This window comes from Dendronephthya gigantea, unplaced genomic scaffold (genome assembly GCF_004324835.1).
Source record: "Dendronephthya gigantea isolate DGI-Jeju-01 unplaced genomic scaffold, DenGig_1.0 000270F, whole genome shotgun sequence".
NCBI lineage: Eukaryota > Metazoa > Cnidaria > Anthozoa > Malacalcyonacea > Nephtheidae > Dendronephthya > Dendronephthya gigantea.
The window spans coordinates 87680-159768 of NW_021163280.1; the positions used below are offsets into that span (position 1 = coordinate 87680).

The window sequence follows — 72089 nt, forward strand, 5'->3', positions numbered from 1 at the left end:
TGTATGTAGTTGGCGGAACTTCGTATATATTGTTTGTCTTATCAGCGAACACAAACATATTCTTAGATGAATTAACTTTCTTGATATCTTCCGTGACTTTATTTAGGAAAGGATCATTAACTTTACGAAACGAAACTTTGTCAATCATTTGGGCTGAATCGTCCTCGAAGCTTTTCATTGCGTTAATTGAAGGTGCAGATTTCTTTGATGGTAATCCAAACGCGGTATTCTCGCTCGGCGAACTTTTGTTCTCCAAGAAATATGCCTTCCATCTCATGCGATGAACTACACTTTCGACTTTTTCAATAAGACGTCTGCGGTACTGATTCTGTGTTGGTAAGCTGATGTTCTTTAGTGAGTAGTTGAACCGGATTTTATGCATTTTAAGATTGATTTATCTACTCCAAGTAGAGTGCACAACTGAAATTCAGGTGCGAATATAACAAATATAGAGTGCCCACCGAATGTCCACTCCAAGGAAAGTGTGAAACGAAAAGCATTGTTTACAAGGCCGTGATAACAACAAATGACAGTCAAGACATGAAAGAGTACATCGGCATGACGGCAAACAGATTCAAAGAGAGGTATGGGAACCACAAGAAGTCATTTAACAACCAACAATACGAGAACGAGACGGAACTTTCCAAATATGCATGGAAATTAAAGAACGCTGGGAAGGATTATACAATAAAGTGGTCTATATTAAAGCGTGCTCCAGCTTATTCGGCAGGCGGAAAACACTGCAGGCTATGTACCGAGGAAAAGTTGTGCCTTTTAAAGGCAAAGAAAAGCCTTAATCGAAGATCAGAACTTTTCGCAAAATGCCGCCATGCAGAAAAATTCCATGCGGGAAAATTCACGAGTACGTACGAAACCAACCGACACGCGCGTGCGTTAAAAAACCGTTAGTGAGTAGCATCACCAAACTGAACTGAACTATGAACAGTTGCCTGATGATTGCAAGAAGCATGAAACTTTAAGTAGCAGCTAATACTGTTTTAAGATTAAATAAATAAATATATATATATATATTATAGACACCTAACCGAACAAATATATGACGTAGACACTCCTCAAACTTTTAAAACGGTATGTATTAAATGTCATCTGTGTCGTTCATTATTAAGTCTTAGTGTTAAACTGTGTTGTTAAGTCATTATTTGTATAGTTCAATTTTAATAATTGTTGTAGTTACTTGTATCGTCTGTATTCTACTCAATTTCTTGCCTATAAGTTATGTAGTACTGTAATAACTATGTTTGTAATTTATACGGCATACCATAATTGGAGTAAGTACTCTGTGGGGTTGCCTGTCGCTTGCGACCAAGTTTATAAATAAATATATATATATATATATATATATATATATATATAAATATATATATACATATAAAAAATAAATATATATATAATATATAAATATAATATTATAATATATATATATATATATATATATATATATATTATATAATATATAAATATTATAATATATATATATATATATATATATATATACATAGACAATATATAAAATAAAATTAGGTTATTTTTGTCTACATGTATAGTCAAGTTTGCAATATTGTAATGCAAGTCATTGTTTGAGTGCGCAATGGACTTTTGCATAATAGACCAACTTTTGAATTAGGCAGCAAAAAGGAAATTTCCGAAAAGTGCAAACTAAATTTAGTAAAATTACCAAGTTTGGCTGCAAAATATTGTAAAGTATGGAAAATATAGCCTTGCGAAGTTGGCAGTTTTGTATGCTTTTTTACTACGGCCGGAAGTATGTAACTAAATTAGTTAAACGCTTCCGGACGTAGTAAAAAAGTATACAAAATTGGCTACTTTGCGTTGCTATATTTTCCGTAATACTTGACATTTTGCGTCAAACTTGGCAATTATACTAATTTCGGTATGCGCTTTTTAGCTGTGGTGATTTATTTTCCTTCTTGTTAACTAGATCGTAAGTTGGTCTATTATGCAAGAGGTCCATTAGACCAGTTATATGATTACAGGAAGGTAAGGAGGACCATGACGCTTTGATTTACGTTGTAAATTGGGTAAAACAACGTCAGACAAAGTGGAATTAATCATTTGAATTGGCAGGTTAACCAATGGGAGGTTGTCACATACTGATAAATGCTTTAAAAAAATGCAATTCTTGGGGGATCATTTTACTATTGGCGTATTCTAACTCGCATACATGTATTCAGTAGCGTAGCCAGCCTGACAATTTGTCCCGCTATGCTAATTTTTCGGTGCTCATTGACTGTGAAAACCCTGTGATCGAAGTCAGGGTACTTGACCCGAATAAGAAAAGCAAATTTATAGTGCGAAGGGCAAATAACTTCTCTATTGTGTCGAGTCTCGATAAGTTTAGAGAGAACATTATGTTTTGTTTTGCCGACCTGAAGTCGGTGGCAGTGCCTAATTTTCAGGTGGGTTACGTAGCTGAGAGAAATAGGAAATTTTCGGTTAGAAGTGCAGATGAACTCGAAAGGGGTTATACGACAACGTCGTTAGTGGATACCAATTCTGGATTGACCCTTATGCACAGGATAACATTGCGAAGCGTAAGTCTATAAATTCACACGTGCAGCTTGTATTAAACGTCTGTTTGCAATCTTTCTTATTTAACTGATGTATATTATTAAATATAGCCAAAGCTTCATCTACATATCATACACCGCGAGGAAGCACCTCAACTGCATCGGCTGCAGCAGGAATCTATGGAAACCGAGCGGGCACAGATAATGACCGCATTACAAGAGAAGCATGGAGCAAACACGTATCCTGTTTACCAGTATAGGATTTGGGCTCAAATGGTGGTAAGTTATCGATAAAAAAATTCATTAAAGTTCTTTTGATATTTAGAAGTATACGGAATTTCATTAAAGGTGTATTTGGTTTAAATGATACGTATACGGAATATAAATTGAACGGAGCACATGTATGAGGTGGATTATACCCTGATATGCTGGGGACCTGCAACATTTTACATGCAGTTTAGAAGGAAGAGCTGCTAATTTCTCCGATATATAGAATAATTAAAATCATTTTCTAAAAATATTTTATTCTGCCGTTTTACTCGTCGATAGGAAAACGGCTAGTAAACAAACGGTTATAATAAACATCATGATCCGCAAAAATATTTCATTTTAGATGCAAGGCTCTGGAAATATGGACAACGTACCAGAGGCTTTGTTGTTTAAAAAGCCAGCACAGAGGCCAAAAAAATGCACTTTCACGACGAGGAAGCAGCCAGTGCATGCCGCAAAAAAATGCTGTTTCAGCAGATTCAACTCCCTCGAGTGACACAGTAAGTGCATGATCGGGTATATTTAACTAAAGTTCAAGCGAATACGCGTGTGATTAGGGGTATACGTGGTCCGTCACTTATAACATAACTATATCACGGTCCACGTAGAAGATCCGTAATATTGAAGCAGATTCGAGAATTGTTCGACCTGAAGACGCTTGGAGCCCTGACAGAAAGAAAGTACGAGGACAAGAAGAAGCTTTTGTTGGATTCTTTATAATCTATCAATTACAGTTTGCTGTTGAAATAAACAGCAGTGTATAATATAATATAATATTTACCGCCACCTAGGTTCACAAGGCCTAGCCACTCCTAATGAGTGAGCTGGTGGGGTAAAGGGACAAATTTACATTCTTAGGTTTGAATATGCAGGTCAAGGGTAAGTGTAGTAAATACGGAGAACATTTTCGCCTATAATAAATGGTGTTCCAAACTCTTTTTATAAATGAGCAAAAATGTGGAAAAAATTTATTTTGGCGGTAATTTGCTTACATTTTTTCAAGACTGCTTAAAAATATAGAAAAATATCTCAAAACATAATTCTCAAGACATTTTCACATATTTATTTCTCATTTAATTATTTTCTCATTCATTCATTCATTACATATATTTATGCTTGCTTGCTATATATGATACGACATCAATTAAATGAGAAATTTAGCTATATTATAATAAATGTAAGGAAAGAGTTTGGCGTTGTAATTGTGCAATATTTATGAAATCAGTTACAAAAACTTAACCCCTGCTATATCAATATTGAGAGTGTTGATATTCTTCCTGCCTCAACAGTCAGAAATCTTGCATGGAGTTTGGTTTGATTCTTGTTTGCCGTTGTCAAACCATATAACAAAGTCTTGTGCCGCAGCATTCTATATTGGTTACACAATATCAAACGAATAAGCAAGTTCTTATCTCGGGATAATTTGCTTGCTGTTATTCATGCTTTTGTAACGAGTCGTCTAGACTACTGTAATAGTATCCTGTATGGTTTGCCAAGTGTTGAGCTGAATAAACTGCAGAGAGTGCAAAATGCTGCGGCCAGATTGGTGACCTCGACCCTAAGATATGATCACATTACGCACATTTTGTACGATCTACATTGGCTGCCTGTCAAATTCAGGATTAATTTTAAACTCTTACTACTTACTTTTAAGGCCTTGCATGGAATGGCTCCACATTATATTAAAGACTTACTTAACATTAAAAAGGAGGGAAACTATTCTTTACGATCGAATGGCAGTTTACTGCTAGAATTCCCAAGTGGTAAATCCTTGCGATCATTTGGTGATCGCACTTTCAGCGTGGTCACCCCTATATAGACTTTGGAATGAGTTACCGAAAGATATTCGTGACATTACATCTATTGGTACTTTTAAAACTGGCATAGACTAGTTTTAATATAATTTTAATAAATATTTTTAGTCATATACTTATATCTATGTTGTAATATAACAGCACTATTAAAATTATTATTATTATCATTATTGTTTCGTGACCTTATTTTTCATGAACATCAGATGTCTTGAACTTAATATTAAGTTTAAATTTCACGAAAGTTTTTACAATTTTCCAGTTCCCGCTTCAGACTTTAAATATTTTCCTTTCCATGCAGATAATAAAATTTCCCGGTAATGTACATAGTTCTTGTTGTTCCAGCAGGGGGGGATTTAGAACGATAATGGGGTGGTGTTTATTCATATATTCAGTTCTGCCGGACAGATTTCTATTTAACAATTAGACAACGAGTCCGTGTTGTCTATGAGCGAATAGTCATTCAAATTGACTTTTCGCTCATGGACAACGAAGGCGAGTTGTGTAATTGTTTTAGTATACACCCTGTACCTAGATATATTAATTTCGAGAAAATAATCGATACACCGCAATTACACCGAAAAAAAATTTAATTAATTCAATTTTATACAGTCGCGCGCGAATTTTTCCCAAACGTTCACCATAACGAATAGACAATGGTTGAGTAGCCAATCAGAATGTAGGATTTTGCACTTACAAAAGAAATCCGTCGGGCAGTACTAAATATATGAATATTCACCCCCCCCCCCCCCAATTATCTTTCTAGCGCATGACGTCACTGACTTTCGTTATCTTTCTTTTTCATTAGGAAAAAAATACAGCTAATATACTACAATATTACTACAATTTCTACCATTATTTCCATGACCAGCGCAATTACCATCAGTACCATCGTAAAAACCAGCACCATCACCACCATAATACATGAGAATTATCACCACCAACACGAATGTAACTACCATAATGAACATCTTAAACAACACCATCATACAACTGGCATTGGTCACAGTTTTTTAGGACTTGTTTTTTGCAGATGTATTCAAGATATCATCTCTGTTTTGCTTAAAAAACTGTAACCCCAGTTAGGGAGGCAAGGGAGTGCTATCACTTGCCCAAGGTGAACTCCCAGACAAACGGAGGGAAGGAGGTGTCTTACTTCTCCATTCTAGACCAGCTCCAAGCAAAGTCTAGCCGCTGCCCGAAAACAATGTTCTTGATGATAGTTTTTCATGTTATTGTTCACTAAATCCATTATGAAACATCCTAACTGAAACATCAACTCCAAAACATCTGTCGTTCGTAACAAAGTCTCTATCAACTAAGTCTTCTCCTATTGGCTTTTGCCCTCGTGTGAACGGGTTCATTTCAGTTATTTTTTAAAACAAAGACATCTAATTGGCATAAAAAACTTGCGGGGAAACCCAACATGTAACAAAATATTTAGCTTTGTGTAGATTTTCCTAAAAGCAGTCTAAACCAAAATCTTTTTCCGCCAAACGACTTTATTCCGGTTAAAGAAAGGATTGACTACAACACCTCGCCTAATATCTTCCAGAAAAGAAACTGCACTTCGCTAAATATCTTTCAACATAGGATTTAGTGGAATAGACAATCGAAGAAACACCATATCACCTTTGACCTCAGGAAAAGCCAGCACGTCCTCTTTTGGGGAAAGTTTAATTGCTTGGCTTGAACTAAAAGCCTTCAAGTATGGTTGATAGGAAGTGTCGAGAATCGCGCCAGAGTCCATATCATGAAATGATATTAGGTTATCAGATAAAGTTAACACAATTCTACTCTTGTGAATACAAATTGACCTGGAAGGATAAATGAATTTGGATGCAAAAGTTACATTTTGAGAATCACCAGTGTCAAGATCAATTATTTTAGTTGTCCACCCACTGACTACTCCGACTTCGGAGTGATTGCGGAAACTTACTTCGACTTTGGAGTGATTACTAAAATTTACGGCTAATTCAATTAAAAAAATTAAACCATCAAGGTGATAAAACACTTCATACGAAGTTGGTTTTTCAGTATTTCTTTTCCAAATATAACATTTATTCTTATTACAACCAGAGATAAAGGCACCACCAGGCGAGATTTCCACTTCCATCTCAGGCTGAATTCCTGGCAAGTTGATCATTACAGGACGATTAACATCTCTGACATCCAGAACTTTCACGGGTTTGTTCCATTTGCCAGCGAAGTTGACAAAGCCTTCAGAAAAACCAAGCAAAGAATTTCGGTAATCTGAAAAGTTCTCTAAATGAAACAGCACCACGTCCTCACTGATCTCTAGATTGTCATCTACCGGGTATCGCGTTAATTTGGGAATCCCGTTGAATTGACTAATCACAAACAAGAAATCTTCCGACCACCAGCATAAAAACTTTGACCCGCATTGCCTGGTCTTGAAACGTTGTTCAATTTGCCTGGTATAGACATTCCATACGTTGATATATCCATCTGAGTTGCAGGATGCAAGTCGAGAACCGTCAGGAGAAAACGAACTCGAAAAAACTTCCGTTTCCTTTGACGGGCAGGAATGCTCCTGTTTAGGAGCTAATGTTTTAAAGACAATTAGTGTACCATATTCTAAATAGAGCCACAGATTATCTTCTAAAGTTGGTATTTTGATTGCACGGAAAAAGTTAGGAGCAGCAACAAGATGGTTCCAAGCGACAATCGCAGTCAAAGGAATACTTTCTGTGATTCTCGAATAACAAAATTCTTCCGAAGAAAAAATACACTCCACACCTTTGCAGATCCACGGACACGAAATCGTATTATAATACCAACTTCTCCTTATTTCTAAGTGTTTAGAATTTGGTTCCTCAAATCCCCGCTGAAAACATCGTTCACATTTCCTACCCTTTAACACAACTGGTTTCTTCCTTTCCCCGTGAGATAATTTTCGCTTATCACTTCTTTCCAATGTGATGGCGTTCCAAACACACAACGAGTAACCATGATAAAGTGAAGATTCTGAATTTGCAATAATAAATAACCCTGTGACGCTAAAAGAACACCAATAAGGAGGAAATCCAGCACAAAGCGACGACAGCATTTTTTGTTTAGCAACGTCCCATAGTTTAATGGTGTTTGAACCGTCGCTAGTCACCAGTCTTTTGCCATTAGGGGAAAATGCACAGGTCTCGAACGTCTCTTCATTTCCAGGGAAAAATGGAACTTCCTTTTTTCCAGCAATGTTAAACGCCGTTTCCAGTTTACCAAATAATACTAGCGAATCGTCTGGAGAAAATGTGCAGCATGAAATTTCTTCCAATTTTGTTGAATAACTCACAATTTCAACTAAAGTTGGTAGAGATAACGCATAGATAACATTTTTCACTCCAACTGCCAAACTTTTCTCATCGTTAGATAAAGCAACAGCTGTAATATTAATTGCAGCAACTGTAAATTTACTTTGTTCCCAGACTGCTCGCGGCAAAACCAAAACTTCGTAAGAATTTGACTCGACAAAAGGTGAAAGGTTTGATAGTAGCGTCTCCGCGATTTTCTTCTCATCATCGCTGAAATAACCTTCTGGAGAACGGGTAAGAATCGCTTGTAAATACCATTGTGAAAATAATGTCGACGTAACTTGATGTGAGTGAGTCCTTAGCAAATAGCAAAATTCAATGACATGGTACGAAATGCGGGCGCGTAAATCTTCGTTTTTAATCCACGAACATTGCAGTAATGTGAGCCAGAAACGCCGCAAATCATGTAAATTCATTTTTACAGTTACCATATAACATACGATAATAACATCAACTGACCAAAACACACCTTCCTCCATTTCACACTTTTCTAGATGTTTTAAGCCGTGTTTCAGAGCGTATTCCACGTCATTAGAAAAGTTAACCTCAAGTCCTGAGCGAACACCTTTATCTTTCATTTCTTTAAAAACCTTTTCGCATAAATGGCAAAGCACTCTATGTCCATCATCGAGCTTGACAGTATACTGGTGATCCTTGTAGCCCTTTGCCAGAAGCCAATCAATAACGGACTTGTGAAAAACGGTTAACATGTCATCTGAAACGTACAACAAACACAATACGGTTTCATTAATTTTGTTGATGATGTCTTTCGTTTCGCGACAATCTGGAGCTAAACTAAAAGCCTGAGCGACGAAAGTGAGGGGAAGAGGTCCTTCGGAAGCAGCCAGCATTTCCAAAATTTTCAACACATCAAACTTTTCATGTTTTATGTCGCTAAGCTCGTCTTCCAGGCGTTTAAAATATCGTTCGTAAACAGAATTCAGTCCTTCTGGGAGAAACTCCATAACGTCGTTATTTGATATCTTTTCAAGATCATAGCGAGCCCTTAGCCCAGATTGAAAGTGATATGCATAGAGAAATGAGCCCTGGCATTTGGCAACAAAAACGGAAAGCAATTTTATTGGCCTAAAGGGGGAAAGATATGGATGATCCTTATAGAAATCATCGCTCATGTGCCTACGATCCACCTCCCTGCCAACTAAACTTGGAAGACATTCTTTAAAATAAAATTCAAGATCAGTGTTATTGTTGGCGTTAACATTCGCAATGTTCGTCCTTTGAACGTCTCTTAGTTTTAGATCAGCAACGGAAATCTCTGGCCTGCTCGTCACAAAGATTTTGATGTACTCGGGAAGATCAGGAAAATATTCAGCAATCAAATGAGTAATTTCATTCTTATTATCTGCAGCACTTTCATCCAACCCGTCGATCACGACTAAACGTGGCTCTTTTATTTCCAATTCAGCTAAGGGATTTTGTAAATATATTTGGAAGGCATCTCTGAGGTTTTGGACTTGATGCGGTCGGTGTAATTGATCAAGGAGCTCATTTTTAAAGCCAGGGATGCTCTTACACATCTGACTTGCGAGAGACTGCAGCATCACCATAGGATCTCTTAGGTTTGAATCACTGAAATCACAAAAGTGACAAGCAGCCAGCTTGCCATTCTTCTCAAAATCTTCACAGATTTTAGCGGCAAACACGCTTTTACCAAATCCTGGTCCAGCCGTTATTAACTTTATTCTTGAATTCGCATCATTCTTATGAAACCACTCGTCAACTTTCTTGAATAACCACTCTCTTGTTCCGCGTTGGAATAACTCAACTTTTCTCTGAATTTTACACCTAAAATTATGCTTTGCAAGTTTTCGCAAGACATCTTCATCACTTTCAGCGCGGTATTCTTCTGCAATTCGTGTCAAACGATCAATCAAGGATTCATGAATTTTCAACTGTTCAAGGATTTTGGAATACCGTTTATTGTCAGGCTCCAAAGATGAAGTTTTCAAATCGTCGACATCACTTTGTGGAATGCCCAATTCTACCAATGCTTGGCAAATTTTGTGCCATAAAGACTCGAATGTTGAATTGTCAACTTGAGTTGTTGTTACATGTGCATAAACATCGTTTCTGAACAACTTAATTCTTGTGATATTCGCCTGCGTTGACCTATCAGTATCCGGAGGCATTACACTCCATCCTGTTGATGGAAAACCACAAATGTTCCGGAATAGAACTGTAAGTAATGTGACATCAAAGGTTTTGGAATCTGGAGGGTTGCCAGACGAAGGAAACAGTAAATCCCACTGACAACTATTAATAAATCGAGGTTTTAACTTTTGAAGAGATGTTTTGTTTGCAGCCAGTACTCTGGGTAGACTAGCAGGTGGATGGATGATATCAAATGTATTTCTCAAAGCCTCAGTTCCTTGGTCAACTAAAAGTCTACTGAGTCTTGTAAAATTTGCTTTTTCTTGCATTTCGTCAGAAGCCATGGCATTGCACGAAGTTTTACTGCAACAAATGGGTGTTAGTACTAGATGGTTTCGTCAGAAAAACCATTTGGGTTAGGGCTTCCTATTTATCTAATGCTAACGTATTAACTATAAAGTTACACTAAGCGGCAATTATTAATAGTCACTAGGACATATCTATTAATTATTAACCACAAACTTCGTATACGTTATTATAAGGGCAATAAAATTTACGAATTTGCGTTTTCTGATGTTTTAAAATATTTTAAAAACATTACATCACAATGCAATGCCGTGACTAGCCCAGTGAGACCACATATGAAATTTTTCACCAAATTTGCTAAAATCGATTTTGACTGCCCCATCCTAGTCTAATAGATGTGCTTTTTTAGGGTTTTTAAAGGCTTCTTAAATTATTGTGGTATAAACTATAATTTCTTGGTTGAACGCCTCTGCCGAAGAAAAGTAACAATTTGATAGCAGAATAAGCTGAGACTTGTTTAGGAATCTGGTTGGTCAGAATGCAAAAACAGGATCACTGTTAAAACATGAAGTTCTATTCAAAGGACTAGTTCTCGTCAGATGAAACATATGAAAGATAAATTTGGCAAATTTAAGGTAAAAGACGCGCCATGACGTAATTCCACAGCCTTTATGTCAATATTATTACGGTCACGAAAAACAATTTGCTAAAGCGAAATTATTGAAAACCAACATATGTTATAGTAAGACGAATTGAAGATATCATGAACGAAATTTACGACTGATTTTATTCAAGGTTTTGCTGAACGTTATGATATCACGCCACAGCGCTGTGCCGGGCCTAGCATACTGTAATAAAAGTTAATGAAAGTTAATAGCGTTCATATCCAGGTGTGTCTTCGGTTTTGGCAAAAAACATAGGTTTGCGGGCGGCATGTCAGGCATGCGTCAAACCGGCGCCCCAATAATAATAATAAACTTTATTTAAAGAGGGTTACAATAGTACTTTTTTACCTAAGCGGTATTCTTCCAAATGGCCCTCATTATGACACATATAGATAGGTTATGCGGTCATTATATACAAGAATAGCATTAGAGGATTATATATAACACAGTTAATGGACGAAATTATATTAGTAGATCCAATATTGCACCGCGCGCGAACATCATTTGACCTGCTCAATCCAACAAATTAGAGTATTTTTCCATTTGGCGAAAAAAACAACCAATGGCATTTCAGAAGGTCACCATGCACAAGCTCAATCTTCTCACTTGGCAAGTCGCTCTGCTCAAAGACACAGTTTGCAAAATTTAAAGGTATTATTTACGTCAAATCGCAAAATTTCTTATCATGCCTCGAGCCGCACGTAGTCGAACAACACAACGCCAACTACATCAGCCACCGAGCGAGATAAGTTTAACGGCTCTTCGAGAACGTTGCGCCGAACAAGGTTTACCTGCGAACGGACGGCGAAACACGCTGATTCACCGACTACAGAGGCACGCTTCCTCGAGCTCTATTGAGTCAGAGATAGTCCCTGCAACTTTCCTGGATAATCCTCGACAGACAGCGACAGCGAACGCTTTGAACGATGCTCAGTTAGCGCAAATTCAGGCCATCCTCTACAAATCGGCTGAACAGATCGCGACAACCGCCGCTAAAGCTGCTGTGGCATCCATGCAGAACTCCGGTCCCGTCACCAACTGCGTAGATGAGGCCATCGTTGATGATGCTCCTGAGCAATCCGTAGCTGCGCATTTTGTAAACTCGGCTGTTCCTAACGCGACGTCACCTCAAGTGCCATACAGCCACGGATTCCACGATGTTCCCGCAGCATACGTGAGACAAATTCAATCGGCTTCAGCGTTTCCGTCAACTGGCACCGCAGGCGGATATCAACAAATGTTTGGTCCCCGAAATAATGCTGGCAATTTAAACGATGATATTCAACGCTATATAAACCTTTCCGTTGCAACAACAACTAAGCAGACCTACAGCGCAGGCGAAAGAAGTTTTAAGCTGCCACTTTGTAAATTGGTTTAGGCGACAAAAGATTGAACATTGTTTCCCTGCCAATGAATCCCTTTTGACAGAATGCGTTGCATATTTGGCCAGAACTATCAAGTATACATCGATCAAAACATATTTGGCGGCCGTCCGCCACTTCCATGTTCGCCACGGTCTTACTCTGAGTTTACAAAAAATGGTGCGGCTGCAACTAGTACTACGGGGAATAAAGCGATCGCAGTGGGATAAAGCTCGAGTTCGCTTACTGATCACCATTCATCACTTAGAACTCTTCCGCACGTTGATTGCTGTCCCAACAAATTCATACGTTGAGTTCATATCCATGAAGCTGTATATATTAGTACGGCGACCAAAAACCACAGGCCCTCTCTTTATTCATGCCAGGCAAACCGCGCTCACGAAACAAACGTTAACTGCTCAGACTCGAGAGCTGTTACAGAAAGTTGGTCTCAGCGCCAGGGAATATGCTGGTCATAGCTTTCGGATCGACGCTGCTACGACCGCAGCCTCAGCTAACTTGCTTGCTTGGCTGATAAAAACGTCAGGACGCTGGTCTTCCGATTGTTTTGAACGTTACATTCAAACACTTACCTCAACGCTCTCAAGCGTACAGCCACTCTGGCCAATATCTCAAAATATTGATTTCCTATTGGGGGGGAGGGCTCCTTCGTCTATGCATGGGGATACACATTCTGTGTATTGTGGGAGGAAGCGCTCCTGATTGTCACGTTCAAGCCCATAGACTCAGCATTAAGTTATTGTAATCGTAGATCAGTCGAATTGTATACTGTCCAACTAGCGTGTGCGGTTGGTCAGGTTGATGTCTTAGAGGCTAGCTACCTCTTTCATGGTATGTAACATGGTGCGCAGTTGCAGAGTCCTAATAGGGAGAATATAAACCCCAGGACAACGATTTAAAGGCCATTTAAGAAGGAGTCTTTGGGATGAAAGATTGACCACAAAGAATTACATCCTATAGGAGTGCTTCCCCCAAACCCCTTCTCCCACAAAAAACGCGTGTGTATGTGCATTGTTTTGCGCAGAAAACCCGCTGCTAGTAATCATTAGAACGGCTTCGATCATTAACGGTAAGAAATGTTCAGAAATCCATCAGACAAGCATAAAACAAACACCCTGATGGCATCCTGCTGGTTCTTTGTTCAACTCAATGTTGTAAAATATCCGCGGTTGCGTTAAATGCATTTTTGTCGGTCTAATGCGCTTAATTACTTCGTATTACTCATTTCATCTTGTGTCGAGATCTCTGATATATATTTTGAAACCTGGTAAAACCACAACTAACCTTGACTTCAAACATTAAGTTCAGCAGTAAGTACTTTAAATATAAACTATCGATATTTTACTAAAAAAAAAACAATTCAAAACAAATTAACGATTATCAATAATATCAATGCACCCACACAAACATATTAACACATGCATTTTTAAGAGGAACGTTGACACTCGAAAATCTCACATGAGTAAATGATACTTGCTGATGATCCCAACACTTTCTAGTGCTCGATAATCAAATAATTTCATGTGAAATACTTTTCATTGAATATTTATCAGTAGTTTTTTAGATATTTCAGTTTCAACTTAAATTACATGTTAATATTAGGTTAGCTTTTGCTGCTCCAATATAAATATCACCTGAAATGAACTTCTGAAGGCAACAATGAGATGGTGAAAATAAATTTATGCAAGGAATTAACACATTCGAAGCCACTGTCTTCTGCTTAATTGATTGTCGTAGTCGTAGAAAAATTAGCCAAAGCTAATGCCGAGCGATACTTGTCAATGTCGTCATGCAATTATTCCGCTCATTAACGTGAAGTTATACAGTACGCTTTCATAAAAATCATTTTTATATGATCTCGATTAAATGCTAAGTAATTGACTAACAAATTATCACATTGTTTTGAAGACCAACGCATTCGAACTATTTGATACGACGCCACAGCACTTCGCTGCGCTTATTTGGTTAAGTGGATGTACAAGACGTAAAAGCCAACTCCGCCTGGTAGTTTCATTCCAGTCATTCTATAGTTTCAAAAAGTATGTCAAACTTATCCACTTTAGTGACCTTATCTAGTTTCTTCCTTTAAATCTTTTCAGACAGCTTTGTTCTTGTGATATAAACAGACTATAAATTCTTGGTTGAAAGCCTCTGCATGAGGAAGGAAAGGAGTCAATTTGACAGTGGAATAAACAATTTGAAACTAGTGACATATAAACAGGACGATGGTTGAGATGGTTGAAATGGTCCTCAGATAAAACAAATATAAATGTGCCAATTACTACCATAAATGACACGCCATGACCTAATCTCAGAGCCTTAACAACAATCCACTTTTACTACAGTTATAAAAGACAAATTTGCTGAACCAACATGATATGCTATGGTAAGACGAATAAAGAATATTTAGGGGGAAGATTTTGGATTTTATTCAAGGTTTTACTAAACGTTTTAACATGACGCCACAGGGCTGTGCCGTGTCTAGCATACTTCGCTGTTGACGAAGTAAAATGATTTATAATCTTCAAGAAAGAGACAAGAACGTACCTTTATCAATTTTTTGGACCGATATTCCAACTACGTCGCCATAATTCAATGAGATTTAAGTCAGAATCAAACCAAACAGACGCTAAGAAATGTGCACACCTAGCAAACAAGAATACACCAAACACTCTGATGGTATCCTGCTGGTTATTTAATGAACTCAAGTCATGCATTCAAAATTGTCGTTGTGTGGGTGTCATACAGGGTGTATCAAAAACAATATAATTTGCATAAGTTGATATTGCAAGGCCAAGGAACATTTCAATATCCATGGGAATAATTATGCTTCTGATATTTGACGTATTTGACATTAGAATGGTTAACCACACAAAGTTCAATTACGGAATATACAATTACGATTGTGTTCGCGCACCCTTTGGATCAATTAGTGATAAATTACGCCAGTTGCAGTTTTCTAAACCACTCTACGTACAGAACTAGTCTAATTGTGTTATTGTCTAATTTTCTTTGTTAATATTCCTATCACTGATTTTGTCTTGTGTCTGCGAGATCTTCCTCATTAAAAGCTAGGATCCTCCTCGTATGGAAGTGACCAGAGATTTTCTACCTTGCAGATCTACAAAAATTGGCTGTTCTAAAGCTATTTGTGTAGCCCCAGAAACATAAATGTGCAGTTACTAATTAATGTGCAGTTACCAAAACAGGATTAGTCAAAAAAGCCTTTATGTCAGTTTTAATCAATATCAGAATATCAGTGGCGGACCAAGCCAAGAACCCATGCAGAGAAACTCCATTTACTTAGCCCCGTTTATAGAACAAACATTTTTGGTACGACAGAATTAATTTTTTCAAGGCAGGCCAAAAGAAATTGGCGCCGTAACTAAGTCTGTTTTCGCGTTATTTTTCTTTTAGGCCTGAATACCACAAAATTTTAGAAAGCACCAAATAGAATATTTTTGGTGCCCATAACCACACCGCAGTTGCTATATAAGTCAGCAGATTAACAAAGCACAGATGCATCAATTGAAACAAATGAACATGGTTTAGTTGACAAAATAAAGGCATTAAAGACAACTTGTTAGATCATCTGATAATCATGCTATAAAGGCCTTCTAAAAAGTTTATCCTTCGAACAAAAAACGAATCTTTTTATTCGTGTTATAGTGTCAATATTTTTTTTGCATTTTATAACTTGTTGAATGACTTCAGCAACCTAGGCTTCTATTAAAACATTTGTTTTCGTATCCGACCAGAGCTTTTCCTGCTGTTCTTTCCCGCCATTTTGCAGTAATTATTTAATCTGCGCATGATCAACAATAAAAAATTGCTGATAAAATCAAAGAACATTCGAGGCAGACCCTCGCTCAAATCAGATTCAAAATTGCTGATGCAACTCAATATTTTCGGCACGACACCCATGCTTTGACAGGTCGAGAACAGCTTTAAAAGCGGTCTCAGCACGGATAAAATTACTGGTCTGTGGACTTATATTAGGTTTGTTTATAGGACAAAATTTAAAAGTACCGTGCCATTTTCTTCCAGCATGCAAAAAATTAAGTATGCCTGGCCAAAAATGCTTGTCGTGTAAACGAGGCTTTAGTCACTGCATGGTCATGGCCACCAATAATATATGGCGGACTATCGGTGACATACGAGAACCAGTGAACTAGGCTTGAAGCCTGGTTTTCATATGTAACCGACAATTGGCGAAGGATATTGCCAGAGATCACTGGAGAATAAAGTGCTGTGTTATTTTCCAAAAATTTTCTTGGTCATTGGTTATCAACAATACATCGCCGACTGTCGGTGGTTAATAAGAAGGCCAGGGTTATAAGCCAGGTCGATGGTTATTGTTGGTGAATGAAGGAAAATAAAGGGCTTTCTTATTTTAATTTAAACAAATTTCGTCACCGGCCACCACCTATCATCGCTGACTGTCGGTGACATATGAAAACGAGGCTTACGAAGCGACAGATGAAACTACACGTTCTGTCTATTAGAAATTTACCTTGTGTTATAAGAAAATTGTAATCAATCCATGGAGATAAATTGAGCGGTTAATAATAATGATGTGGCGATATTCAATAAGAAATAAACGCATTATTTAGCAGAAAGAAATTATATTCTGACAAACGTCGCTCTGCCGGAAAGAACTCGTCAGCGAGTGTCCCCCAAAATGCAGGAAATCAAGTTAAAGAGATTCAGAAATACAAAAACAATTTCTGGGGAAGGTGTTCCAAACTTCCCACAACTCACGCATCTATAAATTATCAATTTCTATAGTTGGAACTATTTGCCGCTCCCCGCCCAAAACCTCACCTAACAATTTCCTAGAAAGACCTCGCGGACACGAATGTCACTTAATTGGTTTCTGTTGTTTCCTCTGTTTTCTTGAGGGTAATAATGATTCAGCTAATTTATTCAGCCAATCTGGCAACCCTGGTTCTTTGTGTAATTACCTCCAAGGCGATATTTCGCCAAGGTGATATCACACCAGAAAACTTTTACACTCATTGACTGCGCGTTACATAAGAACGTTAACAACCACAGATATAGAAAATTAGAAAATTCAAAAACTGAGTGAAATATGTAATAAAATGGTTAACGGTTTACAAATGATTACAAATCTATACAAATTACAATAAATGCTGGCAATAGCCTATGATTAAATATCAAGCAGATATGTACTTGTGTGTACCAGACACTTTCTAAGTCATAATATCCTATTTCAACACTTGATATTAGTTTGCTTACAGATCAATGATAGTTGCGTGTTCGTTTATTAAAGACACCACGTTTTATTAGTTATTATAATATAAGTATGATATAACGAGCAATTTGATTGGCTACCGCGCGTGCATTGTGAGGCCATAATGCACGCTTCTGGCTTTTGAAGTTTTTGTTGCTAAGCAACATCTTAAATAACATGTAAGGAGAATTTCATTATTGATCAAAGAAATAAATTTTGTTGTTGCCCTATAATTTCTTCTTATATTATAAAAGGATTAAGAAAGCTCGTTGCGTGCCTTTATGGTGTAATAATGCACTCGGGGAAATGTTGGAAGAATACTCGAGAAGCTTGTAAAACACTCGGCTACGCCTCGTGTTTTACAAGCTTTTCTCGTATTCTCCCAACATTCCCCCATCGTGCATTATTACACGATAAAGGCACGCGACTCGTTTTTTAATTCTTAAACAAAGCAAATCCCTCCCATTCGTATGCCTTATACATATATTTCATTCTCATAGAAAATATTCACATCAGCTGGGTCTCCACTCTGGGAATTTATTCCCGTTTCAGGCTACAAATATCTTCCTTCCCAACTAAAAAACAAACGTTTCCTGTAATGTACATAGCTCTTGTAGTTCTATTTGGGGCATAACTAGAACGATAATTGGGTGGTGTTTATTCATATATTCAGTTCTGCCCAGTGAACTCTATACAACTGGAACGATAACTCCTGACAAATATCCCTATTCGGCTTAAAGCCAAAACAGTTTTTCGGAGTTTTGAGACGAAATACTTGACGCCAGACGTTGGGCTGTGTGTCAAATTAAAGCCATTGAAAAGTTATATTTGGTGTAGAAATGTCAAGACTACAACTACAAAGGAAATATTAAAACAAAACAATTACCAACCGGGAAAAAACCGGGAAATTTTGAGATATTTCACTTTAAGCTAAAGTCTCGAAATTAACACCCAAAAAAAAATTTTTAACAGCTTTAATTTCATATACGGCTCAACATTTAGTGTCAAGTATTTCAGCTCAAAACTCAGAAAAAGTAAACAGCACTGGCTTCAACCCACCCCCCTGAGTTATCGTTCCAGTTTGTTTACAATTCAATGGTTCTGCCGACGGATTTCTATTTCAAGCTATTGCACTTACAAAAGAAATCCGTTGGGAAAAACTGAATATATGAATAATCAACTCCCCCTCCCCAATTATCGTTCCAGTGCATGACGCAACTGAGTTCCGTTATCTTTCTTTTTATCAGCATCAAACTTCAGGAACAAAATACAGCTAATATAATTACTACAAATTCTACCGTTATTTTCATCACCAGCACAATTACTATCAGCACCAACGTAGACACCAGCACCATCACCACTATCATAGATGAGAATTATCACCACCAACATGACTGTAACTACCATAATGAACATCTTAAACAACACCATCATACGACTGTCATTGGTCACAGTTTTTAGGACTTGTTTCTTGCAGATGTATTCAAGATATCATCTTTGTTTTGTTTAACAAACTGTAACCCCAGTTAGGGAGGCAAAGGAGTGCTATCACTTGCCCAAGGTGAACTCCCAGACAAACGGAGGGAAGGAGGTGTCTTACTTCTCCATTCTAGACCAGCTCCAAGCGAAGTCTAGCCGCTTCCCCAAACAATGTTCATGATGATAGTTTTTCATGTTATTGCTCACTAAATCCATTATGAAATATCCTAACCAAAATCTCAGTTTCAAAACATCTGTCGTTCATAACAAAGTCTTTTTTAAATAAGTCTTCTCCTCTCGTTTTTCGTCCTCGTGTGAACGAGTTCACTTCAGTTATTTTTAAGAAAAAAGATATTCGCATTTAATTGGTATAAAAAACTTGCGGGGAAACCCAACATGTAAGAAAATATTTTGTGTAGATTTCCCTAAAAGCAGTCAAAACCTTTTTCCGCAAGACGACTTTATTCCGGTTAAATAAAGGATTGACTACCGCATCTCACTTAATATCGTCCAACGAAGGAAGTTTCAGTCGTTTAATATCGTCCAACGTAGAAAGTTTCAATTGCTTAAATAAGGAATGGTCCAACTCAGCAACTGCTAGTTGCTTGATATCGTGCAACAAAGGATTTGGTGGAATAGACAGTCGAAGAAACACCATATCACCTTTCTTGTTAGAAAAAGCCAGCACGTCCTCTTTTGGGGAAAGTTTAATTGCTTGGCTTGGCGTAAAAGTCCTCAAGTATGGTTGATAGGAAGTGTTGAGAATCGCACCAGAGTCCATGTCATGAAATGCTATCAGGGTAAAATACACAGTTAATACAGTTCTACTCTTGTGAATGCAAAATGACCTCATATAATAATTAATGGGCCGGAATGGAGGAGTTATATTTTGAGAATCACCAGTGTTCAGATCAATTATCTTACTCTCATAAGAACTCCTGTGCATGACTATTGCGACTTTGGAATCATTACTGAAAATTACGACACAAGACAACATGTCAGGCCCTCCAGCGTCACCGTGATAAAAGACTTCATACGACGTTGGGTTTTCGGTATTTCTTTTCCAAATATAACATTTATTCTCATTAACGCCAGAGATAAAGGCACCACCAGGCGAGATTTCCACTTCCATCTCAGGCTCAATTCCAGGCAAATTGATCATTACAAGACCATCGACATCTCTGACATCGAGAACTTTCACAGGTTCATTGCTTTCGAGAGCCAAGCTGACAAAGCCTTCAGAAAAACCAATCAGCTCTGAATAACTGAAATCAGACAAGTCGTCTAGCGTCACGTCCTGACTGTGAGTAAACAAAATCTCTAATTTGTCATCTACCTGGTATCGCGTTAATTTGAGAATGTCGTTAAATTCACTAATCACAAACAAGAAATCTTCCGACCACCAGCATAAAAACCTTGACCTGCATTGACTGCTTTTGAAACGTTGTTCAACTTGGCTGGTATAGACATTCCATACGTTGATATATCCATCTGAGTTGCAGGATGCAAGTCGAGAGCCGTCAGGAGAAAACGAACTTGAATAAACTTTCGTTGGCTGTGACAGACAGGATTTCTCTTGTTTAGGAGGTAATGTTTTAAAGACAATTAGTTTTTTATCATCTGAATAGAGCCACAGATTATCTCCTAAACGTGTCATTTTGACTCGATTACAAAAAATCCGTCGATGCATGAGCAGCTATGGCAAGATAGTTCCAAGCAACAATGGCAGTCAAAGGAATACTTTCTGTGACACTCGAATAACAAAATTCTTCCGAAGAAAAAATACACTCCACACCTTTGCAGATCCACGGACACGAAATTCTAATATTATTCCTCAAACCTCTCATTATTTCTAACTGTTTAGAATTTGGTTCCTCAAATTCCCGACGAGAACATCGTTCGCATTTCCTACTCTTTAACACAACTGGCTTCACACTTTCCCCGTGAGGTAATCTTCGCTTATCACTTCTTTGCAATGTGATGGCGTTCCAAACACACAACGAATAACCCGTATCAGATGAAGATTCTGAATTTCCAATAATAAATAACCCTGTGACGCTAAAAGAACACCAATCAACAGGAAATCCAGCACAAAGCGATGACAGCAGCGTTTGTTTAGCAACGTCCCATAGTTTAATGATGTTTGAACCGTCGCTAGTCACCAGTCTTTTGCCGTTAGGGGAAAATGCACATGTTTCGAACGTCTCTTCATTTCCAGGGAAAAATGGGACTTCCTTCCTTTCAGCAATGTTAAACGCCGTTTCCAATTTACCAAATAATACGAGCGAATCGTCTAGAGAAAATGTACAGCAAGAAATGCTTTCCAATTTTGTTGAATAACTCATAATTTCAACTAAATTTGGTAGGGATATCACACGGATAAAACTATCTATTCCAACTGCTACACTTTTTTCATCGTTAGATAAAGCAACAGCTGTAATAAAACCAACGTCATTCTGTTTCCAGACTGCTCGCGGCAAAACCGAAACTTCGTAAGAATTCGACTCGACAAAAGGCGAAAGGTTTGATAGTAGCGTCTCCGCGATTTTCTTCTTATTATCGCTGAAATAACCTTTTGGAGAATGTGTAAAAACCGCTTGTAAATACCATTGTGGATATACTACCGAAAGAACGTGTTTTGAATTTATGTAATACCGCTTCATGTCAATCAGGGATTCCAAGGCATGATCAAAAGAGGCAAATTCAATGACATGGTACGAAATACGGGCGCGTAAATCTTCGTTTTTGATCCAAGAACTTTGGAGTGATTTGAGCCAGAAACGTTGCAATACATCTGAATCGATTTCAGTTAACATATAAGATACGATAATAACATCAACTGACCAAAACACACCTTCCTCTATTCCGCACTTTTCTAGATGTTTTAAACCATGTTTTAGAGCATATTTCACGTCATGAGTAAACTTCACCTCAACTCCTGAGCGTACACTTTCCATGATTTCTTTAAAAACCTTTTCGCATAAAGGCCAAAGCGATCTATGTCCATCATCGACCTTGACAGTATACTGGTGATCATTGTAACCCTTTGCTAGAAGCCAATCAATAAAGGATTTGTGAAAAACGGTTAACATGTCATCTGAAACGTACAACAAGCACGATACGGTTTCATTAATTTTGTTGATGATGTCTTTCGTTTTGCGACAATCTGGAGCTAAACCAAAAGCCTGAGCGACGAAAGTGAGGGGAAGATCTTCTTCGGAAGCAACCAGCATTGCCAAAATATTCAAGACATCGAACTTTTCGTGTTTTATGGCGTTAAGCTCGTCTTCAAGGCGTTTAAAATATCGTTCGTAAACAGAATGCAGACCTTCTGGGAGAAACTCCATGACGTCATTATTTGTTATCTTCTGAAGATCATAGCGAGCCCTTAGCCCAGATTGAAAGTGATATGCATAGAGAAATGAGCCCTGGCATTTGGCAACAAAAATGGAAAGTAGACTAAAAGTTTTATTTTGCCAAAAGCGGTAATGAGATGATAGATATGGATGATCCTTATAGAAATCTTCGCTCATCTTCCTTTTATCCACTTCCCTGCCAACTAAACTTGGAAAACATTCTTTAAAATAAAATTCAAGATCTGAGTTATTGTTGTCATCACCATTGGAAATGTCTGTCTTTTGATCGTCTCTTAGTTTTAGATTAGCAACGGAAATTTCTGGCCTGCTCGTCACCAAGATTTTGATGTACTCGGGAAGATCAGGAAAATATTCAGCAATTAAATGCGTAATTTCATTCTTATTATCAGCAGCACTTTCATCCAAGCCATCGATCACGACTAAACGCGGCTCTTTTATTTCCAATTCATTTAGGGGATTTTGCAAATATATTAGAAATGCATCTCTCAGGTTTTGGACTTGATGACGCCGTCCTAACTGATCAAGGAGCACCTCTTTGAAACCAGGGACGCTCTTGCACATCTGACTTGCAAGAGACTCCAACATCGCCATAGGATCTCTTAGGTTTGAATTGCTGAAATCACAAAAGTGACAAGCAGCCAGCTTTCCATTCTTCTCAAAATCTTCACAGATTTTAGCGGCAAAAACGCTTTTACCAAATCCTGGTCTAGCTGTTATTAACTTTATTTTTGAATCGTTGTCACACATTTGAAACCACTCGTTAACTTTCTTTAACAACCACTCTCTTGTACCAGGAAGGAAGAAATTCACTTTTCTTTTAATTTGACCCTTAAAATTATGCTTAGCAAGTTTTCGCAATAAATCTTCATCACTTTCCATGCGGGATTTTTTTCAGGAATGGTGTCCCCGGGTATTGATAGCGCACGCTTGGCCAATGAATGGCGGATTTCAATTACTAGATCGCGCGTTTCATTTGCTACATCGCGCGTTTCATTAATTGCTTGAAGCAATTTAATACACTCATCTTCGTGCAGTTTCCAATCTTTAAGCTTTTGCACATACACTTCTGCAGGCCCAAGAGGACATTTTTTTAAATCGTCGACATCACTCTGTGAAACGCCCAATTCTACTATCGCCTGGGAGATTTTCTTCCATAAAGACTCAAATGTTGAATTGTCAACTTGAGTTGTTGTTACATGTGCAATAACTTCATTTCTGTAACACTTGATTCTTGTGACATTCGCTTGCATAGATCTATCAGTATCCGGAGGCATTACACTCCATCCTGTTGATGGAAAACCACAAATGTTCCGGAATAGAACTGTAAGTAATGTGACATCAAAGGTTTTGGAATCTGGTGGGTTGCCAGACGGAGGAAACAGTAAATCCCACTGGGAATTATTAATAACTCGAGGTTTTAACCTTTGAAGAGATGTTTTGTTTGTAGCCAGTACTCCAGGTAGACTAACAGGTGGATGGATGCGATCAAATTTATTTCTCAAAGCTTCAGTTCCTTTGTCAACTAAAAGTCTACTAAGTCTTGTAAAATTTGCTTTTTCTTGCAGTTCGTCAGAAGCCATGGCATTAGACACGGTTAATTACTGTAACAAAATGTTGCACTAATTATATAGGTTACACCGAGAAAAAGAATGGGATGGAGTAGATTTTCATAAAAGAAAGTCGCTAGGATTTTGTTTAACGAAAGGATTTCTTGTGAAAATGATTTTGTGAAGAGACATATGTTTTAGGAGTACCGTTTCTGACCTGCTACCACCCATATGACAAACTCACATGAACTTAATTTTAGAATTTCTATAAACATTCCGTCTGTCTTGTTTGTGTGCGGAAATGGGATTTTTCTTGATATTATAAATTTTGAAAGCATGTTCTCATTTATAGACATGGTATGATCTAAATGTATTTTGATGCCAAATAATTTATAAAATATCTCGTGTATTTAAGATCTATTGCTACTCGATTTTTTTCATTTCCGATTGTAAACTGTCGTTGAAGTTTTTTATCAATTCCATTTAGTTCGTGCGATAATTTTGAAAAGCTGTTTCAGCAAACTCTCAATGTAATTTATTTTTACAAATAACACTTTATAAAACATTTCTCTTCTCAGACTAGTGGCTGTGCCTCCTCAGCATGTAATCAGTTAAGCTGGATTATTATATTTTCGTAAGTCAATGCAGTACTATTAGGCGCTCAGGGATCGAGCCTGTTAAAATAGTCTCAGAACAACTAATCTGTCTTATTTGCTATTTAGTGTTTGATTATTGCCAGGTTTTAGCCCCTGAGCCTCGTAATCGTGTTATAATTTTTTCTATATTGGTTACCGGTTCATTTAACATGACGTCACAGCTCTGTACTGTGCCACAGAATAGAATACAATAGACACTCATACTGTTAATATTCGAAGAGTGTAATGACGTCACAGCTCTGTACTATGCCACTCAACAGAATACAATAGACACTCATACTTTTAATATTCGAAGAACGTAATGACGTCACAGCTCTGTACTATGCCACTCAATAGAATACAATAGACACTCATACTGTTAATATTCGAAGAACGTAATGACGTCACATCACTGTACTGTGTCACTCAATAGAATACAATAGACACTCATACTGTTAATATTCGAAGAACGTAATGACGTCAAAGCTCTGTACTGTGCCACTCAATAGAATACAATAGACACTCATACTGTTAATATTCGAAGAACGTAATGACGTCACAGCTCTGTACTATGCCACTCAATAGAATACAATAGACACTCATACTGTTAATATTCGAAGAACGTAATGACGTCAAAGCTCTGTACTGTGCCACTCAATAGAATACAATAGACACTCATACTGTTAATATTCGAAAAACGTAATGACGTCACAGCTCTGTACTATGCCACTCAATAGAATACAATAGACACTCATACTGTTAATATTCGAAGAACGTAATGACGTCACAGCTCTGTAGTATGCCACTCAATAGAATACAATAGACACTCATACTGTTAATATTCGAAGAACGTAATGACGTAACAGCTCTGTACTATGCCACTCAATAGAATACAACAGACACTCATACTGTTAATATTCGAAGAACGTAATGACGTTACAGTTCTGCACTGTGTCACTCAATAGAATACAATAGACAATCATACTTTTAATATTCGAAGAACGTAATGATGTCACACTTCTGTACTATGCCACTCAATAGAATACAATAGACACTCATACTGTTAATATTCGAAGAACGTAATGACGTCACAGCTCTGTACTGTGCCACTCAATAGAATACAATAGACACTCATACTGTTAATATTCGAAGAACGTAATGACGTCACAGCTCTGTACTGTGCCACTCAATAGAATACAATAGACACTCATACTGTTAATATTCGAAGAACGTAATGACGTCACAGCTCTGTAGTATGCCACTCAATAGAATACAATAGATACTCATACTGTTAATATTCGAAGAACGTAATGACGTCAAAGCTCTGTACTGTGCCACTCAATAGAATACAATAGACACTCATACTGTTAATATTCGAAGAACGTAATGACGTCACAGCTCTGTACTGTGCCACTCAATAGAATACAATAGACACTCATACGTTAATATTCGAAGAACGTAATGACGTCACAGCTCTGTACTGTGCCACTCAATAGAATACAATAGACACTCATACTGTTAATATTCGAAGAACGTAATGACGTCACAGCTCTGTACTGTGCCACTCAATAGAATACAATAGGCACTCATACTGTTAATATTCGAAAAACGTAATGACGTCACAGTTCTGTACTATGCCACTCAATAGAATACTAGAAATACATGCATGCAGCAACCCCTCGCTATTTCAAACCAAGTACACAATTTCCTGAGTTAACCTGACCTAAACTTATATTACGAAATGACACAAAACTCAAATCAGTCTTAAAGTTTCCATCATTCAATACAAAAATAATCATAAAGCTAGTGTAAACATTGCCGGTTCAATTTTGCTGCATTATACCATGCCAGCAATTAAGTAACGGTTTAAAATCGAAGTTTCAAACGATTAAAACAGTACAAAATCTTCACAGACAAAGAAAAAACTTCAAATGTTATTTTATTCTGTAATTGCAGTCAACGCCGGGGGCTAAAAGTTTCAGTATACTTTATAAATATATTGTGTATTTTTGATACCATAATTGAAATTACACTTTCAAAAACCCTTTTTGAAGTTAAAGCAAAGGTGTAATAGCCCTTCACAGGTTTATGCGTTTGCATAAAAAGCTGAATATTTAACAAATATACGGAATACAAAGCTCAAAAGTATACAAATACGGCTCATTCTTACCGCGAAAGCAATACGAAATAAACAAAGTAAACACGTACCCTTTGTCTTTGAAAACATTTATAAGCTTGCAGATTATGAATTATTCCTCTTACACTGCTTTTTTTTTACTGTATCCACGTTCATCTTTGCTATTTGTCATGCTTCATATATCTTGTTTCTTCTCGTTTTACTTTCTTTGCACAAAGTTTATGAAACGCTTTTACAAAAATGTTTACGAAATGACAGTTGAATTGCTGACGTTCTCGTTGAAATACAAACTTTCTGTCTTAGCCAATCAGAACGTTCGTTGATTACAAGTCTACGCACTCGTTCGCATTTCGCGAATGCGCACAAGTACCATGACCATTGAACGTCCATGGTCCAAATTTAGGCGACTTTGGATTCCGCTATGTTCTCCCGGGTGTAATTCCTAATCTCCGGGCGGAATTAGTACCCTCGCACGGTGCTTCGCACCGGCTCGTGGACAATAGACGCTCATACTGTTAATATTCGAAGAACGTAACCAACACTGACACAAACGTATACCTTCTCAAATCTTCAAAGCGATGATTCCACTACATGGTCAAAATTCTCAGGAAGGATAACGGACAGATGGACTGAAATGTAGATTTAAAACCTAGAAAGAGCAATTTCTGATTGTAACTTTAACCCACCCAATCAGCGGCTAATGGGTCATTGCACTGACTGGAGTGCTCATTTATATTTCAGATCGCATACAAACCCTCAATTTTGTTTGATAGAATTAATATTATTATTATACTGTTTACTAAAACAAATCACTTCGCAGCCCAAAAGCTAAAATACACACGATTTCCGCAAAGAAATAAAAAGTAGGTATAATTAAGAATGTATCTATAACTTATAGCAAACATTTTAATAACTAGTTTAAACTGAAGTTAAATAAAAACTAACTATACATTCGGTTCGTCATAGAATAAAAATATTAAAATTTAACAAATTTTTATCATTCTTACTTCTAAGATTTGATATAATATAAGTTTTCTTAAATCTGTTGCCGTTGCATCTTGGAATCATGAAACAGTTTTGATTTCTAAGCTTGTAAGTTTGTGGATGTTTCGCAGATAAATAATGTTTCTATAACTGTATACATCACAGAAACATCACAGAATTTTACTCCCGTATATATAACCAACATCATGTTTCAGCCTCGTATCGTTGCCATTTAAGGAGACAAAACTAAATGAATACTGACATTTTCTAATAAGAATAATAACTTCTTATTAACCGAGCGCGAGGTATTTACCAAGAAATATCGGACCGAGGTCTTTTTGAACAGACCGAGCTCGAATTAAGAGCGAAGTTTGTACAAAAATATTGAAGTTCGATAATTCTCGGTAAAGACCGAGCAAGCGAGGTTAAGAAAAAGTTTATTATATGGCATAAGGCATGTATTTTCACTTGAAACAAACAAGAAATACATGAATTCGTATTTGTAGCCTGGTACGCATTTGATAAATATTAAAAAAATTCTATTATTCAATTATTTTATTTAACTAAACTGTCTGGAGACGTCTTATTCATTTCAAAAGGAATTATATTTTCTCTTAAGCATTTATTTGTGCCTTTTTCATTGAGAATTTCTCTGTTTTTATCTCGTAATGCACCGCCGGTAACGCTGGCCTATAACCGGAAAGTGTCGGGCCATTAAGGGAAAGTAATGAACCACTGAAAATTCTTCTCAGCCAATCACTGAGCTCCATTTTACCGGAAGTGACGCTTGCCTTATAATAAACAGGATTTAATATCTCCAGTTAAATGCCGCAAAATGAGGGTGAAAGTAACAAAATAATACATGTTATTTTTCTCATTAGTGAACATCACAGAACTTCACTCCCCTATACCCTGGGCATTTTGATTCTATAATTTGAATAAGGAATAGGAACTACTTGTAATAAGTATTTGGTAAAGTTTTGAAGTAAAGTTTTGGTAAAGTTTTGACAACGGTCAATTGCAAGCCCATGAAAGCTGGATAGCGCTATGCAACGGATAGTGCATGATTTCTTAAATCGCACTAGAAATTAGAATACAAATATAATTAGAGGACAAAAGGCTTTTTTTCAGTTCAGCACATAATTTGACGATATCTTTACAGATAATAACTTTGTGGAGTATTACCACTGTACTGAATACTATTTATACTTAAGACAGCTTAGCTGCACTACTACACCAAATGTATTTGAACAATAGAAATGATATGAGTCTGAATTGCCTAAATGCCTACCATGCATTATGCACTCTTTCCTTATCTTTCTGGTAACAGTTCTTTCTAGTAGTGCCATTGCCTCTAACCAGAAAAAACATTCAATTTCGCTTTTGAAATATTTCACAAAAGATTGCTGGTGAATAATAGCTTTATCAACTTCAAAAATCTTCAATCTTGTAAACGCACTTTGGTTTGATTGAGAGATAAAAGTTGTCAAGACGCAAATGTATACTTTACTTATGACATGCAGCAGTCGTTCAGATTGTTTCACAAATAGGGACATCGTTAATATATTGAATTGTTCGTTCAGCTTTGAATGACTGATGTGCCTGTGTATTAACTTGATATTTTGATAAATGAATGAATCCTAGGAGGAAAAACTTTGTAATTCTCAATGAAATTTAAAACTGCCATGCACCTTAGAATGTCGTGCGAGTGTCATGTAGTTATGGAATTTGTATATTTAGGGGGTCATTTTCATTTCATTTTTTTATTCCTGATTAGCCGCGCGATGAAATGTTCGCCAGTAAAAAGCCTAAAATCGAACTTTAATCGTGAATCTCACAAACCTCTAGTCCGAATTTTTCGACAAGGTCGGTATATTTATGATCGGAAAACACGTATTTTTTAGCAAATGCAAAAAAACCGATATCGAAATTTTCATTTCATATGCACTTTAAAGAAGTGAGGAATGTTTTTCCAGTATCAGTATCACACAAGACCACAACGCGACGAGGCGCTGTGCAGTGCCAGGCATTTAATAATGCAAGTTTATCACTCGTGCTCTAGGAGAGCGCGAGTCTAGGTTTCGTTGTGTGTTGGTCGCGTTTTAGACCTCGATGACCCAGAATGCATTGCGCACTTGTATCAAAATCTCGCAATATGGGTAATTGCTACGAGGAGTGACAGAATGTAACTACCCGACAATACAAGCCAAATTACGCACAGAACACATTACTACGGTGCAACGTTTACATATTGATTGGTGGGATGTTTACTTTTAAATTCCTATATGAAAGCAAGATTTATCATCAATGTTTTGGCAGGCTTAGACGTACGAATGTTTATAAATGATACTTAAATACTTTAAATGTGCCAGCTGTCGACTGAAACACTTATATGACTATCATACAACTAGTTTTTTGAAGGCTTTCGTCGGAACTAGAACACTGCACTCTTAAGTCGATATAAGCATTGATACAGTAATGTGTCACGCAGTGCGGATTGTTAGGCTATACCTATAATCGCGGTTCGTATTTGTGAATTGTGATGATAATGTAAATGTATTATTTTTGGAGTATTTATATAATGAGTATTACTTGCGTGATTTGTCGTGTCAGTCCTGAAAAAGCTTAAAACGATTTTCCTAAAAGTTTTAAATTGTGAATATTTATTTGCCTTTCGCTCAATAGTCAAATTTCATTTGTAAATTTTTGCCATAATGGTATATATCAAAGTGACAATCTGAAAATCTTGAGAAGCAGTGCACAACAGCACTCCTTCCTGGTATACTGCATGTATCGAAAGCACAACACTAATATTTTGCAATATATAGATGCATTGCATTCCATCTTCATTGTTTATACAATTGCCATCACTTCAACATTATACAATTATTTTAATGAAATTCAAAGTCAGCCACTTAGCTTTTTTATATAATTATATTAAATTGCAACGGAACTTACCTATATTTATCAGTTTATCTCACTGGTAGTTAGATCATGTATATACAAGACGAACTTCGTTCCACACAATAAGAAATTCTGTATATATATATATATATATATATATATATATATATATATATATATATATATATATATATATATATATATATATATATATATATATATATATATATATATATATATATATATATATATATATATATATATGTATCATTATATAGGTCAATGGTTGTAAATACGTCTTCGTTGCTGATCAGGCTTCCCTCATTGCGGGCTATTCTTAGCCCACAATCAGGCGTTGTTTTGACTTTTTGTTTTCTACGTACTGGCCCATTTTTGTCATGTGTTTTGCTCCCATACAAAACATGTATTCTCCCCTATTTACTTTCATTCTAACTCTCCTGACAAAGGCCCTCAGGTGGAAACGTTGAGAAGTGTTTTGTCTATTTCAGGCAGTTGTTATACCACATTTGATGCCATTATATGAATTGCCCAACTCTTTTCAATTTGAAGATGAGAAATGTTCATGTGGTGAATAATGCATTGAAAAGTTGAATACATCCCAATCAACCTGACCTGATAAACCTTCCAGTCAACCAGTGAACATATGCAGATCATTTAAAGTAACTTTTTTAAAATTAATATTCAAAAATGGGTTTTCCGGGTAGAGATTGAAGTCGCAAGTGCAGCACCTTGTCACACAAATTATTTTGCAAATACAATAGTATGTTAGTTCTTATGCACATGCAAGAAACATAAGGAAGTTTTATGAATACTGTCTGAATAACACTGTTGTTATATATAGGAAATAAGAGTTTTATGAGACTTTTAATTTTATATCACCTCTGGATCAGCCAGTTTTCATATGGTTTGATTTTTTCAGTTATTATTATTAGATTATTTTGGTTATTATTTCATAGTTTAAATAAATCTAGCATGATCCTATTTGATTTACATGAGATGTGATTGAATTAGTGATTAGGTGTTAGTGTAAACAGAGAACATAAGAATATCAGGTCCATCGTGAGACAAATGTGCGAGAGAGAACGATAGTTTGACAATCAGTGGAGATCCACTCTTCAGGTACTGTGAGTTGTGATTAAGTTTGTTTCTATAATAGTTTAACTGTAATCTAATCAGAATCCAATCAATTTAGAATTTACAATATATTATGAAAAATCTCCATTGGATTGTGTTTGATTTTGCCAAATTGATATAACATTTATTGTTTGACTCATGTGATCAAGTGAGTTTTAACCTATAAATCTTAATGAGAATACAGTATGAATAATGTGTCATAAAAAATATTATAAAGTTTGATCTTTATTCTGTGATTTGAAGGTTGCTTCTAAGGGGAAATCCATTTGGGAAAACATTTTCCCCTTTGCACCAACTGGGGAGTTTCCCTGCCATAAACATGCATATTTGGCATGGATTAGATTTTTAGGACAAGAAAGGAAAAAAAATAATTAATGGCTTGACTATGGAGGAATTACACCCTCTTGGACGGGCAAAAAGATTCTAATAAAATTCTCATCTAATCAGTGATTTACTGGTTATGTGATAATTATCCAGTTCCACAATGGTTTCAAGCAAATGTTTTTCCTAACAATTTTCCTAACAATGGGTGATTCCATTTGAAGTTGAAATTACTGAACTAATTAATTTGTGATAACTCTAATAATTTCATCTCAGCAGGTGGAATAAAATGTTTAAAATGGACATGTAATGAATTAATTAGTGAATGTTTTAAAATTGATTTCCTGTGTTATTAAAACTAGGGGAGCACTGTGTAAATTGGAAATTAGATGTGTTTTAATATAATGACCATATTATAGCAGAATTCATGAAACAAAACTATAGCGCTGACTGGTGTATTATTTTGCATACGATATTAACTACAAAACGTTGAAAAATAAATTCTTCCTGTACCCAGCAAAATCAGATGTGAATATTTCTGTTGACTATTATTACACAAAACCAAATATGTATATATAAAGCAACAATGTTCAATATACTACGTGAAACACAAATATAAACCAAACCATCCCGTCAAAACATTGTAATGTATAGCAAAATAGACAAAGATGCATTCGTATATCGCAATATGAGAGAAAACATACCTTGATTTAATACCTTCGGCAATCTTGTCTTGTCTATGCAGTGTATATTTATACCACGACTGGTCCGAAGCCGTATGCCTTTGTCTTTGGGCTTGTCTGTCTTGATAAAGCTTGTTAAAACAACTTTAGTTTTGTTCAAACACTAAATCAACACTTCCCAGGATTACTTTGGGAGCTTCTAGTCCAAGAATACGATCATTTTGACAAATAAGGAACACAGACTTTGAAGAAATACAAAGACTCAAAGAGCAACAGGAACTGGGTGAGGTTTTGGGTGCGGCAACTGAGCTATATGGCGCTGCAAACTAAAGTTACAAAACTGGAACGATATATCTAAATCATATATTTTGAGATCACAGCTCAAATAATACCGCCTTTAAAACACTGAGGAGAGCATAGAGAAGTGAGAAACTCAGTTAAGATCGAGGTTCCGCTAATTGGTTCCGCCAATTTTGGTATATAATTGTAGATTATACAAGGGCTGCTTGCAGCCTGAAGTGTAATATTAACTAGAAATACATGCATGCAGCAACCCCTCGCCATTTCAAACGAAGCAAAATATTTCCTGAGCTAGCCAGACTTAACCTTCAATATTATGAAATGTCCTATAAATGTAAAGCCGATAGCTGATGTTTCAAATATTTCGGAAACAAACATAGTTGACAGTCGTAAAGGTGAAGTGAAATCACCCGTTTTCCTGCTGCTTTCCGTTGCATTAAGTTATAGACTTTCACAGTTTAAGTGAGAGTTAATACTTCATTATAGCTAAACCTTCAAGACATCAAAACAGCCCAAATAATATAAATAACCAAGCAGTGAACGTCGAATGTTGTTTTTCGATTATTAAATTCATGCAGTGATTGCAGTCAACTATATATAAACCTTTAAAGTGATATTTGTTATATTGAAACTCCGAATTACACTCTTAAGGACTCTTTTGGAAGTTAAAACGATGATGTAAAGCCTTAAATAGTCGGTCACGTCTTCGCAAAACCGAGCAAAACGATGACATACTGTACCAAGGTCATAAAATATATTCGTACAGCAAACACGAAATAAACCTCGAAATAAACAAAATAGACTCCTACCATTTCAAGGATTATAATCGAGTTGTTCCTTTTCACCGCTAATTCCTCCAGTTCTGATAATATTTTAAACTCTTCCCAGTGTTTTATCTGTTTTTTGATTCCACATTTCATATTTTGTTTTCGAAACATTTTTTTAAAAGATAGTTTGCATTTTGCAAAATGACAGTTAAATTGCTGACGTTTTCACTTAAACACAAACGTTTCGTCTTAGCCAATCAGGAAGTTGCTGATTACCAGTTTACACTCGTCCGCATTCCGCGCATGCGCACAAGTATCATGACCATTGAACGTCCATGACATTTGGGCAACTTTGGATTCCGCTATGTTCTCCCGGGTCCCGGGTGTAATTCCTAATCTCCGGGCGGAATTAGTACCCTCGCACGGTGCTCCGCACCGGCTCGGGGATTATACGAGAAATACGAGGCGAGATTTAACAATGCAATATCTCTTTATTCACTCCAAAATACAGTGTTTAAAAGTAAACTATTAACATAACATCAAGTAACTAAATGTCTAACATAACACCGCTGGCTGAACCTTGGGCTTTGTCTTTGGAATGAACGACGTACCTGAAAATAACAAAATAACAATGCAACATAGAAGGGTGGGATATAAGGGTGGGATTGCATTGTTAAATCTCGCCTCGTATTTCTCGTATAATTAATATTACACTTCAGGCTGCAAGCAGCCCTTGTATAATCTACAATTATACTTCAAAATACTCGGCTCAATGTAACAATGCATGTTCAAAGCCCTTTATGTGTTAGCTGACAAGACAGCCCTAGCTGGAGCGGTATTAAACTGTGGGCGATAATAGAATTTGATAAAAGTATTTTGTTGAGACCAGTCTGCAAATTGCAAAATCTCGGCTATCGAAAAGCCTTGTTTAGCTGCTTCGGTAGTGACAGCCCCGCGAAAGGAATGTCCCCGGAAAGTATTAGTATCAACACCGGCTAGATGTAGGAGTTCTTTCAACCACCTTGCTACAGTTGCAGAGGTAACTGCTTTGTGAGGATAAATGTAAGACAGCAATAACTTGTTGGGTTTTGATGAGTCAGTTGATCTCCATGCTGCTGTACGATTCTCATATTCAACGAGACATTTGCATACACATAATGACATAAAAGGTCATTATCGGGAAAACTGGCATGAAAGCAACATTTTAAAGTGCCTATATCAACCTCAGGGAAATAACCTACTTAGATAGATCAGACGATTCTAAGAACATTTGCAATATATTTGATAAGTCGAAAATTTGATCTTCATGTACTTTTCGGGCCTCAAAGTTGGCTTTTTTCGTGTTTGACCGTGAGGTGCTGTGAGTGGGAACTAGTTGCCCTTTTTCACCGGAGGTGACGTACATTGGAGAACACGCTAATTTTGTAAACAAGAAACACGCTTTAAAATATATAAATATTGCGGCAATAAACTACGAAATCTTGTAGTATATAAACTTTTTGGTTCGTTTTTCGCTAAAACGACGTCGTCAAGTATTTCCGACAACTTAGACAGCCAACTTGATTCGGATATTTAATTCATCCCGGATTATGTATTGCCAATATCGGAAGTTGAAGACGATGCGATACTGTTGCTTCAAGAGACAGTACGCCTACACGTGACGGTTTATATAAACCTTACCAAGACAAACCGATTGCTGACCGTGCCGAGTATAATGAAGACTAAAAGAGGGACGTGTACATGAAGAAAGAAGGCAGCTTCTTTTATTCGCAAAACGGCCGGACTATCCCAGTGTCAGATTGGTAAGTGAAATATATAAAGGCACTATAGTAAAGCACTACATATACTGCCATTTCACCCTACTGTTTCACAATTAATATAAATATATGTTTTTGTAGGTGCAAATGTAAAAATTTTAAGATCGATCTCTTGGTAAATGAAAAACAGGAGCGTTGAAGCGTTGAGTGGAGAACTTGTCTTACAAGAAGTTGGAGAAGTCCCACATTACATAACTATGCGCCCAGGTCGTTGCGTCTGTCTCATAACATAGATGGAAGGAAGTATAAATGTGCAAGGTGATTAAAACAGGCAAATATTCAACAATAACTAGTGGCTAATATATGCATGTCCTTTAGCCATTTCAATTCAAACATGATTATTTAGGATAAGTTCTCAATACTTTACATCTATATTTTATATGCTTATGATTCCATAAGACAAAGGTTTGAAGGTTTTAAAGATATTTCCTCCAAAACTTTGTCTGGAATGGAGTCCTAAGCACATGCTGACAAATGTATTCTTCTCTTTCCCAAGTAGCTATAAACCAATAGACCTTTTGAAACAGTAGGGTGAAATGTCAGTATATGTAGTGCTTTACTATAGTGCCTTTATATATTTCACTTACCAATCTGACACTGGGATAGTCCGGCCGTTTTGCGAATAAAAGAAGCTGCCTTCTTTCTTCATGTACACGTCCCTCTTTTAGTCTTCATTATACTCGGCACGGTCAGCAATCGGTTTGTCTTGGTAAGGTTTATATAAACCGTCATGTGTAGGCGTACTGTCTCTTGAAGCAACAGTATCGCATCGTCTTCAACTTCCGATATTGGCAATACATAATCCGGGATGAATTAAATATCCGAATCAAGTTGGCTGTCTAAGTTGTCGGAAATACTTGACGATATTTCTATATTTCAAAGCGTGTTTCTTGTTTACAAAATTAGCGTGTTCTCCAATGTACGTCACTTCCGGTGAAAAAGGGCAACTAGTTCCCACTCACAGCACCTCACGGTCAAACACGAAAAAAGCCAACTTTGAGGCCCGAAAAGTACATGAAGATCAAATTTTCGACTTATCAAATATATTGCAAATGTTTTTAAAATCATCTAATCTATCTAAGTAGGTTATTTCCCTGAGGTTGATATAGGCACTTTAAGCTTTCGCCCGATTTTGTATTTTTCGTTAGGTCAGGTAGTTTAAATTCAACGCCTTCGGGGTGCATGTACCTGAACCGTAAATCCCTGGCTGCAAGCCCCGAAGCTCTATCGGGAGCAGTTAGGGCTAGCAGACCTACTAGTTTGTAGGTTAATATTTTGACAGAGAGTTGGTCATTAGGTCCCAACGAGCTGATGTACTGTACTAGCTTAATGACTGGCCATGTTTGAGTGTAGCGTGGCTGGGGTGGACGAAGGTTATACACCCCTTTTAGTAACTGGGTAACCAAAGGATGGGAACCCACTTTGTGGCCATCTATTAGAGGTAAACATGCGGAGAGCGCAGACCGGTAAACATTAATAGACCGATACTCCCTCCCTTCGTGGAACTGTGTTGTGAAAAAATCTAAGATGTCATTGATAGATGGTGAAAGGGGATTGATAGTGACCCTTTCAGCACACCAGCTACTCCACTTGTTCCATGCAGAGGAATAGGAGCTGGTGGTGTTTTTTCTCCAAGCCGCCAAGAGAATTTTTCTAGTTTGATCCGAAATTCCTGCTGTTTGGTAGCTACTGTTGATAGTAGCCACCCAGCTAGCTGGAGTTGATCCAAAGGGTGGTTGTTGCCCCTCTGGGTTAACAGATCTTCGGTAGAAGAAGAGGGAAGTCTATGCACAGTTCCAGTAAGAGGGGGTACCAAGCTTGGGTTGGCCAAACTGGTGCCACTAGCACAAGGTGTTCTACTTTCTGGCTCTGGATTTGATGTAGACACCGACCGATCATCGCAAATGGGGGGAATGCATAGCCCCAAAATGTCGCCCAGTTGAGGGTGAACGCATCCGTATGCACGGCCGAAGGGTCTGGTCTCCAGCTCACATAATGGTCCAACTGGAATGTCAGGCGGGATGCGAAAAGGTCGATGTCCAGAGGTCCCCACCTCTGATACAGGCTGTTGAAAACAGTTTGGTTCAGTTTCCAATCGCTGGAGTCTAGGAAAATCCTCGACTCTCGGTCGGCCTGTACATTCTCTATCCCTGGAATATATTGGGCTGAAAGTAGCACATTGTGACTGAGACACCAGTCCCACAGGTTCTTGGCTAGTTGAGACAGAAGGCATGAGTGAGTGCCCCCCATCTTGTTTATATAGGTCACCGCTGTGACATTGTCCATTAGCAGGAGTACCTGGGATGATGCCATGGATTTGGTAAAGCATTTGACTGCTAAGGATCCTGCTAGGAGTTCTAGGCAATTTATGTGGAGACTGTTCTCCTGTAGCGACCACCTCCCCCCTGTTGACACTCCTTGGCAATGGGCCCCCCACCCCTGGAGGGAAGCATCGGTTTCTATTGTTAAATCTGTTGATTGTTGGAGCAGGGCCTTCCCGTTCCATGCAACAAGATTGTTCTTCCACCACTGGACCTTCTTAATCCCACAATAAATAACGCTGAGATATTATCCACAACTGATTTCTGTATTCATCGGCGTGATAGAGTTGCACAAGTTGGTGGTGGCATTATGTTTGCTGTTAGAAAACCATTGCTCTCGATACGTAGAACTGATTTAGAGACTGATGCTGAGGTATTAGTGTGTGAAATAAGACCGACCCTTAGAAAGAAATTCTTAGTTGTTGTGTTCTATAGACCTCCATCAACAAACCATGACTACATGCAGGCTTTCAAAAAGTGTTTGAAAAATGCAAAAAAAGCACGATTTACCCAGATTCTCATCCTGGGCGATTTCAATCTCCCCGAAATGGATTGGTCAATGTATTCGTGTAAACGAAGTGGCAATCTCTATGAAGGCTTCACCAAAGTTGTTCGCGACAACTTTTTGTGGCAATTAGTTGATAAACCTACCAGGAAGGAACATATATTAGACCTGGTTCTGACAAATATTCCCCATAAAGTATGCAACTTGGAGGTTTTCGACGACATTATAAACACAGACCACAAGCTAATTGAATTTTGTCTTGATTTTAACATTCCTAAACCAAACAAGCTCACGAAACATGTTTTCAATTTCAAAAATGTAAATTGGAACGACCTGAAAAATGCTCTAAAATGAGCCCCTTGGGACGATGCGTTTGTTGAAAATTGTATTGATAGTAGCTTGTGTAATTGGATGGATTTGTTTATGCAAATAGTGGAACAATATGTGCCTAAAATCAAAATACGAAATTCAAATAGTCCACCATGGATTGATAAGGATGTTGTTCGTCTTCTTCGTCAAAAGGATAAACAAAGACGTATTGCAAATAAATCGCTGGTCGCTGACGAGATAGAGAAATACAAATTACTACGCAAAGAAGCCAAATTGCTCATTGAAGTTAAGTATAACGATTATTTAAACAACATGCAATGCCAAATCAAGAAAGTCTAGTACACCGGAATTTCTTAATTTTTCCAACACATTTGTGTCCAATTCCGTGGAGAAAGCAAATTTATTCAACAGCTATTTTCAATCGGTCTTCAACGCTTCCGACAACACGAATGTTGTCAACGATAGTTATGAGAGGTCAGTAGATTCCTCAACTTCTCTGTCAAACTTGATTCTGTCTGAGAATGAAGTTTTGAATTGTCTTCTAAAAATTGATGTCTCAAAAGCATGTGGGCCTGATGGCATTCCAGGCCGACTTCTAAAGTCTGTTGCACCAGAGATAACTCCATCCTTGACCAGACTTTTTAACTTGTCCTTAAGCCTTGGCAAAGTACCCCAGAAGTGGAAAATTGCCTTTATCACCCCGATCTTGAAAGACGGTGACCCTCACGTAGTAACAAACTATAGACCTATCTCACTTTTGTCAATCTTGTCGAAAATATTAGAGAGAAGTATATACAAACATTGCATCGAGTTTGTAGAGCACAAACTGTCTAGCTCACAGCATGGATTTTTTAAAGGCAGAAATTGTGTCACTCAACTTGTTCAATTCTATCATAATATTCTTGAGGCTTTAGACAACGGCCACGAAGTTGATGCAGTCTATTTGGATTTTTCAAAAGCTTTCGACAGGATTTCACATCGCTTGTTACTCCGCAAACTTAGCCACTATGGTTTTGAAGGCATTTTCCACGATTGGTTAACTGATTATTTAACTTCAAGATCACAAAGGGTTGTCATTGACGGTATTTGTTCTGATGCACTCAACGTAACATCAGGTGTACCACAGGGGTCTATATTAGGTCCCCTGTTGTTCATATTATTCATCAACGATCTCCCTGACTGTATATCGAACCCGACAGAAATTGCCCTCTTTGCGGATGATTCGAAGGTATCTCAAACGGTAAAAAGTTCTGTAGACAACATAATGCTCCAAACCAATCTAAACAGATTGTATTATTGGAGTTCGGAATGGTATATGGATTTTAATGTTGTTAAATGTAAGACAATGAGAATAACAAGAAAAAAATCTCCGAAACTACTTGTCGATTATAATTTAAACAATAATCAGTCGGAGCGTGTCACCATGCAGTATTTGTGACTTGGGAGTAAAGGCAACGAGTGATCTAAAATGGTCAACTCAGATCTCCGAAATATCATCAAAGGCAAACAAGAGGCTTGGACTTGTTAAAAGAACATGCGCTGACTTAAAGGAGACGAATACCAGAAAACTACTCTATTGTGCCATTGTTCGACCTCTATTAGAGTACGGGAGTGAACTATGGTCCCCCTATGAATTGAAGTATATAACACAAATTGAGAATGTCCAGCGCCGAGCTACAAAATTTATTCTGAACTACCCCAAGGACACAAATTATAAAAACAGATTACTGTTGCTCGGTCTTCTTCCCCTTAAGTACCGCCGGGAAATCAAGGATCTAGTATTTATTTTTAAATGTAAAAATAACTTGTACAGCCTTAATAATATTGATGATTACGTTAAACCGAAACCAGTATCTCGTTATAACTTAAGAGAACCTGGCCATGACCACCTTAAAGAGTTCAGATACAAGACCAATTATTTTGGAAACTCGTTCTTTCCAAGAACAATACGGATATGGAACGATTTGCCCCCTGAAGTGAAATGCATAAGAAATCTTGGACATTTCAAAACTGCTGTAAGGAATACCTATTTATCTAAATTAAAAAAATTACCTGTAGAACTGTTATATTAAACTATTCTAAATACTTTTATATTTTTTATAAAATTATATATGTATAGTTAGTATCATATTACCATGTATATATAGTTATTACCGGTAGCTGATGTCAATTGGGGCCATGCTCTGTTCAGCCACCTGTTACCTTTACTTTCTGGTAATAAAGTGATTAAATTCAGGAGTGAATGAAAAAGACAAAGCCCAAGGTTCAGCTAGCGGTGTTATGTTAGACATTTAGTTACTTGATGTTATGTTAATAGTTTACTTTTAAACACTGTATTTTGGAGTGAATAAAGAGATATTGCATTGTTAAATTGAGCCGAGTATTTTGAAGTATAATAATAATGTAAAAGCATTCTTCCGTGGGTGTACCTGCGTATGAAAAACACTTGAAGCCCCGTTTGCAAGATACCGGATTACTATCCGACCAGATCGAATTTTGAAGTTAATTAATGAAAGACAACAGTGTCCTGAATAAATATACCAAATCTATCAAATTAATAATCATTCACTAACAATCGTTGTTTCAAAAAGCCTGATTCTCATATGTCACCGACGGTCGGCGATGACTATTGTCAGTGATCACTGGAGAGTAAAGTGCTTTGTTACTTCGTCAACGACCACAAACATATGAGTCTACTCAGTCAATGAGTTATGAGTCAAAAAATTTTGCTGCAGTTTTGTAACTGCCGATAAAGATTTCGCCTGAATTGCATAAAATTTACCTTCGAATTTCTCGGCTATATATATATACATTTTATATAAATATAAATATATATATATATATATATATATATATATATATATATATATATATATATATATATATATATATATATATATATATATATATATATATATACATTTAGATATATCTATTCCAGATACCGCAGAGCGTTTTTCGTATTGCTGGGGCTCGGAACCGCGCGCCTGGTACGAAAGTCCGGGAAAATTTTGAAATATAGGTCTCTGAAATCGCCGCAAATGCCTCTCAAATTAAGCATTGGAAAATAATACTAAGATAGTATGTAAAGTTTCCAGCATGTTTAGCGCTCATAACAAACATTAAACAATATAACCACGCTCTAGTTATGATGTCAAATATTTTGAAATGGATAACCATGCTGTTTTAATGGTCAAATGCTTGTCGAATGTAAAGTTTCCAGCATGTTTGACGCTCATATACAAACATTAAATAATATAACCATGCTTTATTAATGATGTCAAATATTTTGACATCGATTACCACGCTGTTTTAATGGTCAAATGCTTCTCCGATATAAAGTTTCAAGCATGTTTTGCGTTCATAATTAACATTAAACAATATAACCATCCTTTGGTTATGATGTCAAATATTTTCAAATGGATAACCACGCTGTTTTAATGGTCAAATGCTTGTCCTATGTGAAGTTCCAGCATGTTTGGCGCTCATATACAAACATTAAACAATATAACCATGCATGCTTTGGTTATGATGTCAAATATTTTGAAATGGATAACCACGCTGTTTTAATGGTCAAATGCTTGTCCCATGTAAAGTTTCCAGCATGTTTAGCGTTCCTAACAAACATTAAACAATATAACAATGCTTTGGTTATGATGTCAAATTTTTTGAAATGGATAACCACGCTGTTTTATTTGTCAAATGCTTGTCCCATGTAAAGTTTCCAGCATGTTTGGAGTTCATAACAAATATTAAATAATATAACCATCCTTTTGTTATGATGTCAAATTTTTTGAAATCGATAACCGCGCTGTTTTAATGGTCAAATGCTTGTCCCATGTAAAGTTTCCAGCATGTTTAGCGTTCATAACAAACATTAAACAATATAACCATGGTTTGGCTATCATGTCAAATTTTTTGAAATGGATATAACCACGCTGTTTCAATGGCCAAATGCTTGTCCCATGTAAAGTTTCCACCATGTCTGGCGTTCATAACAAACATTAAACAATAAAATCATGCTTTGGTTATGATGTCAAATATTTTGAAATGGATAACCACGCTGTTTTAACGGTCAAATACTTGTCCAATGTAAAGTTTCCAGCATGTTTGGCGCTCATATACAAACATGCATTAAACAATATAACCATGCTTTGGTTATGATGTCAAATATTTTGAAATGGATAACCACGATGTTTTAACGGTCAAATTCTAGTCCAATGTAAAGTTTCCAGCATGTTTGGCGCTCATATACAAACATTAAACAATACAACCATGCTTTGGTTATGATGTCGAATTTTTTTAGATGGATAACCACGCTGTTTCAATGGTCAAAATGCTTGTCCTATGTAAAGTTTCCAGCATGTTTGGCGTTCATAACAAACATTAAACAATATAACCATGCTTTGGTTATGATGTCAAATTTTTTGAAATGGATAACCACAATGTTTTAACGGTCAATGCTTGTCCTATGTAAAGTTTCCAGCATGTTTGGCGCTCATAAAAAACATTAAACAATATAACCATGCTTTGGTTATGATGTCAAATATTTTGAAATGGATAACCACGCCGTTTTAACGGTCAAATGCTAGTCCAATGTAAAGTTTCCAGCATGTTTGGCGCTCATAACAAACATTAAACAATATATATAACCATGCTTTGGTTATGATGTCAAATATTTTGAAATGGATAACCACGCTGTTTTAATGGTCAAATGCTTGTCCCATGTAAAGTTTCCAGCATGTTTGGCGCTCATATACAAACAATAAACAATATAACCATGGTTTGGTTATGATGTAAAATATTTTGAAATGGATAACCACGCTGTTTCAATGGTCAAATGCTTGTCCCTCTCTCCTCCGCAGAGGCTGTTAGATACCAGAATTATTAAAAATAATACATGTGCAGGCGTATTACCTGGAAATGTGTAGGCGCGCGGGCTTTAGGTAGGCGCGCGGGGTATCAAGGGAAGGGGGGAAAAAATGAAATGAGCCTCTGCCAGATTTGGTGCGGTTTCTTGGAGCGATATGCGGGTTCTTGGAGTGATGGTATTTTAACATTATTTTGATGGCTGAAAGGCAAGACGAACTTAGTGATGATAGTGATATAGATGGCGTAGAATCGTTGATACACGACCTAAGTTTGGAAGGTTAGTGTGACAAATTTTTATACTTTTATTCTATATTTATTCTATACTTTTATTCTATATGTACTAGCTTTATTTTATAATAATTAATATATCCTTTAATTCAACAAATGAACATCTATAGAAGATCCAGAATGTCCAATTCCGAAGGCTAGTACACCGCAGAAGTCAATAAGACCTGATAAACGACAACTGACACCAAATTCCAAGTTGTTAAATCAGCCTCTGAGAAAAAAGCTCTTTCATACCTACGACTCTGATCAGCATGAGGATTCTGTGACTCCAGATGGTAAGCTGATAAATAGTTTGACAATTTTTGGTGTTAAATTTAAGGGCCTATTTAAAGAGTATATTCAGTAGTATTTTCAAGAGTATATTCAAATCGAACACCTTTTTTATCTATACCCATCCCAAATGCATTAGTGCAACAAATCACATGCACTTTATCTTCTAGCCACAAGGTAGCATTTGCCATTCGATCTCTGCTGTCCATTCCTGCATGGTAAAATGTAGCAGAAATACCATGACTCTTCAGTTCAAAAGCCATTTCAACAGCATCAGCTTGTCTTGCACAATAAATTATACCACATGAATTGTTAAATTCCCCCAAGATCAATTCACACACTTGATTCTTTGCTTTAGTTTCTTTCTTTGGAATGACAGAAAATGATAAATTATTTCGTCTACAACTCATTTTCACAACAGTGTGCTTTGGCATACGTAGTACTTCAGCAATTGTCACTAATGTTTTATTTGTTGCTGTTGCAGTGAGAGCAACAATTGGTACACCATAATTCTTCAGGATACCCAACTGCTGATAAGCTGGGCGAAAGTTGCACCCCCATGTGTCCACACAATGTGCTTCATCAATTATAAATAGGTTAATTTTTTTCTTTTGAGATAAGTTGTGTAAACAGCTTTGAAACTGAGAACTTGTGGCAGCTTCTGGACTTATAAACACAAACTGATATTGACAATCTGGTTGCACAAGGTTGTGAATAATGTTTTGTCGTTCATTGTCACTTAGCATTGTATTATAGTAACAGGCATTAATACCAAGACGTCGTAGTCTGGCCACCTGGTCACACATTAGCATCATTAAAGGACATATAACCACAGCCATACCTAGAAGTAGTAGTAGTAAAAAAGAATATTTCAAGTAAAGATAGATTAAACCTTTTTACATTTACTAGCAAAGCTTGTTGAGTTTTTGTACTTTATTGTATGTTCTGGTTCTCTATTAAACACTCTCTCTGGAAGTAGTCTTTATAACCTAACTCATACAACTTATACAATATGTTAGAAATGTACAGGGTGAGGGTGTCCCAAAGAAAGGAAACCATTTGAAATTGAATACCATAGTTAACTCTTTCAAACAGCCTAACTTTATTGGTACACCCTGAACAGTATATAGTGTGTTCCACACTGTGAACAATTAATCCAGATAGGGTACAATGGGTTGTTGTTTGAAAAAATGCTAATTTCAAAGCATTTACTTTTTAGTTACATCCTGTTAAAAATTAAAAGAACAAGTTAATAAATTGTACATTAACATGCTGCAGCAATAGATATTTTACTTACAACTGACACAAAGTCTTCAACATGGTTAGTGAAATTCAGCATATTAAGAAAGTGTTAATGATAATACCTGGCAAAATCAGACTTGGTATTGCATAAATGACTGTTTTCCCACCTCCAGTTGGCATAACAACAATAACATCCTCTCCCGAGACAATGTGTTCAATCGATTCAAGTTGTTTGGGCCGAAAGTCTTCATATCCAAAAACAGATCTCAAAACTTCCAGTGGGGTTTTAAAAAGACTAAACTTTCCAACTGAATTTGCCATAACTGGTTGTGGTTGCTGGAGTGGTTGAGTTCTGTCACTGTTGAGTAAATTCATCTACATAAAATATATCGATTTACATTAATCGACAGGTGTAAAATTATTAACTGGTGTACTTATTAATCAACTGAAGCATCATTGTTTGTTGTTTTACATTGCTATAATGCCAGGTAGGTTATAACCTCTTTAACAAATTAATCTGCCCATTTCAATTGCTTGTCAAAGGGAGAGTCTTGCCACTTCATGATTATAACCTGTTAAGGTGCCAGGATCTTTTATCATCTGACCTGGTGTGACAGTAAATTTGCAAACTGCAGCATAATGATCGAAGTAGATAATATGCAAGTTTACAATGTCATTGGCAGGTGGTATGGTTAAACCTTTGGGCCCAAATGTGCCCATACTTTATTATTCATTTATTATTTACATACTCACCTTATTGCCAGGTATGAAACATTCAACATATATTTTATCATCATTGCCCCAGACTTTATACGACTGTCCTCGTTTGTCGCATTTGTATGGTTTCACAGTGATTATACAAGGCACACATCCCAGAGGCTTTAGGATCCCTTGATCTTTTAGTACCAAGCCATATAATTTTGTCGCTTCTCGTTCATTTCTTGCCACAATATCCATCGATGCTTCGCTTGACACTGTCTGATTGGTCTCATATGTTACAGTAAACATAGAATAACAATGGGATGCACTGTTATCCTAGACATAAATAAAATAAATTGAATATTTTCAGTGTCATGTAAAACTTATTAAATTAAATGATAATTTCATAAAGTTAACATCTTTATATTAAAACTTAAATAGTGTTCAATAATATATTGGAATTCATGAAGTAAATTTTATCTTTATAAGTAATAGCATACATAGAACTAACCTTCTGCTGCTGTAAACGAAGGGCAGATAATTGCTCTACAACCTTGGCAGTCTCTTGCCCATGCAGTTGTTCGAAAAGTTCCTTGCACTTCCTCTGCATTTCATCGTCAACAGCAATGCTACGGTGCATGCTTCGAAAATGCTGTATAATCCCACTCTCGGCAAGAAAGAAATTCACAGTACCAGCCTCAACGCCATGACCTTCGTAGCACAATAAACAGATAGTTTTGGAATGTTGGTGGGCGTTTTGAAATGGTCTATTTGATATGCAAATATCAGAAATTAATCCTTCCGGCTCCATTTTGACTATTAAATTAGGAGATGATTCTGAGTTTGCCCCACTCCCTCACGGAATTTTGGCGCCATATTGAAAACAAAATCTGGCAGAGGCTTCATTTTTTCCCCCCTTCCCTTGATACCCCGCGCGAAGCCTGCGCGCCTACACATTTCCAGGTAATACGCCTGCACATGTATTATTTTTAATAATTCTGGTATCTAACAGCCTCTGCGGAGGAGAGAGTGCTTGTCCTATGTAAAGTTTCCAGCATTTTTGGCGTTCATAACAAACATTAATCAATATAACCATGCTTTGGTTATGATTTCATATAATTGAAATGGATAAGCACGCTGTTTTAAAGATCAAATGCTTGTCCAATGTAAAGTTTTCAGCATGTTTGGCGCACATATACAAACATTAAGCAATATAATCATCCTTTGGTTATGATGTCAAATATTTTGAAATGGATAACCACGCTGATTTAATTTGTTAATAGTCACCTTTTACAAGTGTTTTTGTAGGATGCCACTTCTAGGACTCTCTGGACGTTTTTTCTCTTAGTTTCTATAATGCAGTGTTTATTTATGCCCTCGAAATATGGATTTGAAGACACGAATGAAATCACTCTATTTTGCCGCCATTTTTAGCCTTCGGAAACCTTCGGAACCGCTTTTTAATTCTTTTTAATCTCACTTACAGGCAGAGTTGACGCGTGCGCAGACGTTTTTCCGCGGTGTTAAGTCCCGGATGTTCACTCATTCACGATGTCCAAGGCCAAAATATGTCGTTTTAAACGAGTTTTTTCTATTTCTAAATGTTTTTTCCCTAAAATATCATTTCAGGATGTCTAAGGTAGTAAAACCAGTTTAAAAAACTGTATTTTTCCTTAAAAAACCGGCAAAGTTACCTAAAAAACGAATATAATCTTCTTTAATACACATTTTAGTTGTTGCTAACGTGGTTGCTAAGGAGGCATTGATCTAGCCAATCAGCGCTTGGCTTAGCATCCAGGACTTGAATTTGCCCCCCATTATCGCGCTCCCTTTTTCGACTGATGTTTTTGATACCAATGCCTCCTCTAGTGTTATTTATAATCTCTATGCCTCGAGTGTTATTTATAATCTCTATGACCGTGTGAACTACTAAGCTCTTGATTGGTCGAGACAAAAATTTGTATTTTCAAACGTCAATGAATAACTGTCATTTTGCAAAATTTTGATGAAATTTACAAATTTATATTTTTATATTATATGGAATATATGTATTTTATATAGAGGAAACTCGAATGAGGTCAGGACTTTTCACGATTTAACAAATAACAAGACGCCTACTCAGGCGATCACTCGGGCTACAGACTACAGTTATCGTAGTAACATGGCATGTTCGTGACACCCGCGCGAGAAACAATCCTAGGACGATTTCGATTGGTTCGAAGACTTCGTGCCGCCCACGCGTGATTTTTGTAAACTCCCGACGCAAAAGAAAAAACCGAGCCCATTTTACAACTTGGTCTACCTACCGTAGCCCGAGTAATAAGACCAAATTTTGGACCGAATTCACCGTGTATAATGAACTCGGAATATTTTACACTTGATAATATTTCATCCGGCACAGCTTTAAAAAGTAATTCTTTTGTGGCAAACACAACTTTAATATTCTCAAATGTATTTCACTATAAATCTGAGTGTGTTATGTGATAAACGACATTATAATTTCAGTTACAAACTCCATTTTCATAATGACAAAAAGAAAACAAAATCAAAACATTCCCGTACAAAAACCAGTCGAAGCGTTGTATGAGACGTCTGATGTTATATTTCATGGCATTTAATAATTAAAGAATTTACCATAACCTGACTATAGATGAGTAACTTAACTTCCAGAAAAAGGTAAGAATCTTGTCGTATTTTTGCCATTTTTTCACAAAAATATGAGGGAAAACTTTAATTCTTTAAGAGGAGATATTTTTCTATGTCGCGTAATATATGCTCAAAACCTCAGTTATATCTTCATGCAACAGCACTGAAATTTTCAGCATTAAAAATGTTTTGCAAACCTGAAAAGCATCCACAAAGTATGTTTACTGTGTAGAATAGGATTTATTTGAATAAATGCTTAGTAAAATGCTTTACAACAAGGTATCGTCAAAACCAAAAGACCAACAACTCAGACCACAAGCTCACGTCAACATGACGCGAGTAACCGTAACAAGCAAACGTGATACCACATTTAAATATCAGTCTAACAGTCATACTAGAACTGTATAATCTCAAAATATTGTGAAAATGAAAAGATTTCTCGGGATACGCCGAGAAGAAACTGACACTTGAATCGAAGATTCTTTTGTATTCATTTCAGTTATAATGGCGTTGACATTATAACATTAGCGAGCTTTAGCAGTGACTACGAGTACGACTACGAGTACGAGATTCGTCATTCTCGCGCGTTGTTTGCTTACGCCATCAGTCAAAACTCGTAGTCGCCGGGCATTTGAGTACGAGTTTTTTGATAAACTTCGTACTCGAAAGCCCAACGACTACGAGTTTTGGCTGACGGCGTTAGCAAACAACGCGCGAGAATGACGAATCTCGTACTCGTAGTCGTACTCGTAGTCACTGCTAAAGCTCCCTATTGTTGATAGCCGCCGCATTATATTTTGTAATAACTCCTTTGTTTGGTGTTTTGCATTCACCAAATACAGTTCAAAACTTAGTTCACAACATAATCTAAAGAAAAATGGTAAAATAAATGGATTTTGAGTGGTACGCCGAAAAGATTTTAGGTTTTCCCGCCAAAATACGCGACATAATAAAAAATCTCCTCTTAAAAATATACGGCCGTTGCGAGTTGCTATGACCACAGTGTTTCCACGTGGAGAAAAATATTTCCATACTTTTCTCGATTTCTATTTCTCACATACCATCAGATACCATGTACCCTCCAAAACCCCCAGACCACATAAAATTTCTAACAATCATTAACTAATTTCGTTTAACCGAGCCGAGCGGTTGCTGCATGCATGTATTTCTAGTCAGCAAATTATATTCAAATCGGCTTCATCCAATGACTAGTCTTTATTTTTGAGTTATCGTTCCAGTCTTATTAGAGTTCACTGGGGTAAATATGATTCAGCTAAATTATTCAGCCAATCTGGCATCCCTCGTACTTGGTGTAATTACCTCCAAGGTAATATTTCGCCAAGGCCCCAGACAACTTTTACACTCATTGACTGCGCGTTATATAAGAACTTTAACAACAACAGATATAGAAAATTAGAAACTTCAACAACTGAGTGAAATATGTAATAAGATGGTTAACGATTTACAAATGATTACAAATCTATAAAAATTACAATAAATGCTGGCAATAGCCTATGATTAAATATCAAGCAGATATGTACTTCTGTGTACCAGGCATTTTCTAAGTCATAATATCCTATTTCAACACTTGATATTAGTTTGCTTACAGATCAATATAGTTGCGTGTTCGTTTATTAAAGACACCACGTTTTATTAGTTAACAAACAAAGCTCTCCCATTCGTATTCCTTATACAGATATTTTATTCTCATCGAAAATATTCACATCAGCTGGGTCTCCACTCGGGGAATTTATTCGCGCGACGCGAACAGGAATCTAAAAACCTGTGATGTGATTGGTCCGCGAAGAAATTTCCCGTGAAAATGTAGGATCGCTTCCTAATTCTTTATCAGTTCGCGCGAATAAATTCTGCAAGTGAAGAACGGGATTTAATGGAACTTAGCGCTTGGGAATTATAAAGTTTCGCATTATCTTTTATAAAAAATACTACAAAATCTTTTCTAGGAATAATCAGGTCCTATAAATTTCTTAAAAATCTTCTTCTGGGTGAGTTAAGACCTGTTTCAAACGTCATTCTTCTTTCAAGTGACGAACGCAATAAAAACCGAAACACGACGTTTGAAACACGCCTGAGGTATTAATTGTTCTGTTGTTTCGTGACCTTCTTTTTCATGAACATCAGATGTCTTGAATTGAATATTATTCAAATTCAGTCAAATTTTTACAATTTTCCAGCCCCGCTTCAGACTATAAATATCTTCCTTCCCAGCTCAAAAACGAACGTTCCTCGTAATGTACATAGTTATTGTAGTTCCATTAGGAGCGTAACTAGAACGATAATTGAGGTAGTGTTTATTCACATATTCAGTTCTACCCGACGGATTTCTATTTTAAGCTATTCATTGCACTTACAAAAGAAATCCTTCGGGCAAAACTGAATATATGAATATTCACCCACCCCCCAATTATCGTTCTATTGCATGACGTTACTGAGTTCCGTTATCTTTCTTTTTTATCAGCATCAAACTTGAAAAGCAAAATACAGCTAATATAGTTACTACAATTTCTACCATTATTTTCCATAAACAGCGCAATTACCATCAGCACCATCGTAGAGACCAGCACCATCACCACCATCATACATGAGAATTATCACCACCAACATGACTGTAACTATCATAATGAACATCTTAAACAACACCATCATACAACTGGCATTGGTCAGAGTTTTTTAGGACTTGTTTCTTGCAGATGTATTCAAGATATCATCTTTGTTTTGTTTAACAAACTGTTACCCCAGTTAGGGAGGCAAGGGAGTGCTATCACTTGCCCAAGGTGAACTCCCAGACAAACGGAGGGAAGGAGGTGTCTTACTTCTCCATTCTAGACCAGCTCCAAGCAAAGTCTAGCCGCTTCCCCTAAACAATGCTCTTGAGGATAGTTGTTCATGTTATTGTTCACTAAATCCATTACGAAATATCCTAACTGAAAAATTAATTCCAAAATATCTGTCGTTCATGATCACAACAAAGTCTTTATCAACTAAGTCTTCTACTATTGGTTTTCGTCCTCGTGTGAACGGGTTCATTTCAGTTATTTTTAAGAACGAAGACATTCACTTTTAATTGGTATAAACAACTTCCGGAGGAACCCAACATGTAAGAAAATATACAGTTTTGTGTAGATTTTCTTCCAAGCAATCTAAGCCTTTTTCCACAAGGCGTCTTTATTCCGGTTAAAGAGAAGATTGCCTACTCGCTCAATATCGTCCCACGAAGCTACTGCCCGTTGCTTAATATCGTCCAACAAAGGATTTGGTGGAATAGACAGTCGAAGAAACACCATATCACCTTTGTTGTCAGGAAAAGCCAGCACGTCCTCTTTTGGGGAAAGTTTAATTATTTGGCTTGGCCTAAAAGTCTTCAAATAACGTTGATAGGAAGTGTTGAGAATCGCGCCAGAGTACATGTCATGAAATGTTATCAGGTGATCAGATAAAGTTAATACAATTCTACTCTTGTGAAAACAAAATGACGTGGTGAAACAATAAGAAGACTTGAATGCAGAAGTTATATTTTAAGAATTACCAGTTTCCAGATCAATTATCTGACTCTCCTAAGCACTCTCGTTCACGACTACTGCGACTTTGGAATCATTGCTGAAAATTACGACATAAGGAAATCTGTCAGACCTTCCAGAATCACGGTGATAAAAGACTTCATACGAAGTTGGGTTTTCGGTATTTCTTTTCCAAATATAACATTTTTTCCCATTCCAACCTGAGATAAATGTACCATTGGGGGAGACTTTCACTTTCATCTCAGGCTCAATTCCAGGCAAATTGATCATTACAGGACCATCAACATCACTGACATCAAGAACTTTCACGGGTTCATTCCTTTCAAGAGCGAAGCTGACAAAGCCTTCAGAAAAATGAAGCTCATAGTATGGGCGGTCAAACAAGGTAGCTAAATCAAACAGCGCAACGTCCTGACTGTGAATAAACACGATTTCTAAATTGTCATCTACCGGGTATCGCGTTAATTTAAGAATCCTGTTAAAATCACTAATCACAAACAAGAAATCTTCCGACCACCAGCATAAAAACCTTGACCCACATTGACTGCTTTTGAAACGTTGTTCAACTTGGCTGGTATAGACATTCCATACGTTGATATATCCTTCTGAGTTGCAGGATGCAAGTCGAGAGCCGTCAGGAGAAAACGAACTCGAATAAACTTTCGTTGGCTGTGACAAACAGGATTGCTCTTGTTTAGGAGCTAATGTCTTAAAGACAATTAGTTTTTCATGATCTGAATAGAGCCACAGATTATCTCCTAAAAGTGTCATTTTGAGTCGATTAACAAAACTCTCTCGAGGAGCTGTAGCAAGATAGTTCCAAGCAACAATCGCAGTCAAAGGAATACTTTCTGTGACACTCGAATAACAATATTCATTCGGAGAAATAATACACTCCAAGCATTTGCAGATCCACGGACACGAAATCGTATTATTTTTAATCATTATTTCTAAGTGTTTAGAATTTGGTTCCTCAAATCCCCGCTGAAAACATCGTTCACATTTCCTACTCTTTAAAACATCTGGTTTCTCCCTTTCCACGTGAGATAATTTTCGCTCATCCATTCTTTGCAAGGTGATGGCGTTCCAAACACAAAACGAATAACCCGGATGAGATGAAGATTCTGAATTTGCAATAATAAATAACCCCGTGACGCTAAAAGAACACCAACCAACACGAAATCCAGCACAAAGCGACGACAGTAATTTTTGTTTAGCAACGTCCCATAGTTTAATGGTGTTTGAACCGTCGCTAGTCACCAGTCTTTTGCCGTTAGGGGAAAATGCACAAGACAGGAACGTCTCTTCATTTCCAGGGAAAAATGGAACTTCCTTTCTTCCAGCAATGTTAAACGCCGTTTCCAGTTTACCAAATAATATGAGAGAATCGTCTGGAGAGAATGTGCAGCATGGAATTGTTTTCAATTTTGTTGAATAACTCATAATTTTAACTAAAGTTGGTAGGGACATCACATGGATAAAATTATCTATTCCAACTAGTACACTTTTCTCATCGTTAGATAAAGCAACAGCTGTAATAAAACCAACGTCTTTGTGTTCCCAGACTGCTCGCAGCAAAACCGAAACTTCGTAAGAATTCGACTCGACAAAAAGTGAGACGTTTGATAGTAGCCTCTCTGCGATTTTCTTCTCATCATCGCTAAAATAACCTTCTGAGGAACGGGTAAGAACCGCTTGTAAATACCATTGTGAATATACTGTCGAAAACATCACGAAAAGAGTCAACTTCAATGACATGGTACGAAATACGGGCACGTAAATCTTCGTTTTTAACCCAAGAACTTTGGAGTGATTTGAGCCAGAAACGCTGCAATACATCTGAATAGACTACAGTTAACATATAACATACGATAATAAGATCAACTGACCAAAAGAAACTTTCCTCCATTTCAGATGTTTTAAACCATGTTTCAGAGCGTATTTTACGTCGTTAGTAAACTTCACCTCAAGTTCTCAGTGAACAGCTTTATCTTTAATTTCTTTAAAAACCTTTTCGCATAAAAGCCAAAGCGATCTATGTCCATCATCGACCTTGACAGTATACTGGTGATCTTTGTAGCCCTTTGCTAGAAGCCAATCAATAACGGATTTGTGAAAAACGGTTAACATGTCTTCTGAAACGTACAACAGGCACGATACGGTTTCATTAATTTTGTTGATGATGTCTTTCGTTTCGCGACAATCTGGAGCTAAACCAAAAGCCTGAGCGACGAAAGTGAGGGGAATAGGTCCTTCGGAAAAATCCAGCATTTATAAAATTTTCAACACGTCAAACTTTTCATGTTTTATGGCGTTAAGGTCGTCTTCAAGGCGTTTGAAATATCCTTGGTAAACAGAATTTAGTCCTTGTGGGAAAAACTCCATGACGTCATTATTTGTTATCTTTTCAAGATCATAGCGAGCCCTTAGCCCAGATTGAAAGTGATATGCATAGAGAAATGAGCCTTGGCATTTGTCAACAAAAATGGAAAGTAAACTAATAGTTTTATTTTGCCAAAAACGGTCAAGATATGGATGATCCTCATAGAAATCATCGCTCATCTCACTTCCATCCACTTCCCTGCCGACTAAACTTGGAAAACATTCTTTAAAATAAAGTTCAAGATCTGAGTTATTGTTGTCATCAACATTGGAAATGTCTGTCTTTTGATCGACTCTTAATTTTAGATCAGCAACGGAAATCTCTGGCCTGCTCGTCACCAAGATTTTGATGTACTCGGGAAGATCAGGAAAATATTCAGCAATCAAATGCGTAATTTCATTCTTATTATCTGCAGCACTTTGATCCAAGCCATCGATCAAGACTAAACGTGGCTCTTTTATTTCCAATTCATCTAAGGGATTTTGCAAATATATTCGAAATGCATCTCTCAGATTTTGAACTTGATGAGGTCGCTTTAACTGATCAAGGAGTTCCTCTTTGAAACCTGGGACGCTCTTGCACATCTGACTTGCTAGAGACTGCAGCATCACGATAGGATCTCTTAGGATTGAATTACTGAAATCACAAAAGTGACAAGCAGCTAGCTTTCCATTCTTCTCAAAATCTTCACAGATTTTAGCGGCAAAAACGCTTTTACCAAATCCTGGTCCAGCTGTTATTAATTTTATCCTCGAATGGCTGCCACTTCCATAAAACCACTCGTTAACTTCCCTTAACAACCACTCCCTTGTTCTAGGAAGGAAAAATTTCACTTTTCTTTTAATTTTACCCTTAAAATTATGCTTAGCAAGTTTTCGCAATAAATCTTCATCACTTTCCATGCGGGATTTTTTTTCAGGATTGGTGTCCCCGGGTATTGATAGCTTACGCTTGCCCGAAGAGTGGCGAGTTTTATTTATCTCGTCGCGGTTTTCTTTAACGATTTGTGTCATTGTTGCAAGCATTTTAATACACTCATCTTCGTGCAGCTTCCAATCTTTAAGCTTTTGCACATACACTTCTTCTTCAGGCCCAAGAGGACATTTTTCTAAATCGTCGACATCACTCTGTGAAATGCCCAATTCTACTATCACCTGGGAAATTTTCTTCCATAAAGACTCAAATGTTGAATTATCAACTCGAGTTGTTGTTACATGTGCATAAATATCATTTGTGTAACACTTGATTCTTGTGATATTCGCTTGCTTTGACTTATCCCAATCCGGAGACATCAGATCCCATCCTGTCGATGGAAATCCACAAATGCTCTGGAATAGAACTGTAAGTAATGTGACATCAAAAGTTTTGGAATCTGGCGGGTTGCCAGACGGAGGAAACAGTAAATCCCACTGGGAATTATTAATAACTCGAGGTTTTAACCTTTGAAGAGATGTTTTGTTTGCAGCCAGTACTCCGGGTAGACTAACAGTTGGATGGATGGTATCAAATTTATTTCTCATAGCCTCAGTTCCTTTGTCAACTAAAAGTCTACTGAGTCTTGTAAAATTTGCTTTTTCTTGCAGATCGTCAGAAGCCATGAAATTGCACGAAGTTACTGTAAAAAATAGATATAATTTTCCATCGTGACCGTCCGGAAGCAATAGTAGCCTTAAAAAAGTTTTAGTGGAAAAAACAAAAGGATTTATTATACATAAATTTTCATGAATAGACCTATTCAAAAAAGACGCCTGTCTTGGGTCCCGCGAAAACGAGGCTAGTCAGATTTTCTCTGCTGAATTTGTTTTTATTCCTTCGTTTATTTCACTTTTTTGACAGGTTGCAAGGTACACAAGAACAAAGTTTTTCCCGCAAAATTTAGGTGATTATAGAAAAATGATTTTGAAATTTTGGCAATAGAAAACCTGACTAGCCTCGTTCTCGCGTTACTCGTAACAGGCTTCTTGCTCTTTTTGGCATAGGTCTATTATCAAGTTAATATCAACGATGATAGCTGTATTCTAAAACAATCCTCGTGTTTGATTAACTAACAGCGAGCTGCTGTAAAATTACCAAATCAAGTCTGTAATTGCAATAATTTTAACTTTCTTCAGGATTGTAATGTGAAATTCATACCATAGTCCAGTTTGAAGGGTTCAGAAAAAAAGCCGAGTTCTTTTATCAAAAAGACATTGTTCTATCTTTTTTTCAGATTTATACAAATTTGTGCACTTTAATTCTGTATAATTAAGCTATTAGCAAATAATGATTAGCCAATCTATGCAAGACAAAATATTTGTGCACTCTAAGTTACATTCAACATCGGTTGAAGTTTAAATAACAGACTGTTTAAAGTTTGCCGGCCACCCTAATCACGTTCATTGTCTATTAGCTATGGTTTTTGTTAGACAAGGAGAGGCGCACAGCAAAAAATCATTTTCTTATTTCAAGAAAAAAAAACTCATTTTAAGAAAATTTTCTTAAAATGAGTTCAAATTTTCTTGGGAGAATAATAAGAAAATTTTCTTACTTTTTTTCTTAAGAATTTTTTTCTTATGAAAATTTTCTCAAAATAAGAAAAGTTGCACACAAATAATTTCTCAGTTTAAGAAAATTTTCTTGAAATTAGTCCAAAATTTCTGATAGAATGTTCATCATGAGAAAAATTTTCTTAAGAAATTTTTCTTAATATAAGAAATATTTCCAAGAAAATATTTTCTTATAATAAGAAAAGTTAATTCTCAAGAAACCCTAGAAACTCTGACATGATATTTTGTTATAAGTAAGAATTTTGTTATAAGTAAATTTACTAAAATATTCATGAGTCATAATATAGAATACACAGCAGACATTAATTCATGAGAATTATAGGCCCTACATGATTATTTAGAAATACAGAGAAATGATTATATGTAATATTGCACCACGGCTTTGAAGGTTTTGTATTTGTCCAGTGTTTATTTGACATGTTTTTAAATATCAATTATTGCAGTACAGATCAATTATTGCAAAAGGATTTTTGTGGTGCTTAAAATCAGATGAGACATCATCAAATAAATTTGAGAGTAAATAATTTAAAAATTGGTGTGAAGTAAATCCTAAGTTCACACTTAACTTAAACTAAAATTTGCAATCATGTTAGGAATTGAGTACATCAAACAAAAAATACTGGTAAATGATAATTTAGCCACTCTGGGGAATTTTAAGCTATTCTTTAGCTATCGCTTGCAATACCGGCATCTTTAAGAAAACTACTTTAAGACCATTATCAAATACACCCATTCTTCAACCCATTCTACACTGCTTTTCTACCTCCCTATGATAGTTTAAATTCCAATCAATTCACCATGAAAATGCATGTAATTAATTCAAACAATATATATAGATAGAGGCCTTATCCAATGAAATCAAATGGTGTTAAATCCAAAAATTGTCCCTAACAAAATATGTATGGATAAATGTATCTGGAGGCAAAATAGAGAGCTTTGTGATAATTTTTATGATATAGGCAGACTCTGATGCACAATTTATACCCTTTGGAACAGTCGCAACCCTACTGTGGAGAAGCACTGTTACATTTAATAACCCCTCTGGATTTAGTATCAATCTGAAAATACAACTCAACTCTAATCCTACATTTCAAACAAAGACATTAGAAACACTGCCATATGCTTCTCCTTAGTTATATATATCACAACATTGGACTATTCTATGTTGCTCCTCTGAGGTATTCTAGGCCATAATTGCTGAGGAATTCTGAGGTATTGTTTAGCTATCCCTGCTATAGCCAACTATATATTTGACTATATAAACAGTCAGTCAAAACAGATAATAACATGGAAAATCATAGCGCAAATCATTAAACGATGAAGAAAGACCTAAATACCATTCTTGATCTATAATAGGGTGGAATAAAGGCTAACGAAGGCTAACAAATAAAGGCTTAAACGTTGTATATAATAACACACTCGATCAGCATGTTGGCATATGACATCATGAAACATCAACTCACCTTATGAAATACCACAAAATTGCGCCGATATAGTGTATATTTTCTCACATCCTAAACGTCCATATCTTTATCGGTAATATATAAAGTTAACAACAAGATACAAATGCCATATCCGCCCTAAAAAAAATATTTCTTTAATATGCGTTAATAGCGTTATAGGTTGTTTCGTTAAGTATTCAAATTTCCCTCGTGGTCTACGCTCGAAAGGCATAATGGGATAAATGGAATAATCAGGCTCTGCGTCAGGCTGGACCATACAATTATCAGTATTAAACCTTTCAATGCTTTGAATTATCTCACGCTGGATTTCTGTAAATGAAAACAGCATTTTGCAAAGTTCTGTATTTTAACAAGAACTGTATTTTAACAGTTCTTGACCGAATATGTCACGCCATGCTTGTAAAGTGCAAGTAAGAAAAGCTTCATTGTTGACTAGGGCACTTTACTCATACTGATAATTAGCTAAATTGATAAAATCATCTAATGATCAGAACGAAAAACAATAAAATATGAACCATATAACTTTTTGAAATCAACAAACTTCAACAATAAGGAACATTTGAAACACAAGTAATTTTGAAGTTTACTCTCAGCTGAAATTCTTCAAATTTAATGCGAAGAGCATTTTCTTAGTTTAAGATTATATATTTCAGTCTTATAAAAAGAAATTGATATCTCAATATTTTCTTAAGAAAACAATTTCTCATTTTAAGAAAAACATTTTCTTATGATAAGAAAGTGATACCTCTGATATTTTCTCGAGAAATAATTTTCTCATTTCAAGAAAATGTTTTCTCAAATTAAGAAGAAAAAAATCTTAAGAAAATATTTTCTCAAAATAAGAAAATTATTTCTTGAAACAAGTAAATATTTTCTTAAAACAAGAAAATTCAATTTCTTAAGAAATTCATTTTTTGCTGTGTGTTAAATCGATGTTTCGAATCCTGCCAAAACTATTTTTTATTATGAACTTCGTGAAAGGATAAAGCAGACTAAATAACCAGGGTCATCCAGCACAAGACCTTACGGTCTAGTGGCGAAGACGATGGTCTCTCAAGTGTTAAATCGATGGGACGAATCCTACCATAACCGTTTTTCATTATGAACTTCGTGAAAAGGATAAAGTAAATTAAATAACCATAACCGTGCAGCACAAGACCTTGTGGCCTAGTGGCGAAGACGATTTTCTCCCAAGTGTTAAATCGATTGTTCGAATCCTACCATAACCGTTTTTCATTATGAACTTCGTAAGAACGGTAAAATAGATCAAATAAACATAGCCGTTCACCCGAAGAACTTGTGGTCTTGTGGCAAAGACAATTTTCTCCCAAGTGTTAAATCGATGTTTCGAATCCCGCCAAAATTATTTTTTATTATGAACTTCGTGAAAGGATAAAGTAGACTAAATAACCAGGGTCATCCAGCACAAGACCTTGCGGTCTAGTGGCGAAGACGATGGTCTCCCAAGTGTTAAATCGATGGTTCGAATCCTACCATAACCGTTTTCATTATGAACTTCGTAAAAGGATAAAGTAAACTAAATAACCATGGCCATCCAGCACAAGATCTTGCGTCTAGTGGCGAGGACAATGGTCTCATAAGTGGTAAATCGATGGTTCGAATCCTACCATAACCGTTTTTCATTATGAACTTCGTAAGAACGGTAAAATAGATCAAATAAACATAGCCGTTCACCCGAAGAACTTGTGGTCTTGTGGCAAAGACAATTTTCTCCCAAGTGTTAAATCGATGTTTCGAATCCCACCAAAACTATTTTTTATTATGAACTTCGTGAAAGGATAAAGTAGACTAAATAACCAGAGTCATCCAGCACAAGACCTCGCGGTCTAGTGGCGAAGACGATGGTCTCCGAAGTGTTAAATCGATGGTTCGAATCCTACCATAACCGTTTTCATTATGAACTTCGTAAAAGGATAAAGTAAACTAAATAACCATGGCCATCCAGCACAAGATCTTGCGTCTAGTGGCGAGGACAATGGTCTCATAAGTGGTAAATCGATGGTTCGAATCCTACCATAACCGTTTTTCATTATGAACTTCGTGAGAACGGTAAAATAGATCAAATAAACATAGCCGTTCACCCGAAGAACTTGTGGTCTTGTGGCAAAGACAATTTTCTCCCAAGTGTTAAATCGATGTTTCGAATCCCCCCCCGCAAAACTATTTTTTATTATGAACTTCGTGAAAGGATAAAGTAGACTAAATAACCAGGGTCATCCAGCACAAGACCTTGTGGTCTAGTGGCGAAGACGATGGTCTCCCAAGTGTTAAATCGATGGTTCGAATCCTACCATAACCGTTTTTCATTATGAACTTCGTGAAAAGAATAAAGTAAGTTAAATAACCATGGCCGTTCAGCACAAGATCTTGCATTCTAGTGGGTAAGACAATTGTCTCCCAAGTGGTAAATCGATGGTTCGAATCGTGCCATGACCTTTTTCATTATGAACTTCGTGAAAAGAATAAAGTAGATTAAATAACCATGGCCATTCAGCACAAGGTCTTGTAGTCTAGTGGCTAAGACAATTGTCTCCCAAGTGCTAAATCGATGGTTCGAATCCTGACATGACCTTCATTATGAACTTCGTGAAAAGAATAAAGTAAACTAAATAACCATGGCCATTCAGCAGAAGACCTTGAAGTCTAATGGCTAATACAACTGTCTTTTAAGTGGTAAATCGATGTTTCGAATCCTGCAAAACCATTTTTATTATGAACTTCGTAAAAGGGTAAAGTAAACTAAATTACCATGGCCATCAAGTACAAGACCTTGTGGTCTAGTGGCGAAGACGATGGTCTCCCAAGTGTTAAATCAATGGCTCGAATCCTACCATAACCGTTTTCATTATGAACTTCGTGAAAAGGATAAATAAATTAAATAACCATAACCGTTCAGCACAAGAACTTGCAGTCTAGTGCCGAAGACAATCGTCTCCCAAATAGTAAATCGATGGTTAGAATCCTGCCATGACCTTTTCATTATGAACTTCGTGAAAAGAAAAGTAAGTTAAATAACCATGACCGTTCAGCACAAGACCTTGCAGTCTAATGGTTAAGACAACTGTCTCTTAAGTGGTAAATCGATGTTTCGAATCCTGCTAAAACTATTTTTATTATGAACTTCGTGAAAGGATAAAGTAGACTGAATAACTAGGGTCATCCAGCACAAGACCTTGTGGTCTAGTGGCGAAGACGATTTTCTCCCAAGTGTTAAATCGATGGTTCGAATCGTGCCATGACCTTTTTCATTATGAACTTCGTGAAAAGAATAAAGTAGATTAAATAACCATGGCCATTAAGCACAAGATCTTGTAGTCTAGTGGCTAAGACAACTGTCTCCCAAATGTTAAATCGATGATTCGAATCCTACCATAACCTTTTATCATTATGAACTTCGTGAAAAGAATAAAGTAAATTAAATAACCATCGCCGTTCAGCACAAGATCTTGCAGTCTAATGGCTAATACAACTGTCTCTTAAGTGGTAAATCGATGTTTCGAATCCTGCTAAAACTATTTTTTTTATGAACTTCGTGAAAGGATAAAGTAGACTGAATAACTAGGGTCATCCAGCACAAGACCATGTGGTCTAGTGGCGAAGACGATTTTCTCCCAAGTGTTAAATCAATTGTTCGAAACCTACCATAACCGTTGTTCATTATGAACTTCGTGAGAACGGTAAAATAGATCAAATAAACATAGCCGTTCACCCGAAGAACTTGTGGTCTTGTGGCAAAGGCAATTTTCTCCCAAGTGTTAAATCGATGTTTCGAATCCCGCCAAAATATTATGAACTTCGTGAAAGGATAAAGTAGACTAAATAACCAGGGTCATCCAGCACCAGACCTTGCGGTCTAGTGGCGAAGACGATGGTCTCCCAAGTGTTAAATCGATGGTTCGAATCGTACCATAACCGTTTTCATTATGAACTTCGTAAAAGGATAAAGTAAACTAAATAACCATGGCCATCCAGCACAAGATCATGCGTCTAGTGGCGAGGACAATGGTCTAATAAGTGGTAAATCGATGGTTCGAATCCTACCATAACCGTTTTTCAGTATATGAACTTCGTGGAAAGGGTAAAGTAAACTAAATAACCATAGCCATCCAGCACAAGACCTTGTGGTCTAGTGGCGAAGACGATGGTCTCCCAAGTGTTAAATCGATGGTTCAAATCCTACCATAACCGTTTTCATTATGAACTTCGTGAAAAGGATAAAGTAAATTAAATAACCATAACTGTTCAGCAGAAGACCTTGTGGTCTAGTGGCGAAAACAATGGTCTCCCAAGTGTTAAATCGATGGTTCGAATCCTACGATAACAGTTTTTCATTATGAACTTCTTGAAAACGATAAAGTAGATAAAATAAACATAGCCGTTCCCAAGAACTTGTGGTCTAGTGACTAAGAAAATTTTCTCCCAAGTGTTAAATCGATGTTTCGGATCCTGCCAAAACCATTTTTTATTATGAACTTCGTGAAAGGATAAAGTAAACTAAATAACCATGGTCATCCAGCACAAGACCTTGCGGTCTAGTGGTGAAGACGATGGTCTCCCAAGTGTTAAATCGATGGGACGAATCCTACCATAACCGTTTTTCATTATGAACTTCGTGAAAAGGATAAAGTAAATTAAATAACCATAACCGTGCAGCACAAGACCTTGTGGCCTAATGGCGAAGACAATGGTCTCCCAAGTGTTAAATCAATGTTTCGAATCCTGCCAAAAGCTTTCTTTTTTTTATTATGAACTTCGTAAAAGGAGAAAGTAAACTAAATAACCATGGCCATCCAGCACAAGACCTTGTAGTCGAGTGGCGAGGAGGATGGTCTCCCAAGTGGTAAATCTATGGTTCGAATCCTACCATAACTGTTTTTCATTATGAACTTCGTGAAAGGAATAAAGTAAATTAAATAACCATGGCTGTTCAGCACAAGATCTTGCATTCTAGTGGCTAAGTCAATTGTCTCCCAAGTGTTAAATCGATGATTCGAATCCTACCATAACCTTTTTTCATTATGAACTTCGTGAAAAGGATAAAGCAAATTAAATAACCATAACCGCTCAGCAAAAGATCTTGCAGCCTACTAACGAAGACAATCGTCTCCCAAGTAGTAAATCGATGGTTAGAATCCTGCCATGACTTTTTCATTATGAACTTCGTGAAAGAATAAAGTAAATTAAATAACCATCGCCGTTCAGCACAAGACCTTGCAGTCTAATGGCTAATACAACTGTCTTTTAAGTGGTAAATCGATGTTTCGAATCCTGCCAAAACCATTTTTATTATGAACTTCGTAAAAGGGTAAAGTAACTAAATTACCATAGCCGTCAAGTACAAGACCTTGTGGTCTAGTGGCGAAGACGATGGTCTCCCAAGTGTTAAATAAATGGCTCGAATCCTACCATAACCGTTTTCATTATGAACTTCGTGAAAAGGATAAATGAATTAAATAACCATAACCGTTCAGCACAAGACCTTGCAGTCTAATGGTTAAGACAACTGTCTCTTAAGTGGTAAATCGATGTTTCGAATCCTGCTAAAACTATTTTTATTATGAACTTCGTGAAAGGATAAAGTAGACTAAATAACCAGGGTCATCCAGCACAAGACCTTGCGGTCTAATGGCGAAGACGATGGTCTCCCAAGTGTTAAATCGATGGTTCGAATCGTACCATAACCGTTTTCATTATGAACTTCGTAAAAGGATAAAGTAAACTAAATAACCATGGCCATCCAGCACAAGATCTTGCGTCTAGTGGCGAGGACAATGGTCTCATAAGTGGCAAATCGATGGTTCGAATCCTACCATAACCGTTTTTCATTATGAACTTCGTGAGAACGGTAAAATAGATCAAATAAACATAGCCGTTCACCCGAAGAACTTGTGGTCTTGTGGCAAAGACAATTTTCTCCCAAGTGTTAAATCGATGTTTCGAATCCCGCCAAAACTATTTTTTATTATGAACTTCGTGAAAGGATAAAGTAGACTAAATAACCAGAGTCATCCAGCACAAGATCTGGTGGTCTAGTGGCGAAAACAATGGTCTCCCAAGTGTTAAATCGATGGTTCGAACCCTACCTTAACCTTTTCTCATTATGAACTTCGTGAAAACGATAAAGTAGATCAAATAACATAGCCGTTCCCCCGAAGAACTTGTGGTCTAGTGGCTAAGAAAATTTTCCCCCAAGTGTTAAATCGATGTTTCGGATCCTGCCAAAACCATTTTTTATTATGAACTTCGTGAAAGGATAAAGTAAACTAAAAAACCATGGTCATCCAGCAGAAGACCTTGCGGTCTAGAGGCGAAGACGATGGTCTCCCAAGTGTTAAATCGATGGTTCGAATCGTACCATAACCGTTTTCATTATGAACTTCGTAAAAGGATAAAGTAAACTAAATAACCAGGGCCATCCAGCACAAGATCTTGCAGTCTAGTGGCGAGGACAATGGTCTCAGAAGTGGTAAATCGATGGTTCGAATCCTACCATAACCATTTTTTATTATGAGCTTCGTGAAAGGATAAAGTAAACTAAATAGCCATGGTCATCCAGCGCAAGACCTTGTGGTCTAGAGGCGAAGACGATGGTCTCCCAAGTGTTAAATCGATGGTTCGAATCCTACCTTAACCGTTTTCATTATGAACTTCGTTAAAAGGATAAAATAAAATAAATTAAATGACCATTACCGTTCAGCACAAGATCTTGCTGTCTAGTGGCGAGGGAGATGGTCTCCCAAGTGGTAAATCGATGGTTCGAATCCTACCATAACCCTTTTTCATTATGAACTTCGTTAAAACAGTAAAGTAGATCAAATAAACATAGCCGTTCACCCAAAGAACTTGTGGTCAAGTGGCTAAGACAATTTTCTCCCAAGTGTTAAATCGATGTTTCGAATCCTGCCAAAACTATTTTATTATGAACTTCGTGAAAGGATAAAGTAGACTAAATAACCAGGGTCATTCAGCACAAGATCTTGTGGTCTTGTGGCAAAGGCAATTTTCTCCCAAGTGTTAAATCGATGTTTCGAATCCCGCCAAAACTATTTTTTATTATGAACTTCGTGAAAGGATAAAGTAGACTAAATAACCAGGGTCATCCAGCACAAGACCTTGCGGTCTAGTGGCGAAGACGATGGTCTCCCAAGTGTTAAATCGATGGTGCGAATCCTACCATAACCATTTTTCATTATGAACTTCGTGAAAAGGATAAAGTAAATTAAATAACCATAACCGTTCAGCACAAGACCTTGTGGTCTAGTGGCGAAAACAATGGTCTCCGAAGTGTTAAATCGATGGTTCGAATCCTACCATAACCGCTTTTCATTATGAACTTTGTGAAAAGGATAAAGTAAATTAAATGACCATGGGCGTTCAGCTCCAGATCTTGTAGTCTATGTGATATATATATTGAATATTTAATTAGGCTGTAAGGTATAAATATGCATGCGTAATTAGCAGCGTTGTTGGCTTGCTGGATGATGCTGTAACATAGAATAAAACAGAGAATAAAACATTTTATGAAGACTAGATCAATCTGTATCAATCCGTATCAGAGACAAGGCATATACACTACAATTGGGCTCACTGAGGAGAAAGTCAGGGCTGTGGTGAATGCTACGGAGCCGAAAACAGCCTCTGAAGTTCGGAGTTTTCTTGGTCTGGTAAATTTTGTAGTCTGTTCATTCCAGATTTAGCTATAACGGCTGATCTGCGGAAGTTAACCAGGACAACTACACCTTTTGTTTGTGGTAATGACAGAATAAGGTGTTTCAAGAGCTTAAGAATACGATGTCTACCGCTGATTCATTGGCTTTTTTTGATAAAGATGCAGAAACGTCGATAATCTCAGATGCTAGTCCTGTTGGTCTTGGTGCAGTGCTTGTGCAAAAGCAACAAAATGTAATGAAGGTTGTGGCATATGCTAGTAGATGTCTTTCTGACATGCAAAGGCGGTATTCTCAGACGCAGAAAGAAGCATTAAGTATAGTATGGGCTTGTGAGCGTTTTCATGTGTATTTGTTCGGGATTCACTTTGAGGTTTTGACAGACCATAAACCATTAGAAGTGATTTATTCCAAAACCCATAGGCCCTCTGCACGAGTCGAAACGTGGGTTCTGAGATTGCAGAATTATGATTTTACTGTTAAGTATCTTCCGGGTCCAGAAAACATCGCGGACACGTTGTCTCGGAAACAGTTGTTGAAGAAATCGAGTCCAGCGGTCGTGACTGTGAAGTTTCGCGTCAAAACGGATAGCTATCGCCTAACCAAAAAGGCAGTGTTGGCCTCCTAAACGTTTTGGTGATTATTTACTATATATAATTCGTAGTACTTTATGATACCTTATAGTACTATATATATATATAATATATAATATATATATATAATATATATATATATATATATATATATATATAATTATATAATATTTATTATATATATAATATTGAAGTTTTAGAAACAGTAGAATTAAGCGAACATTATCATGTATACAAAGTGCGAAACCTATGGAAAAATCATTTAAAATCTGTTTCTAAAAAGTGTTTGCAACATTTCTTCCATAACATGTTACTAGCCCTATTGGTGCCACTGGGTTATATGTAAATGTTAAATATGATACTGATTTAATGAATATTTAAACAGTAAACATATACTTATAGATATGTAAATATATATCTAGTACAATGTAATTAAAAAAAACAACTTATCTCCAATATTAAACATCACAACGAGTAAATCTCTTGGCATAAATTTTAGTTCCAAAAACAACAATGGTATGTGCAGTTGCAAGCAAACTGCGTGTTTGCACCGACTATAACCATCATGTGAATGATTGTACAGTATAATATAAAACAAATATTTACGAAGGAAATAAGAAATTTATGTAATGTGATTTTTATAAATAGACTATTAAGGCAAGGTGTTCCCCCAAGGGGATACGCCTTGCCGACGATAATTAAAAATCTTATATTATGGGCTTTGCGTCTATCTAAAAGACCGACAGGTAATGGATGGCACGCAATATGGGAAAGGTGGTCAATGGCCAGCAGCAAATCGAAAAATAAAAAGACCGAATACCCAAACCATAAACGGTCAGTTTAAGCGTGACATCGCGAAAGACAGATCTCCTTTAAGTTGAAAGGTATTACAGAAGTGTTCTACTTGTTTTTCTATATATTTATATTGATATACATATAGATAGTAGCTACGAATACACAATGGTACCCCAAAAGTTTTGGTCCTGGGACACTCATTGTTCGTCGCCTACAGTGCGACCTGAAACATAAACGGGATATTCGCATGTGCCCAACCTTTAAACTCAAGGGCACGCGAGAGTTTCTCTACACGGTATAGGGGGTAGAACAGTGAAGAAGATTCGCAAATTTGATTTAGGCGTAGTTTCTCGGTGTGCCCAGATATTGTTATTCTGGAGATAGGCACGAACGATTTGTCCTCCTTAAGGCCCGAAACAGTCGGGTCACGCATTGACGACTTGGTTGCTTATTGCTGGATCAATATCACGTAAAATTGGTATGCGCATGCATGATTTCCCGCGAAAGAACAACCCTCTTTTTGAAAAGCAGCGTTTAATGCTGAACAATTATCTACAGGTAGTTTTAGAGAAGGTCCGAGAGTGTTTTTATGGACACACCATGGCTTTATACGACCTTCCGTGACGCCATTTCTACCTGACGGGGTCCATTTTAATCGAATCGGGCAATATAAATTATACCGAAGTTATCGGGGGGCATTCTTCAAGAAATTAAAATGTTATAAAATTCTATCTATAATATATATATATATATTATATATAATAATATAATATATATTATATATATAATATATAATATATATTATATATATATATATATATATATATAACAAGCTGTCGTACATTACATTTACTTTTATAATATAACTTGACATTTGACAAACTTTACTCGTGATTACTTCTTAAATACCGCTTTAGCGCCTTTATCTATATATTTTCTTTTATCTATATGAGAGTTCTCACACTGTTTGTGAGTTTTGTTGGCCATATGATGAACGGTGCGGCGATCTTCTGATCTGCCATGTTCATCCTGCTGACGTTTGATTTTGTCTTTATCTCTCATCTTATGAGAGGTCTCACACTTTTTGTGAGTTTTTTTGTTGGCCATAGGGTGAATGGTGCGGCGATCTTCGGATCTGCCATGTTCATCCTGCTGACGTTTGATTTGTCTTTATCTCTCATCTGTATGAGAGTTCTCACACTTTTGTGAGTTTTGTTGGCCACAAGGTGAACCGGTGCGGCGATCTTCGGATCTGCCATGTTCATCCTGCTGACGTTTGATTTTCTAATCATTCTTTCACAAGTTCCAATTTTCAATTACGACAAATAACGGACGAATCCTCACTATTGAATGTTCGCCATTACGGGGGATAGTTTATTTCTCGCACAACGACAAAATTTGGGTGCGGTTGCTTTACTATCTAAAAACTCATTACGCCATAAGTATCTATTTCTGCTTTTAAAGTTTTATTTCTTAGAATGCCACCCGTACGTCGTTCTAAGCGTGTCGCCGCTCCATCAGCCGTTTTTGCGAGAGTCTGTTCAGAACCAACCAACAACATCTCGTCGAACTCGAAGTTCGTCCAATGCTGTATCTGTTGGTGCCGCCCCGTCAACGTCAACTGTGCCCGTGAGTCAAGTGACTTTGCCCTCTCTTTCGAGTGAGCTTATCTCAACGCTGGTGTCTTCGGTTACCGAGGCAGTCACGCAAAAGCTAGCTGGTTTCTTACCAACCTTTGCGTCTTCCACATCCACAATGGCGTCTGCCCCAACGGATTCTACCTCCGAATCGAAATCTCAAACCAGGGTCCCAATGCAGATTCTCTGGTCAACGACGCGCTCACGTCCAACAAGAAAACCTTACAGGTCAGACCACTCCTTTTTCTCTTCAATGTTCAAGTGCCCCGGGTCCACGGGAATCGTTCCACTCTGCCGCTTTGCCTCTTGATTCGCGGATTCCGGATAAAATAAAGCTTAAAATATGGAATGAGGAGTTTGTCGATATAAGTACTTTGTCAGGTGGCCCAGACGCGGCCGCTAAATACGAGATTAGTGTACGTACCTCTGACAACGGTCAACCTGCTTCTCTTCTCCTTGAGCCGACTGCGAAATCCAAAAGGGTCAAAACTATTAGCGATTGGCTTCGTTCGTTTCATATTTTTGTTTCCATTTATACACAACGGTACCCCCATGAGTCCCCCGCGCTCATGAAATATTGTCAAATCATCCAGGATTTGGCCAATAGGGGTCATAATTGGTTTTACTACGATGAGAATTTTCGATTTTTGCGCCAAACACAGGCCACGCGCGTTCCCTGGGCGACTGTTCACTGGGAGTTATGGTTGAAATGTCAATATCCCACTACTTCTAAGCCGAACACGCAAGGCAGCAATCATACGCGCCACCCTTCAAAAGTGTCTGTTCCTCGGGGATATTGTTTTAAGTTTCATCGCGGAACGTTTTGTGCCGGTTGTGATTTCAAGCACATTTGTTTTAAATGCAACGGATCGCACCGTGCCGTGAATTGTAATTTTCATCTCCCACTGATCGATCGCCTAGGCCTATTTCAACAACGTCCGTTGCCAACACCCGTAAAACTTCATAATTTACAAATATTGTTAGAAGGTTATAATCCAAGTATTGTTGATACACTAATTTCCGGATTTACTTCGGGTTTTCGCATTCATTTCTCTGCCACAGAACAGTCGTTTGAAGCAATAAATTTACGGTCTGCTCTTGACAAACCAGAAGCGGTTGACCAAAAATTAACGAAAGAGTTAGAGGCATCTCGCCTTGCTGGGCCATTTAATTATCCGCCCTTTCCAAATTTTCGTGTTTCGCCTTTGGGCCTGGTTCCTAAAAAACAACCGGGTGATTTTCGCATGATTCATCATTTATCGTTTCAAATGGAGCATCGGTTAATGATGGTATATCCGATTTCGAAACATCTGTGCGGTACGCTATCGTTGACGACGCTATTCAACTTATTAAAAAAGCGGGCCGGGGTTGTTTCCTGGCGAAAACAGATATAAAAAATGCTTTTCGAATCATTCCTATCAGCCCAGCGGATTATCACCTCTTTGGCATAAAATGGCGGAGTTTGTATTATTACGACCGGGCAATGCCAATGGGTTGCTTCAGTTCGTGTCGCACTTTTGAGATTTTTAGTACGGCTATCGAATGGATCGCTAGGGAAAGGCTTAACATCGGCAAACTCCTTCATTTGCTCGACGACTTCCTGTTTGTTGCACCGGATTATTCTGCTTGTAAAACAAACTTACAAGTATTCATTGCTCTTTGTGATTTCATTGGCGTGCCTATAGCACCGGGAAAAACCATGGGTCCCTCAACAACCTTAACGTTCGCTGGGATTGAATTAGATACAATACAATTCCAGGCCCGATTGCCGATGGATAAAATCGAGAAATGTGTTCAATCTATCGCACGCTTTTTAATTCGTAAAAAGGTTACACTCAAAGAACTTCAGTCCTTAATTGGATTACTTAATTTCGCATGTTCCGTCATTATGCCAGGTCGCGCATTCCTGCGACGCTTAATTGATCTAACGCATGGCATTTCACACCCTCATTTCTTTATTCGCTTAACGCAAAGTGTGAAACATGATCTTCGTGTCTGGCAAACGGTTCTGTCGAATTTCAACGGCAAATCATTCTTTTTGCACAACCATTGGCGTAATAACTCCCATTTGAATTTATATACTGACGCTTCGGGTAGTATTGGTTTTGGGGCCCTGTTTGGTTGCGACTGGTGCTATGGCGCATGGCCAACTGACTGGCGGAGTTACAATATTGCCGTTCTAGAGCTATATCCGATTGTCCTCAGCCTGTGTTTATGGGGATCAAAAATGCGCAATCATTGTATTTTGTTTCTCACGGATAATGAAGCTTTGGTGTCTGTTATTAATAAGCAAACATCAAAGGATTCTTATATCATGACACTCGTTCGCCGGATGGTTTTAGTTTGTTTAGAATACAATATTTTATTCAAAGCAAAGCATATACCGGGTAAACAAAATGTCCTAGCTGATTGTTTGTCTCGTTTACAGCTCCAAAAATTTTCACAATTGGCGCCGGCCGACATGCATCGAGCTCCAACGCCTATTCCCTTT

At 37.0% G+C, this 72089-nt stretch overlaps 2 protein-coding genes across 2 annotated transcripts; both read right to left on the reverse strand.

Annotated features, from left to right (window-relative positions):
- Positions 1-20812: 20812 nt before the first annotated feature.
- On the reverse strand, positions 20813-33165 carry LOC114541143. Its single transcript, XM_028561130.1, has 3 exons — positions 32919-33165; positions 27409-27499; positions 20813-24132 (listed from the first exon to the last, which is right to left on the reverse strand). Exon 3 carries the CDS (start codon positions 23408-23410, stop codon positions 20822-20824), a length of 2589 nt encoding a protein of 862 aa, XP_028416931.1. The 5' UTR covers positions 23411-24132; positions 27409-27499; positions 32919-33165; the 3' UTR covers positions 20813-20821.
- Positions 33166-44964: 11799 nt separating this feature from the next.
- Positions 44965-47031, reverse strand: LOC114541150. The gene is made up of 5 exons (XM_028561135.1): positions 46820-47031; positions 46363-46644; positions 45732-45984; positions 45140-45208; positions 44965-44975 (listed from the first exon to the last, which is right to left on the reverse strand). Exons 1-5 carry the CDS (start codon positions 46946-46948, stop codon positions 44965-44967), a joined length of 744 nt encoding a protein of 247 aa, XP_028416936.1. The 5' UTR covers positions 46949-47031.
- Between the last annotated feature and the right edge of the window lie 25058 nt (positions 47032-72089).

Excerpts from the sequence above, each read along its gene's own strand:
- LOC114541143 (XM_028561130.1), bottom strand. The coding sequence starts at position 23,410 with ATGGAAAGTGATGAAGATTTATTGCGAAAACTTGCTAAGCATAATTTT.
- LOC114541150 (XM_028561135.1), bottom strand. The coding sequence starts at position 46,948 with ATGCACCGTAGCATTGCTGTTGACGATGAAATGCAGAGGAAGTGCAAG. Across the intron at positions 46,645-46,819 it reads TTCGTTTACAGCAGCAGAAG|GATAACAGTGCATCCCATTG; the intron begins GTTAGTTCTATG and ends ATTTATGTCTAG. Across the intron at positions 45,209-45,731 it reads ACCAAGTCTGATTTTGCCAG|GTATGGCTGTGGTTATATGT; the intron begins GTATTATCATTA and ends TACTACTTCTAG.